The sequence below is a fragment of the Nicotiana tomentosiformis genome, chromosome 8, assembly GCF_000390325.3.
Source record: "Nicotiana tomentosiformis chromosome 8, ASM39032v3, whole genome shotgun sequence".
NCBI classification, from domain to species: domain Eukaryota; kingdom Viridiplantae; phylum Streptophyta; class Magnoliopsida; order Solanales; family Solanaceae; genus Nicotiana; species Nicotiana tomentosiformis.
This window is the reverse complement of record NC_090819.1, coordinates 7,529,605-7,601,693: the sequence shown is the minus strand read 5'-3', so window position 1 is coordinate 7,601,693 and position 72,089 is coordinate 7,529,605. Positions and strand designations below refer to the sequence as shown.

At 37.7% G+C, this 72,089-nt stretch overlaps 3 protein-coding genes and 2 long non-coding RNA genes across 11 annotated transcripts; all 5 read left to right on the top strand.

Moving 5' to 3' along the window:
• Positions 1 to 8,907: 8,907 nt before the first annotated feature.
• LOC138896617 (uncharacterized) lies at positions 8,908 to 11,227 on the top strand. The gene is made up of 2 exons (XR_011409983.1): positions 8,908 to 9,129; positions 10,381 to 11,227. It is a non-coding gene; the product is annotated as an uncharacterized lncRNA (long non-coding RNA).
• Positions 11,228 to 13,499: 2,272 nt separating this feature from the next.
• LOC104098475 (uncharacterized) lies at positions 13,500 to 19,390 on the top strand. 2 transcript variants are annotated; one of them, XM_033656719.2, is made up of 4 exons: positions 13,500 to 14,146; positions 15,183 to 15,632; positions 16,602 to 16,908; positions 18,239 to 18,583. In XM_033656719.2, the coding sequence occupies exons 1-4, from the start codon at positions 13,697 to 13,699 to the stop codon at positions 18,274 to 18,276; spliced, it is 1,245 nt and encodes a 414-aa protein (XP_033512610.1). In that variant the 5' UTR covers positions 13,500 to 13,696; the 3' UTR covers positions 18,277 to 18,583. The 2 variants fall into 2 exon arrangements, with proteins under 2 accessions (XP_033512610.1, XP_009603512.1); XM_009605217.4 differs by lacking the exon at positions 18,239 to 18,583 and adding an exon at positions 18,853 to 19,390 and having other exon boundaries at positions 13,503 to 14,146.
• Positions 19,391 to 21,023: 1,633 nt separating this feature from the next.
• Positions 21,024 to 28,546, top strand: LOC104098473 (EH domain-containing protein 1-like). 6 transcript variants are annotated; one of them, XM_070182017.1, is made up of 18 exons: positions 21,033 to 21,164; positions 21,265 to 21,344; positions 22,425 to 22,570; positions 22,676 to 22,755; positions 23,722 to 23,790; positions 23,885 to 23,942; positions 24,333 to 24,388; positions 24,467 to 24,506; positions 24,636 to 24,694; positions 25,594 to 25,707; positions 25,846 to 25,948; positions 26,042 to 26,091; positions 26,624 to 26,752; positions 26,839 to 27,090; positions 27,188 to 27,267; positions 27,755 to 27,881; positions 27,987 to 28,130; positions 28,219 to 28,546. In XM_070182017.1, the coding sequence occupies exons 3-18, from the start codon at positions 22,486 to 22,488 to the stop codon at positions 28,402 to 28,404; spliced, it is 1,632 nt and encodes a 543-aa protein (XP_070038118.1). In that variant the 5' UTR covers positions 21,033 to 21,164; positions 21,265 to 21,344; positions 22,425 to 22,485; the 3' UTR covers positions 28,405 to 28,546. The 6 variants fall into 6 exon arrangements, with proteins under 6 accessions (XP_009603508.1, XP_009603507.1, XP_070038118.1 ...); XM_009605214.4 differs by having other exon boundaries at positions 22,416 to 22,570; XM_009605213.4 differs by having other exon boundaries at positions 21,024 to 21,344.
• Positions 28,547 to 37,968: 9,422 nt separating this feature from the next.
• LOC104098471 (protein HOMOLOG OF MAMMALIAN LYST-INTERACTING PROTEIN 5-like) lies at positions 37,969 to 42,906 on the top strand. Its single transcript, XM_009605211.3, has 6 exons — positions 37,969 to 38,189; positions 39,506 to 39,606; positions 40,292 to 40,401; positions 40,858 to 40,933; positions 41,100 to 41,240; positions 41,976 to 42,906. The coding sequence occupies exons 1-6, from the start codon at positions 38,096 to 38,098 to the stop codon at positions 42,687 to 42,689; spliced, it is 1,236 nt and encodes a 411-aa protein (XP_009603506.1). The 5' UTR covers positions 37,969 to 38,095; the 3' UTR covers positions 42,690 to 42,906.
• Positions 42,907 to 43,908: 1,002 nt separating this feature from the next.
• Positions 43,909 to 45,177, top strand: LOC138896616 (uncharacterized). The gene is made up of 2 exons (XR_011409982.1): positions 43,909 to 44,164; positions 44,911 to 45,177. It is a non-coding gene; the product is annotated as an uncharacterized lncRNA (long non-coding RNA).
• Positions 45,178 to 72,089: the final 26,912 nt, after the last annotated feature.

Below are 72,089 nucleotides of genomic sequence, written 5' to 3'. Positions count from 1 at the left end.
AAGGCTCCCACGGTGATATAAGAAAATGAGATATTGTGAATTTATTTATGATTAGGGACTACGAGGCGGTACCTCGTGAGTGCCCTTGTTGATATTGATTTATGGCCATAGTTGCTTTCGATTAATTGTTGTGATTTTCATAAAGTTGAAGGAAATTCTGTTTTGATTCCACGAGATATTATTTGTAATTATTTGATATCATTAAATGTGACATACTATTTGATTCATTTCCAATGTCATTTTATTTTACTACATTGATAGATATTTTACTATGCCATTATTATATTCCAGTAGGGCCTCACCTGACCTCGTCACTACTCTACCGAGGTTAGGCTTGGCACTTACTGGGTACCGCTGTGGTGTACTCATACTATGCTTTTGCACATCTTTTTGTGCAGATCCAGGTACATTTTTACCAGCCTAGACGTCAGTGAGTTACTTGCGCACGGAGACTTCGAGGTATATCTGCCAGCGTCTGCAAACTCCGGAGTCCCCTTCTATCATTTTATGTTGCTTCCTTATATTTTATTTAGACCTTGACATATAGAGACATTGAGAATAAATTCTTAGAAGCTTGTGACTTATTTCTACCGGGTTTTGGGAGTTGAAATTGTTTGAATTGTAGTTTATTTATTTCAGATATTTATTATTATTCTACATTGATAGGCTTACCTAGTCTTAGAGACTAGGTGTCATCACGACATCCTACGGAGGGAATTTGGGGTCGTGACAAGTTGGTATCAGAGCACTAGGTTCATAGGTGTTATGAGTGACAAGCAAGTTTAGTAGAGTCTTGCGGATCGGTACGGAGACGTCTGTACTTATCTTCGAGAGGCTATGGAACTGTTAGGAAATATTCATTTCTTTGATTCCTTATCGTGCGGCATTGATTTAGCATGAAACATATATCTTATATTCCTTTGTATCCACTCGTGTATGACATTGCGCACTCAATATCAGTTGTGTGTCGACGGTTCGTGATGTCGCAGATGGACTACGAGGGAGCTAGAGATGCTCAAATATTGCCTTAACGTGTGGTTGCGACTGAAGATGTGGGCGTATTGAGAGATCACCTAGTGAATCATGTGCGGGGTGCAACGGACATTGGCGTCTGGTTGATTTATACGAGCTGTGAAGGTTATTATTGTGGATCATCGGACGTTGTGACCTATGACTTCACGCCGTCCACTATCAATAGGTGGATTGCGGGGTCATGTATTATATTGGTTTTGGGCCTGAAATATATATATATGTGGTACTGAAAGGTTCCCTAAAATTTACACATGTTTAAGGCCTGAGATTTGTAGAGGATAAGGTTGGGACTTGCGGTATGTCCGCCTCCTTAATAATCCTATACTTCAATACCAAAGGAGTTATAGAAACAACTCTAAATTTGTAGAAGGTCTTCTCAGCGTGGACGTCACTGTTGCGGATTTTGGGGTGCTTTGTAGGAAGTACAGTTGTTGACGAGATTCTGGACTATGTGGTTCGTGCCAAGATTTGTTTATATGGAGCTCTACTTTTGTGATCGTTGTGATCAAAGAGTATGTTAAGAAATGGGTCAGCTCAACAGTGTTGAGTCAGCATAACAAAAGAAGAAATTTTCCTTGGGAGAGATAATTCTCCACCGGTATTCGTGGCAAGCCTATGAAGAGGGCAGACCAGCCAATGCAACACCGCCCACTTGGCTCAGTTCTCAGAAATGCTTTTGAAAGAGTTTGTTTCCCAGACTCTCCGTAATGCATGGCGTATAGGGTTTGAACGGTTGCGCCAGGTCGCCATTGACGGTGTCAATAAATGCCATCAAGTTCAATAAGTTAGCCCGTCATACTCCTACTTTGCTTCCTACAGCTAGAGGGCGAGTTTACAGACTCATTAAAGGACTCAATTATGATTGTAAAATTTTGTATGACTTGGGAGCTACAAGATGATACTTCATTGCTGCTAGTTGTACAAATTACCAAGATATTAGAATGTGTTCGGGGTGAAAAAGAAAAAAGAAACTAAGGAGACCAAGCCGTCTCGAGGTTCTGGGGGATTAAGTGGATTCTACTCTGCAAGTATAAATCATTATGGAGGGGGCTCAGGTAGTCGGCCAGCCCAGTCCGCACATCAGATTACTCGGGGTGCTCCAGTAAGTTCTTTTAATGCACCACCGACATGAGTTCCTACAATGGTTATTCCAGTTATCTTGCACAGACTCAATATGAGCATCCAAACCCGCAAAGGGGTTGTTATGAATACGGTGATACTAGGCACATCATGAGAAAAATTGTCAAAAACTTGGGAGAGACTTATTTCATCAAAGCACTCAGGCTACGTGCCCCATTGCAGTTACTACACCACCCACACGACCAGTTAGGGGTGGAGGACAGACGGGTAGAAGGTGTCCTGGAGGTGGAGACCCAACCGTTGATATATTTGTTTTATGGTATAGTGGAGGTCGCTAAATCATTTGGTGTCGTTACATGTACGACCTTGATACAATATAAAGGAATAAATTCCTTAACTTGATTCGGTTTTGAGTATCGAGACGAGTCCTCCTATTGTGCTCCACTTATGAGTGAGTTTCATAATTCTACAATCTACTTATGTGTTTACTCTTGTTGGGAGATTCCATGGAGATAACTACGCCTATCATTCCATGTTGGTCACTAATAAGACCTGTGAGGCTAAATGTGGTTTTCTGTTACTCATTTCGGTAAGTTTTTATGTAATTTACGGATAATTAATTACAAATTGTGAATTATATGCCTTACCGATATGAGGTTCATTATGTGTTGTGATTTGGTGTAACCGAAATTATTTAAACGGAGAAAATGGAAATTTTCAATTGGCACAATGTGCATATTACTTGTGATTCAGAACCGAGGACGAGATCCTCGCATTTTAATATAAACTGATATGTTTAAACTGGGCTACGAGTTGCGGTGGAAGTTATATAAGGACGAGATCCTTGTGAGGAAAATTCTTGTGTTTAAGTTCTCCCTTGTGAATTTTAACTTGTACTATAGTACTAATAGGGAGTCATGCCTGTTAGGCTTATTTGAAAATTCTATATGAAATTCTCTGTGCATACTTGCCAATTTTGTGTTGTAATTATTGAGTTTTAACCTATGAGGTAGGTTCCCTCCTAGGTGACGTTAAAGGTGACTCGTTAATTCGGGTAAATAATTATGAGGTCTTCATGTCTCGTATCTTGTTATCAGTATTGTGAAGGTTTAAAACGAGATTTTTGTTAACATGAAGTTAATTGACGTTTTTGTAATTGATTATGAACAACTATTAAGACCAGATTGACCCAAAAGGGTGATCTATTCATATGGGCCGAGGAATGTAAGGAGAGGTTCCAAAAGTTCAAGACAACTTTGACTACAACCCCAATGTTGGTATTACCTACAGGTTCAGGATCTTATATTGTGTATTGTGATGCGTCGCTTATTGACCTCAGCGCAGTGTTGATGCAAGACGGTAGGGTGATTGCCTACGCATCCAGACAGTTAAAGGTTCATGAGAAGAATTATCTGGTCCATTACCTTGAGTTAGCAGCTATTGTTCATGCCTTGAAGATTTGGCGGCATTATTAGTACGGTGGCCATTGTGAGGTCTACACCGATCACCGAAGTTTACAAAATTTGTTTAAACAGAAAGATCTTAATTTGCGGCAGCGGAGGTGGTTGGAGTTGCTTAAGGATTATGCTATAACCATTCTCTATCATCTTGGGAAGGCCAATGTAGTGGCCAATGCCTTGAGTCGTAAGGCGGAGAGTTTGGGCAGCATAGCATATTTACCGGAAGTAGAGAGGCCTTTGGCCTTGGATGTTCAGGCCTTGGCCAACCAGTTTGTCAGATTGGATGTTTCCGAGCCGAGTCGAGTTTTGGCTTAAGTGGTTTCTCAGTCTTCTCTTATGATCGTATCAGGGAATATCAGTATGATGACCCACATCTGCTTGTCCTTAAGGACACAGTTCAGCACGGCGATGCCAAAGAAGTCACTATTGGAGATGAAGATGTATTACGGATGTAGGACATGCTATGTGTGCCAAATGTAGATGGTTTGCACGACTTGATTTTCCAGGAGGCTCATAGTTCGCGGTACTCCATTCATTCGGGTGCTGCAAAGATGTATCAAGACTTGAGACAACACTATTGGTGGAGACGGATGAAGAAAGACATAGTGGAATATGTAGCTCGGTGCCTAAATTGTCAGCAGGTGAAATATGAGCATCAACGACCGGGGGGATTGCTTCAGAAGTTGGAAATTCCAGAATGGAAATGGGGGCGAATCACTATGGATTTCATTGTTGGGCTCCCACGGACTCGGAGGAAGTTCGATGCAATTTGGGTGATTGTGGATAGATTGACCAAGTCAGCTCATTTTATTCCTCTGATTACTACATACTCTTCAGAGCAGCTGGCTCCGGTATATATTCGCGAGATTGTCAGACATCACAGTGTACCGGTATCTATCATCTCTGACCGGGGTACACAGTTTACCTTACGGTTTTGGAGGGTTGTACATCGAGAGTTGGGTACTCGTGTGGAGTTGAGTACAAAATTTCACCCTCAGACGGACAGTCAGTCCGAACGTACTATTCAGATACTGGAGGATATGCTTCGTGCGTGTGTAATAGATTTTGGGGGTGCTTGGGATCAATTCTTACCACTTGCGGAGTTTGCTTACAACAACAATTACTAGTCAAAAATTCAGATGGCTCTGTATAAGGCCTTGCATGGCAGGCGGTGCCGGTCCCTAGTGGGTTGGTTCGAACTAGGCGAGGCTAGACTTTTGGGTACAGACTTGGTTCAGGATGCCCTGGAAAAGGTTAAGTTGATTCAGGATTGACTTCGTACAGTCCAATCTTGACAGAAGAGTTATGCGGATCGGAAGGTTTGTGATGTTGCATTCATGGTTGGTGAGCGAGTATTGCTCCGGGTTTCGCCTTTGAATGGTGTGATGAGGTTCGGGAATAAGGGCAAGTTGAGCCCTAGGTATATTGGGCCATTTGAGATTCTTGAGAGAGTTGGAGAGGTGGATTACAATTTTGTACTACCACCTAGTCTCTCTGGGTTTCATCGGGTATTCCATGTTTCCATGTTTCGAAAATATCACGGCGATCCGTCTCATGTGTTGGACTTCAGTTCGGTTCAGTTGGACAAGGATCTATCTAATGTTGAGGAACCAGTGACTATTTTGGATAGGCAGGATCAAAAGCCGAGGTCAAAGAACATTGCTTCCGTGAAGGTTTAGTGGACGAGTCATCCGGTCAAAGAGGCGACTTGGGAGACCGAGCCTGATATGCGCAACAGTTATCCACATTTATTCACCAGCTTAGTTACTTTTTCTAACTTCGTTCGAGGACGAACGTTTGTTTTAGAGGTAGAGAATGTGATGACCCAAAATGTCATCTTTAAATTTAATAATTAATTTTGTGTTCTAAGACCTCGAAAAGCACTATTTATCCTTCCTCGACTTGCGTGCGCAGTCAATAAAATTTTCCGAAAAGTTTTCAGGTGAAAAATAGATTAAAATGTGAATTAGAGCTTTAAAACTCAACTAAATTGACTTTGGTCAATATTTTGAGCAAACGGAAAAGTATTTTGACAGTTCCGGTAGGTCCGTATCGTTATTTGGGACTTAGGCGTATGCCCGGAATCAAATTCCGAGGTCCCTAGCCCGAGATAAGGAATTTTGATGAAAAATTTAAAGTTTAAGTTTAAATAGTGAACGGATATCGAATTATGTGCAAATGACCCCGGAATAGAATTTTGATGATTCAACAGCTCCGTATGGTGATTTTGGACTTAGGAGCGTGATCGGAATTTTATTTGGAAGTCCGTAGTAAAATTAGGTTTGAAGTGGCTAAAATAGGAATTTAAAGTTTGGAAGTTTAACCAGGGAGTTGACTTTTTTATATCGGGCTCGGAATTCAGTTCTGAAAATTTTCACAGCTCCGTTATGTCATTTATGACTTGTGTGCAAAATTTGAAGTCATTCAGACTTGATTTGATAACTTTCGACATCGAATGTAGAAGTTAGAAATTCTAAGTTTCATTAAGATTGAATTGGAGCATGATTCGTGATTTTAGCGTTGTTTGATATGATTTGAGGTTTCAAATAAGTTCGTATGATGTTTTAGGATTTGTTGGTGTTTTGGGTTGAGGTCCCGAGGGCCTCGAGTGAGTTTCGGATGGTTAACGAATCAAAAGTGGGACTTAGCTGCTGCAATTTTTCTGCTGGAAATGCTGTCAAAAATCGGGCTGCTGTCAAAATCGAGGTCCCTGACAAAATCGAGGTCCCTAACAAATCGAGGTACATGACAAATCGAGGTCCATAACAAATCGAGGTCTCTTACAAATCGAGGTCCATAACAAATCGAGGTCCATGACAAATCGAGGTCCCTTACAAATCGAGGTCCCTAAGAAATCGAGGTCCCTTACAAATCGAGGTCCCTTACAAATCGAGGTCCATGACAAATCGAGGTCCCTTACAAATCGAGGTCCCTGACAAAATCGAGGTCCCTGACAAAATCGAGGTCCCTTACAAATCGAGGTCCCTTACAAATCGAGGTCCATAACAATCGAGGTCCCTTACAAAATTGAGGTCCCTAACAAATCGAGGCAGCCCATGATCGAGGCAGCCCATGATCGGACTCCATGATCGGACTCCCCATGATCGGACTCCATGATCGGACCCCATGATCGAGGTTACCCTGGACAGATCTGTAAGTTATAAAAACAGGGAGGCTTCGTCCATTTCGCCATTTTTAACAACTTGGAGCTTGAGCAGAAGCGATATTTGATATATTTTCAAGGGAAAACATTGGGATAAGTGATTCTAACTCGAATTTGGTCAATATACATGGATATATCATTGTTTTCACCATTTAATTAGTGTTTTGAGATTGAAATTTGGAAAATTTTAGAAAATCTCATAGAAACGAAAATTTAAGATTTGGAGATCGAGTTGTTATCGGATTTTGGTAAAATTGGTATGGGTGGACTCGTAATTGAATGGGTTATCGGATTTTATAAGTTTCGCCGGATTCCGAGATGTGGGCCCCACGGGCAAATTTTGAGCTAATTTCGGATTTTAATGAAAACGTAATATTTTCTTATGAAATTGATTACTATAATTTTTGTTGACTGTATCGAATTAATTATGACTAGATACAAGTCGATCGGAGTCAGAAATTCGAGGAAAAAGCATAATACTTAGTTAAATTGGAGCAAGTCGAGGTAAGTGACTTGTCTAACTTTGTATGGGGGAAATTTCCCCTAGAATTAATATGAATGTGATTATTAAAATGTGTTTAAAGTCGTGTACACGAGGTGACGAGTGTGTACACGGGCTAAATGTGAAAGATTATATTTTTAAATTGTGTAGATCGCTATTGAGCATTTATTAAATTATTTTATCTTGTTATATTCTTCATCAATGATATGAGATATATACTTCAAATTTGTTTGACCTTTTTCTACTAATTGTTTGACCTGTTTAGTTGAAACTTGGTTTCTTTAATTCTGTGCATTATTTGAAGGTTGATTTTCTTTAGATTAAATATTATTAATATGAAGTATTTGACATTTTTAAACTTGATATTGAAGCAACGTATTAAAGATTTTGAAATATTATTTTCCTGAATTATTTACTCCTGAATATTTTTGTACTCATTGTGATGGAGCAGTGAGCTCTTTATTGTGGAAAAATATTATTGTTGGATTATTTTGGCATGAGCCATGAGCTCTTTATTATTGAAAAATATTATTGTCGATTTATTTTTGAAAAAATTAAAATATTGGACACTTGAGGTGCAAATTGTGATATATTGTGATATTGATACGCATGCGGTGGTATAAGGTCTGGGTGTTGAAACGCATGCGGTGAGATAAGAGTGGCTTGATACGCGTGGCTAGTAGGGAAACTACTAGAAGTCATGCGGTGTGATAAGGGTGGCTAAAACGCGGGATGCTATTTCGGAAAAAATATTTTTTAAAAATAAATTGTGAAGGCTCCCGCGGTGATATAAGAAAATGAGATATTGTGAATTTATTTATGATTTGGGACTACGAGGCGGTACCTCGTGAATGCCCTTGTTGATATTGATTTATGGCCATAGTTGCTTTCGATTAATTGTTGTGATTTTCATAAAGTTGAAGGAAATTCTGTTTTGATTCCACGAGATATTATTTGTAATTATTTGATATCATTAAATGTGACATACTATTTGATTCATTTTCAATGTCATTTTATTTTACTACATTGATAGATATTTTACCATGCCATTATTATATTCCAGTAGGGCCTCACCTGACCTCGTCACTACTCTACCGAGGTTAGGCTTGGCACTATCTGGGTACCGCTGTGGTGTACTCATACTACGCTTCTATACATCTTTTTGTGCAGATCCAGGTACATTTTACCAGCCTAGACGTCAGTGAGTTACTTGCGCACGGAGACTTCGAGGTATATCTGCCAGCGTGTCCGCAGACTCCGGAGTCCCCTTCTATCATTTTATGTTGCTTCCTTATATTTTATTTAGACCTTGACATATAGAGACATTGAGAATAAATTCTTAGAAGCTTGTAACTTATTTCTACTGGGTTTTGGGAGTTGAAATTGTTTGAATTGTAGTTTATTTATTTCAGATATTTATTATTATTCCGCATTGATAGGCTTACCTAGTCTTAGAGACTAGGTGCCATCACGACATCCTACGGAGAGAATTTGGTGTCGTGACAGAAAGTATTTTCAAATTCATAAATTTACTGGTGCATGTAAAACATCTATTCAGCACGAATTTAGATTTAGTCAATAAAAAATCATAAATTAACCGGTGCATATAAATCACCTAGTCGGTGCGAATTTAGATTTAATCCACATCTAAGAAGAAAGGAAATGAAATTTAATTGACCGCTATCCCTTTTTTATTTTCCTTTTACGGAAAAGCAAAACAAAACTATTAAGGTCGAATCCCGCTAGCTATAAACTAGCAAGCATTTCAAGTATTTCAGAGCTCTAGATTAGATTCTACTGCCAACTTTACTTCGAATTAGGGTTTCGTCATTGCGCGCCACCGCACTTCTCCGGTGACTTCGCCGCTTGCTTCTCTTTCGTTCTTTCCACAGGTACGGTAATTATACGTAACACTCTATAGTTTTTTCGAATTTATACCCAGCCCTAAGTTCTTAATTCTTAGAACGAGAATCGGTTTATGAATGCCTTGTGTTTTTCTCGTTTTCTCGTTTCTTCTTTGGTTGTCTAATTAGAAATTGAATGTTTTGGGTGAATAGCGTCGTTTCACAACTTTTTTTGGTGGTATGAATTACTCCCCCCGTCCCAATTTATATGGCACTGTTTGATTGGACACGGAGTTTAAAAAATAAATGAAGATTTGTGATACTTGTGGTCTAATTTGTGTGAAGACTAGGCACCTTTCTATATGTGTGTGATTGTAATTCATCTCATTTAGTATAAAAGGGAAAATTTAAAGTTAAATTATCTCTAAATATATAAAAGCGACTTTCTTTTTGGGACATGCCAAAAAGGAAAGTGCCACCAAGTGTTTATTTTCCTTGTTTTTGTCTTTATTCAGAAGTGTAGGGAAGGAGTTGGGATCATGATCATATGTCTAAACAAAACTCTATCAAACTACCCGATACAAAGAGGGAAGAACTCTCGACTACCCCTAGCCTACCACCCTAATGCTCGACCTCCACATGTTCCTATCAAGAGCCATATTCTCGAAAATTTGAAGTCGCGCCATGTCCTGCCTGATTATCTCGCCCCAATACTTCTTAGGCCGCCCTCTGCTTCTTCTCGTACCTACCAAAGACAACCGCTCACACCTGCTAATCGGGGCATCTATGGTTCTTTTCCGCACGTGCCCGGACCACCTAAGCCTCGCTTCCCGCATTTTATCATTTACGGGGGCAACGCCCACCCTCTATCGAATATTTCATTCCTTATCTTATCCAGTTTAGTATGCCCACACATCCATCTCAATATCCTCATTTAGGCTACTTTCATCTTTTGGATATGTGAATTCTTCACTGGCCAACACTCAACCCCATACAACATAGCCGGTCTAATCACCGCTCTGTAAAACTTACCTTTGAGTTTCGGTGACACCTTCTTGTCACACAAGACTCTAAACGCTAACCGCCATTTCATCCACCCACCCCAATACGATGTGTGACATCCTCGTCGATCCCCTCATCTCCCTGGATGATTGACCCTAGGTACTTGAAACTTTCTCTCTTAGGGATGACTTATGAGTCGAGCTTCACTACCATGTCCGCTTCCCCCGTCACGCTGCTGAACTTACACTCCTGATATTTCGTCTTTGTCCTACTCAACATGAAACCTTTGGACTCCAGGGTCTGCCTCCAAACCTCCAGTCGCTCATTAATGCCTCCCCGCATCTCATCAATCAGAACTATATCATCAGCGAACAACATATACCATGGCACCTCCCCTTGAATATGGTGTATCAGGGCGTTCATCGCCAGGGCAAATAAGAACGGGCTAAGAGCGGATCCTTGGTGTAACCCCATAACCACCGGAAACATCTCTGAGTCACCTCCCGCGGTCCTGACCCGTGTCCTAGCTCCATCATACATATCTTTTATCGATCTAATGTACGCTACCAACACCCCTTTCACCTCCAGGGATCTCCAAAGCATGTATCGAGGGACCTTGTCATACGCATTCTCTAGGTCAATAAACACCATGTGCAAATCCCTCTTCCTATCCCTGTACTGTTCCACCAACCTCCTGATAAGGTGGATAGCTTTCGTAGTAGAACGCCCCGGCATGAACCCGAACTGGTTTTTAGAATTAGACACCACCTTCCTTACCCTCCCTTTCACCACCCTCTCCCAAACTTTCATGGTATGGCTTAATAACTTGATGCTCCTATAGTTGTTACAATTCTGGATATCACCTTTGTTCTTGCACAGCGGAATCATCATACTACATCTTCACTCATCTGGCATTCGGCTTTGGGGATAAAAAAGAACTAAAACCTCTAAATTTGACTAGTTTGGATGGTTGTTACCTATTGTATTGTATCATATTGTTACTTTAAATACGATGTTTGTTTTGATTGCTACTTAAATTTTATTGTATTGTATCGTATCGTTAAATCTGTCGTTACATAACGACGAAATGTGCCACTTTATGTAACGACCGATTTGGTGTGGTCGCGTCGTTACCTTATCTTTTTCACTCATCTCACCTTTTATTATTATTAAATAATTTTATTTTATCATTTACTCTACCTTTTTGTATAACAATTTTACCCGTGTCATAATTTTTCTTTATAATATTGCAAGTTTATTCTTCATATTGCTAGTGCATGATATCATGAAACAACGGCAAACGATACAATCTATCCAAATATTGTATTCATCAAATGATACGGTACAGTACAGTATAATACAATACGATACTTTATGAAACGATATGTAACAACCATCCAAACAAGCTATAAGGATGAATATAAATTAATTTTAAATACGGACACTTTAAACAAATACTGAGGACCAATAGTAAGAAGACAAATGGGTACTTGGAATAGAATTTGGAATTCAAGAGCAAGCACGCACATTTTTAGAGTCAAATGTGAGAAAGAAAAAAGTATTTTATTTTATTTATAATATACTTTAAAAAGAAAAAAACATGAATTCAAAATTTCATCATGTAATTACCATCAATGTTTTGCTCCCTTGAGAATCGGGGCTTGTAATCACCTCATTTTAATAAAGCTCAATTTCATATTGACTAAGAAATTATATACAAAGATAAATATACCAAATTGCTAATTTACTCAAACTTAATACAATAAATATTTTCAAACAAACATTAAAGGTACGTATTGGAGCGTTTAATTGGTTGTGCCCGTGCTAGCACGGGCCGACGCCTAATCTAGTGCATTTTATAAAGAGAAGAAAGTTGGATTTCACATGTTGTGATAATGGGGTGGGAAATGGGCAGGTTGGCCATTTGCATAATCGCATGTTTTGGCCTATAAACTTAATACACCTGTAGCTTGTAGCTGCTCTGCATATGATCTCATTTTGTCTTGTAATTAAATTTTGCGAGTCTCTTTCATTGTTTCATATATGTACAGACAAAACTAACAAACAAATCAAGTTTGGTGCTATATATATATATATATATATATATATATATATATATTTACAGCTTTGGTTAGCTTACTAGCTAGTATGTTGACACGAGACTTGCCTAAGATTCCTAGGCAAGCAAAATCATATAAAGAATTTGAAAAACTTACTTATGTTTGATGTTTAGATCTTAAGTAATTCAATGTAAGAATTAATTTAGGAGATTTACATGAGTTTTCTTTGCGAGAGCGAATCTCTTTTGATCGCGACTTGAATTACTAGTCGGACTTAAATTACTGATCGATAAGAATTTTTACAAAGCAGATCGATCCTGGATCTCTTATTTCTACAGCCTAAATACTCTCCCGGAAGATATAGAGAATTTCAAATCCTACCACTCTCTTCGAAAGCTTATTTTTCCAACACCCGTAATAGTATATTTATAGGCATTTAATTAGGATTTGAAGGATTAACTAATAACGAGTTAATTAACATCCCTTATGGAAGAGCCCGACCTAATGGCAATATACCGAACAAGATTAAATCACATTAGTTTATTTATGATTATGTATAAATTTCCCATGATTATTGGTAAAAATGCATATGAATAATTACAGACGTCATGCATGTGTTTATTGATTTGATATAAATAAGTGTGTGAATAATTTTAAGAAAATTCTCTCTTTGACTCTAATCACTCCAATCAAATGTATACATCAGTTTTTCTGCTGAAGTAATATTGAGAACACTTCACATGTCCCAGAAAAGTAGGTTTATTCGCTATTAATCATCGTTAAATTAAATACTTGCCAACACTTGATGTTTATATCAAACTTTAAATCTTGGAAGTTAAACACATATTTTGTACGATGCATCATATATCTCTTCTTTAATAGTTCAATGAACCAAGCAAAATATTAGTACTCAATAATTAAGGAATTAGTTTTTCAATATTACAATTTCTTCATTATAATTTCAATATAATTTTGTCCTTGAACAAAACTACTCTAAGAGTATTTATTCTTTACTTTTAACAAAGTAAATAAATTAATATATATGCTACTACTAAATACAAATTGTTATCTTTAATCACCCTATAAATTGCGTTACTAGATTGTTAACACGTAAAATTTAGAAAATTTAAAAGAGCAAAATAAATCCCAGATAACGAATATCAAATGCCGGATGAGAAATAAAAAAAAGTGAACTACTACTAAATATACTACATAGCAATAATTTAAAAAAAAAATATAATACAACTAATCTAGTTAATATTATATAGACACCAAATCAATATGCCAAGTTTGGTCATTGATTGGAAGAATCTTGAACCATAATGCATTACTATTAACTTTCCATTATAAAAGTATACTTCTCAGTCCTCACTGTCCTCTGCATTGCTCCTTTTGGCTTAAAAAGAAACTTATAGAATCATCTCTTTCTTCCTCCGCACTTCATTCTCTCTTGGACCTCCATTTTAGACACCATTAACAAAGTATAATTCTGCTTAGTGATTCGACAGAATTCAGTAACTTTGGTTCAGACGCCGTATTTTCTAGAATCCAGAATGCATAAACTCAAAATCCTAGCTCCACCTCGGTCAGAAACAACAATGTGTGACAAAAGCGAAGCTTTACTGATCAACAAGAACAAGGAGTTAGGGAGAAGTGTATCGAATGAGTACGACGAATTGAGGAGTTTTCGGACATGGCTAAAATGGATGTGTGTAGATCAATCCGATCCATTTTCAGCTTGTCTTTCTTGGTTTGTTTTTGCTCTGTTGGCTATAGTTGTGCCTTGTCTTTCTCATTTCTCTCTAGCTTGTAGCGATTGTGATGCTGCGCACAGTAGACCTTATGACAATGTTGTTCAGTTGTCGCTAAGCAGTGTTGCTGCTCTCTCTTTTATCTGTCTTTCTCGGTTTGTTAAGAAATATGGACTGAGGAGGTTCTTGTTTCTTGACAAGCTTTGTGATGAGAGTGAAACCGTCAGAAAATGCTACACACAACAGCTCAATGTACGTCTTCTCCTCTTCTTATTCATTCTTTTTTATTTTAAGTTCTTATTCAATTTCGGTTAGTAATATTCTTGTATTTTCTTATTCATATTAGTTGTTGTGTCGTTCGCTTTCGCTTCCGTTATCTTATTACCTTATTGTTGCTATGGTTTGTTGCTTCCTTTTTACTGTTCCTTGAGCCGAGAGCCTATCAGAAACAACCTCTATACCTTAACAAGGTGGAGATAAGGTCTACGTATACATTATTCCCCCAGACCCCACTTATGGGATTACCAGTGGCAGGGGCGAAGCTAGAGTACGACCTACGGGTTTGGCCGAACCTAGTAAATTTTGTCCAAACTATATATTTGTCTTAAAAAATTTATCGAATATATATAATTTATTAATTTAGAACCCAATAACTTATTAGATTCCGAACCCATAACTTCAAATCCTGACTCCGCCTCTGACCAGTGGCGAAGCCAAAAATTTTACAAAGGGTGTTCAAAAAATAATTTTTGACCAGAACGCATAAACTCATAGTATTATTTTTTTTATATACTTAGTGTAATTTTCCGATAAAGAATGTTCAGTTGAACACCCTTCACTCTATGTGGCTACGCTACCGGGGATTACACTGAATTTGTTGTTGTTCTTGGTCGAAGAAAATAGCCAAATCAAAGATTAAAATTTGAATGGTTAAATGCATTCTTGAAAGTTTTGGCACTCACATTTATTAACATTATTATTGGAATTGTGTCAATTTATTAGAAATTTCAGAATAGAAAATATTGTTGATTTACTCCTATATAAGTTGAAAGGATGGAGAATTGATCAACTTTGATGTCAAAGGTTTCTTCCTTTTATGATTTGGACAGTCGAGATCCAGAGGACTCTTCTTCTCCAGATGTTATCAAAATGACCTTAGCCATCTGTTAGGGAAACAGAAGTAATTAAGTTGCATTTCATATTTGTCAGATCAGTTAATAGGAAGCAATTTGTATGCCTTGATTCAACAAAATTTAACAATAATGTAACTGTTTTTCTCAATATGCAGAGTTCACTAAAGATCCTATTCATATTTGTCCTACCATGTTTTGCTGCTGAATGCGCGTATAAGATTTGGTGGTACAGTTCAGGTGGCACACAAATCCCCTTCTTAGGCAATGTCATCGCGAGTGACATTGTCGCGTGCATTCTAGAGCTGAGTTCTTGGCTTTATAGGACGGTCGTGTTCTTTCTAGTTTGTGTCCTATTCCGGTTGATATGTTACCTTCAAGTTCTCCGACTACAAGATTTTGCTCAGGTTTTTCATGTAGATTCGGACGTTGAATCAGTGTTGAGAGAGCATCTCAGAATCAGGAGGCATTTGAGGATCATTAGCCATAGGTATCGTGCATTCATTTTGTGGGCGTTGATGTTCATTACAGCAAGCCAATTCGCGTCCCTTCTCATGACTACGCGCTCAACTGCAGATCTTCATATCTATAAAAGTGGTGAACTTGCGGTATGCCTTATACAAATTCTTATTTTTCATTGCTTCCTATATTTAACAGAAATAGTTAGAACTAGATCATTGATCACAATTGATATAAATGTGACACTCAACTAATGAGAATGTAGCACAAGCACATGTATTTCACTGTCCAAGTATTTCTAGCAACAGAACAGATTTGCCAAATCAATCACTCCTTCTGTTCCATTTTATATGACATTTTCCTTTTATATCTATTCTAAAAAGAATGACACTATTCTATATTTGATAGATCTTTAATTTTAAAGGGATCTTTATACAAATAGCCGGTCGGATTATATATGGTTATACACATATTATATATGGATTATACATATATACAACTGCCGACTAATTTTAGTTTAAGCAGTTAGGTGAACGGCTATTTAGATTAATTCTTCGATTTTTTTAAACTTCATGTTTACCCTAATGACATGCTCTTTTAGCGGTCTAATGGTACTTCTGGTATGTGGATAAAACCTTTTTTTTATTCTTCAAAATTCATGCTCAGTCAAATACTGTCGTACGAAACAAAGCAAGGGTGGATCTATTATAAATTTTATCCTAGATGACCGAGGAACTACCATCTAGTTTAGGAGTTTAACTCCTTTTCATTAGCTCTTCCAGCAAGTTAGGTGGATGGCTATTTAGGTTAATTCTTCGTTTTTATTTCACTTCACGTCTACCCCTGATGACATGCTCTTTTAGCGGTCTAATGGTACTTCTACTATGTGGCTAAAGCCTTTTTTTTTCTTTTCTTAAAATCTGTACTCAGTCAAATACTGTCATATGAAACGAAATCAAGGGCTGATATATTATGAATTTTATCTTAGATGACCGAGACACTGCCCCTAGTTAGCACTTTAACTCATTTCCCCTAGCTCTTCCATCAGATCTTCATCTTTAATCATCTGTTAGTTGCTGTTACTTGTAACTAAATGTCGTCGTCGTCTTAATATGCAGCTTTGCTCTGTCAGTCTTCTTGCTGGTCTCATGATACTGTTGCGAAGTGCGACCAAAATCACTCACAAGGCTCAATCTGTAACATGCCTTGCAGCCAAGTGGCATGTATGTGCAACAATAGACTCATTCGATTCGATTGAAGGTGAGACTCCAATTACTCGGGCAACCTGTGGCCAAGGTTTTCCTGAATGTTCCAAAGGATCTGATTCTGATGATGTTGGAGATGAAGAAGATGAGTTGGACAATACGATATTTGTCCCTGCTTATGCCTATAGCACAATTTCATTCCAGAAAAGACAGGCACTAGGTATGCTGGTTAATATCATTATCCGTTTAACTTTTGTGCACTGACAATGTATAATATAGTAACTTGGGAAATATAATAAATACCTACTGTCAGATCGAACCTATGTTTGGAGTGACCCCGTTTATTATGGATTTTAGAAAAAAAATATGCAAGCAGCAAGAAAGTTGAAAATAGAATTGAAAAAATGTCTCTAAAATTTTACTAATCATAGGGCTTTAAATAGCCAAATAAATAAAGTAGTAAACTCCTCCTACAACTAAATTAGTAAACTCTTACTATAATTAAAATTCTGAATCTTCTAGCAGACTCTTCCTAAAACTAAACAACTAATTATTCTAGAAAACAGTAGCAGTAACAGATGCAAAATCCAACACTCCTCCTTGCTTCTGTTGCTGTAGTCTAAAGAAGGTCATCCTCAATTCCTTCGTCTGCTATTAGTGCTTGTACATTAGCATCTTTGAACTTGTATACTTTTGTAACATGACCTTTTTTGTTTGCAATTTCCACATAATGCATCAGGTCTCCACCAACAAAACTTTTCTAAGTGTGTTTTCTTTTTGCAATATTTGCAATAATGATAATCGACTTTTTCTTTTTGGTGTTTCGCATAAAAAATACCCTCAGTAACTTTGTCTTGTCTGAAGGCCCTTCTTTGCTCTTGTGCTTGAAGAGCACTTATTAATTCTGCAACAGAGATGGTAGAAAGATCTTTAGACTCTTCTAGAGAGGAAATTTTGGATTCAAATCTCTCGGGAATTGTCACAATAATTTTTTCAACTATCCTGTCATCTTTGAAATCCTCGCCAAGTAACCTGATTTTATTGACAATTAAAGAAATTCGGTCAGAATACTTAGCGATGGTCTCGTTATCTTACATTCTAATAGATTTAAAATCTCTTTTCAAATTTAAAATCTGATTGTGTCTGCCTCGTTCACTTCCTTGATACTCTTGTTTGAGTGTTTCCCAAGCTTCTTTTGCTGTCTCACATGCAATGATTTTAGAAAAGATTGAATCTGCAACTGAATTTTGAATTATAGTTTTGGCTTTGTATTGTTTGGTTTTCTCATCTGAATGAGCTTTGATTTGGGCAAGGGTAGGATTTGCAGGAAGTGGTTGTATAAGTTTGTCTTCCATTACAACTTCCCATAGATCATAAACTTTAAGATAAGATTTCATCTTCACTGATCAAATCTGATAGTTTTCACCAGTGAAAGTTTGTGGGGTATTCAAAGAGAGACCGCTGCTTGCCATTGTTAAAAATTTGATTAAAAATCGGTATGGATAAAAACGTGTATGGTTTAAAAGTGGTTGAAATTAGTTATTTTTCAGCGAAATCAGATATCCGTCAAGATCAATGGAGGCTCTGATACCACTGTTATGGATTTTAGAAAAAATATGCAAGCAGCAAGAAGGTTGAACAGTAGCAGTAACAGATGCAAAATCCAACACCGTTAACTTCGGCAAAAACTCTGAATATATATGTATATGTTGAAAATGATCATATATTTTACTTGGAACTCTTAAGATAAAAAGTTAGACAAGGGCACTGATTGAGCAGTCCGCTCATGTGCCCCCACCACCTTCAAATTTTGGGTCCGCCTATGCCTACTGTAACAGATAATGTAAATAAATTTACAATTATATATGTTTAATCGTACTCCAGCTTACCAAGAACATGACTCTCGATAGCGTCTCTTAGTCTTACCAGTAGTACTAGTACTATTTTTGTATTTTCTTATTCCTGGTTCTTTATTATTACATGTTGTGGCATTTGCTCCTATATATTACATTGATATTGTCAAGGTAGGGTAAGATTTGGATACATATTACCCTCCCAAACCCACCCGTGGGATTAGGTTTATTGTTGTTGTTGTATACGTTTAATCCTACACTGCTTGGCTAGTATTATCTAATTGTAGTTCATTTTGTCACACTTATTGCAGTGAAATATTTTGAGAACAACAGAGCAGGGGTAACAATTTATGGATTCATGTTGGATAGAAGTTCTATTCACACCATATTTGGATTAGAACTATCACTGGTTCTTTGGTTGCTTGGCAAAACTATTGGCATTTCTTGAATCATCGGCTATCAGAAACGGACTTTTTGACTCGAGCAATGATTAGACTGCAAAAATATCAAACGATGCGGATATATATGAGATCAATCTTTTTCCTCCGGTGCCTCCTGTTCATTCTTCTTCATTTCATCATTTCGTTGTGTTGTTGTGTTCATAAGTCCTTGCCCTTCTTAGAAGGCGAGCGAGTGTGCATAGAGCTATTTGTTGATTCAACTTTTGTATTATTTCTGATATCATATTCTTTCTTTTCGCGTAGCGGGAGTTTAGTGCACCAGACTGTTTTTTTTTTTTTCCTTATTGTTTTTTTGCTTGCTAAATAACTTATCAGGATGGATTGTAGTTCTGATGCCACCTTCACTGCAGCTATTTGAGTAAATATGTTATATATGTCATGTTACTTCTGGCTTTTGTGTGAATTAACATGATTTAAAATTACTTCTAGCCCATGACTGATTTCATTAGGATAAATAATGACAACACAAAAAAGAATCCTTTTGGTAACCATATCCGTAAGGGATACAAAAGAAATTAGGGGTATTATCACTTTTAGCCCGCGCCAGAAACTATTTATATTTGGTAGCCATAAAAGTTTATAAAATTTGTATAATTTTTGTATATAACATATATAATGTATATATATACAAAAAAAAAATATTTTTTCAGTTATTATTTTGAAAACGGCTATATAACGTCATTTTCCGACGAGATAAATTAAACCAGTACAAAAGAATTGTGACAATAGACGGACACTGCTTGCATAAAATCTTTCCTACGTCATTGGTTGCAAGTTGTGACGAACTGTTGCAGCTACCCTTTAGCTGCGACAAATTTGAGCAAAGCTCTAAGATCCGAATTGGTTTATATTCTTTAGAAAGTATTTTCTCCTAACTAATTACTCAGATACATATTCCTCCCAAAGATTTATTAAGGAAAATGTAGATTTCCCAAAGTAAACCAATACTAAATTTAGTCTATATACCCTGCTTATATGTAGGTTTCTTCTGAATATTCAACAATAAAACTTGCCTGCTGATGCTAGATGGTTAAAATAAATGATTCAACCACCACATTTTGGTAGCACTTACATATTAAAAGCGATTTAACTTTTTTACACTATTAGAGTAATTTAAGCTTTTGTAACATATTATATTGTCAAAAATACCATTTATTATGAGTAATTACCTTTAACTACTTTTTAAGTGACTTGGTAGCGTAATAATTAATTTCTATATACGGCATAAAAGTTGAACTCTTCAAGAATTTTTAAAATGGTCTAATGGACATATATAAAGCAAACTGCAACATAAATATTACTAGCGTACGAGAATTACAGATTTTTTCCTTAGCGGGAGCTGATCTACAACAACCACAAATTGAATCATTGATCATCAAGAATCGCAATAAATACGTACGACTTAAGTCACCGGTCCTCAAATGCATAGATAGATCTTCTTTAAAAGCTTATTTTTTAACACCCATAATGATATAATTTATATAGGCTAACGTTATGATTTTATGTGAAGTACTCCCTCCGTTTCAATTTATGTGAACCCATTTGACTGGGCACGGAATTTAAGAAAAGAGAGAAGACTTTTGAACTTGTGGTGTAGAATGAAGCACATATATTTTGTGTGGCTATAAATCATTGCATAAAGGTAAATTATTTCCAAATAAGGAAATAAGTCATTCTTTTTGGCACGGACTAAAAAGGAAATATGTTCAAATAAATTGAAACATAGGGAGTAATAATTAATGAGCTAATGAGTTATCTAGCATACTTTATGAGTGGACCGACCGAATAATATTTTTCAACACAAATATTATTCATTTCCTGTTTTATCAAATACATCCCAAAGTTTTATCACATTTTATCTTATTTCATTTCCTGTTTTATTTTTTTTTCTATTCTTTTCCTTATTTTTGTTTTATAGGGTCAGCCTCAATTTATCTCATTTGTCCTCCTTTCTTTTCGCCTTCTGCCTTCTTCTATTCCAGTAAGTTCAACCATGCAGATTTCTCTTCTTTTCTAAAAGACAAAAAGTTCGATCAAAGGCTTCGTCTCTTCTATAAACTGTGTCTTTTTCCTCTCCTTATTATACAACGGGGGAGGAGAAAGCACAAAGAAAATATATAGAGAGCACGAACATATATATATATATAGCAACGCTTTGAATGGTATATCCGACTAATTCAAATTTATGTTGCTTAATACTCGACTAATTCAGATTTGCGTTGCATATGATATGACCCTACTAATTCAGATTACGCTACGTAGGATCACGTTGCGAGATAAGAGACCTCTGATTAAAAGTTGAGAGATAGCTTATTCGTCTCATTAGATAACTTGGTGTGGTGGTGCGTGCATGATTTCATCTCGCCCTATATGCTGCTTTGTTCTGTACTTTTCCTGTTTTGTGATCATCAGCCATGTTTTCTTTTAAAAACAGAAAGTATTTTTGTTGGTTTACCAAAGAAAATTTTGTTAACATTTTGAAATGCCAAATGCATTGTTGTTTAGAAAATTTTCTTTATGAAATAGTAAGGGTATTATCACTTATAGCCCGCGCCATAAATTATTTACATGTGATAGCCGAAAAAGTGTATAAACTTTGTATATAACATATATATGTGTATATATACAAAAATATATAAATTTTATATATTTTTTTGGTTATTATTTTTACAGCGGCTATACAGTGTAATTTTTCCAAATAGTTTGTAATTCATTCAAATGCAAATTGTTAAAAATAGTTCGAAAAACTCTTCCAAAAAGCTTGTCCAAAAGCTATCAAACCCCAACCTTCTATTGATCTTATTTTATTGTTTATTTAAGTTGTATATATATGGTTATCTTATCTAAAAGTTTAAAATTTTAGCAAAATATTTTTATGTACTTTCCTAGCCTGATTTTTTCATGAGCCAAATATACGGAAACTTGAATATAAGACTTTTATCTACTGTAATACCATATTAATTATGTACCAATTATACTTAATTTATTTGGTTATGAATTAATACTCATCAAGAGATTTACATGTAGATTATTATAGCTATCTGCTTATTAATTAATTTTTATCAATAAATTTATTCTATTAAGTATCTTATATGTAACTTGATATTATAAATCTTTTTTTAGTGCAAAAAATTTAAACCTCTTCAACAAATATTGGATATCAAACCCGTTTGGCCATGAAAATTCTTTCACTTTTTTTCAAAATCAGCGTTTGGGCATAAAATTTTCAATTTTTACTTGAAAATAAATTTTAGAATTTTTCGAAAATTTAAAAAACTCCAAAAAACTATTTTTAAAATTTCACTCATATCACACACAAAATTCAAAAATAAATACAACTTTAATTTTCAAATATCATTTTTGGTTCTTGCGTCCAAACGCCCACTAAATAGATCTTCCCCTTTAACATAAAGGAAAAATAGAGCGGGGGTGTCTAAGGAAGAAGGCGCTAGTTTCTTCAAAACTTTGGCTTCTTTGAAGAAAATGGAGTTTGATACTTGTCCCATTAATCGCTGCTCCAAAAAGCACGAGAAGATATATCAAGAATGGTTTTGTTTTGCTGATTCGGGTCTGTTCTCTCTCTCTCTCTCTCTCTCACACACACACACATATCGTTTGTATTTAAAGATGTGCATGCAATTTGGTTATTGACAAAAAATTGGGTTAATTACAGATGGAGATGGACGTCTCACTGGAAAGGATGCCACCAACTTCCTTGCAATGTCAAACTTGCCTCGTGATCATCTCAAGCAGGTTTTTTTCTTTTCGGGCTTAATTCTTTCAAAAACAACTCATAGTAATCGTTGGCGGAGTAAAGATTTCAACTTTATGGGTTTTGAATTTTAGATCAATAACTTCATGTGCTAATAACTGATACATATTTAATGATTTCTTAACGCAAAAATACTGTTTGAGCAAAAGTTACTAGGTTCGGCTTAACTCATTTTTGAGCTTCTGCCTCCGCCCTCGTGTGAGTAAAGTATAACCAAGTTATTGGGTAAATTCACTGTCAGCTTCAACATAATCTAATATTGTACTAAAGAATCAAATGAAACTTAATAGAATGGACAAACTAATTTAAGTGGACGGAAGGGGTTCAATGGAATCGTCTTCATTGGAAAATTATACTGCAAAAGGACTTTTTTGTTTTTGTATATAAATTGTTGATTCCCTTTCATGTAAAGGAAGATTTTATTCTAGTGGCAAAGAGGGTTCAAAATTTGCTTTAGGTCACAAGTTGACGAGCGCAAAATAGAAAAGCAAAAGCGTACGCCGTTAAAGATACTATAGTTTAAGATATCGTCCTCAGACTGGTACAACTAATGTTCAATTGAGTTCTATTATGCACTATTTAAGAAAACGATCCTTTGAGTTGCGATGTGATTATGAACCACGATTGAATGATTATAAAATTGAATGGTTAGAGAAAACGAGCAATGGTTAATAAAGAGCTATGTAACTATTCAAAATTATCAAGATGAAAGACATCTGAATAAGCTGTCCCAACCCAATAGGCTTTTGTCCTCCTCTTAACAGAGTTTTTTAATACTGTACCTTTTATGCATTTAGTAGCTATGTTTTTTTATAAGGCATTTAGTAGCTATGTTTAATCAATTAATCGCAATATTTTATGTGTTCCTACGATTCTTTGCAGTTCTCATGAATTGCTTTTACTGTTTAAACATCAACAGATTGTTTTACTTCTCTGTTTTTCCTAAGGTATGGGCAATTGCAGATTCCAAACGGCAAGGATTTCTCGGTTTTAAAGAGTTTATTACTGCAATGCAGGTACATAACTCTTTGTGTGGCCTCTCATTTCACCTTTTATAGTTAATTTTCTTCCCTCTAAAATGCAGATCATTCTTTGCATTTCACTATGTAGTTGGTCTCTTTGGCTCAAGCTGGCCATGCAGTGACAAGTGATTTCTTAAATGCCGAAGGTAAGTAGGATAACTTCAGCTATATCAAAACAGTATGCTAGTAATTTCAGTTGTCACCAACAAGGGTTGTGATGGGTTGTAAGTACTCCTTCGTCCTTAACCACAGGTCTCAGGTTCGAGTCTTGAGTATGGGTTAGCCTTTGTTAGGGGAGTGCTTTACCCCCAATATAGGACTTCCCAACACGAATCCGGATTTAGTCGGGCTCTAATGTTGGTACCGTATTTCTAGCAGGAAACCAAAAAAAAGAAAGAGAGAATTTAGTATTCACTTGACTGCTATTCTAGAAACTTAGTTGATTCTTTGTCATGCCTTGTATTGATTTTCTTTAGCATGCAGAATTCGTTCTCTTATAAAGATCTTATAATTAGAACAATTTCAATCCTATGCAGTTGATTTTGAAAATTTGCAGCTACCTTCACTGGAAGGTCTGGATAGACTTCTTGCTGTAAGTACGCTAGATTCACGTATTTATTTTTTTTTAATTTCATTCATAGATCAACTGTTAACTTAAAATGTTTTACAGAAGAAGAAGCGTGTGGCTAAATGGGTACCTGACCAGAATGGTAATGTTACTTCAGTACATACTACATACAAGAAGATCGTTCTTTTATTTTGTTTGTTTACGTTCTTGGGAAATTGGGAAGGGGAAGTGGATAGAGCCTCTGCGTCTAACTAATTGGATTGTAAAGCAGGCAGTCTTGTGCTACCTTCACGAGCTAATTGGTTTTCATCATCAAAATCTTCAAAGAAGGTGAGTGTGGTTATTGTCTTTATTCTTTTATATATAACAAACTACTACTACGCCTCAATACCAAGGTAGTGGAGTCGGCGATTTGAATCATCACTAAACATCTTGCTCTATTTAGACCCAATATCAGTTCTATAGATTCTCTAACACTAGAAGTGCGGGTGAAATTAAGTCGGCGATTAGAACACTCACAGAATTTGTTCTCTAACACTAGAATTTGTTCTCTTGTCATGCCTTCTTGGGCTTAGTCAGTGTACTGTACCAACATGACTAAACCTTCATACTTATTGGTATCGCCAATATGAATACTTGTGTTGAATTTGCACCAAGTCTGCATAAATTCCAAGAGATCTCTAAGTCTTTTTAGACAACTTCCTTCGACGTGATCTTGGGTTTATTCGTCCTGTTTTAACACCTTCAATCACCATGGTTTCACACCTATGGACGAGAACATTTAGAGGTTGACATAGGATGTGACCAAAACCATCTCAAACACCTTCTCTCATTTATCCTCTATGTGTATAGACTCTCATATCTTGTGCTTTCTCTTGCTTAACAAATGCACTTCTCAGAGGCTTGCCTGTTGTAAACTCTGAATATTAACTTTATTTGAATGACTCCGTCTGTTTTGCATCAAATGCTAGGCTTTCATATTATAGTTGTCTATTTGATATCCTTTCCTAGAAGGTGTACCTTTCCACACTATCTTCACTCCAAATTACGTGACAGACTTCTGTTATGCAATGTCTTAAAATGATTGACAAACTTCTAAATTATTGTATTCTGTATAGGTTTCACAGTTTACAAGTAGACTTCTGTTATAGCTTTCCATTGGTATGTTCAATGCTAATTCCTGTTTTTGCTCCTGAGATGATGCTCGATCATTTTCATTTGCCCTTTAGGTTTCTTCAAACTATGTCACATCAATAATTGATGGACTGAAGAAGTTGTACGTCAAGAAACTAAAGCCATTGGAAGTTACATATCACTTCAGTGATTTTGTCTCTCCTCTATTGGTAGGTTTAGTTAGCATTTCAGTTTAGCTATGCTTATTTGAAACAAATGAGAAAAAAACTTAATTTCATTTCTTTGTTATCTGTATCATGATGACGGCAATACACATTGTTAACTTGTTTATTACGCTATTTTGGTAGGCAAATAGTGATTTTGATGCCAAACCAATGGTGATGCTTTTGGGTCAATACTCCACTGGAAAAACAACCTTCATTAAGCATTTACTCAGAACCAGTTATCCAGGTTAGCAAATAAGAATTTTTTTCCGCTTTTATGTGCTTTTGTCTGTGCATTGACGGGTCTTCATTTACATGTATGATTCTTTTATGTTTGTAGGTGCTCATATTGGACCAGAGCCTACAACAGATAGATTTGTCGTCGTCATGGTACTTTCACATATCTGATTTTTACTGATATACTGTGTTCACTCACTTATTATCCTTCTTGGTATGGCGCTGAGTAGAAGAAAAATTATACTCTACCGGAGTAGAATCTTTTTTGTTAAAAGCTGTCCCAGAAATAGTGTCTCCTTACTTTAGACGACTTTTTATGATTCCGACGTTTTTTTGATTCTATAACAGTTTACTTTTCATCAATATATATAAACTACTATATTTAACTATTTGAGCTACCTATGGATTCACGTGAATCCAGTAGCTTCTACCCAAACCCTGTATATGCATTAAGAAATTCATTAAATAGCTAAAAATATTGGACTGCGAACATAGTTATTAATATTATTGCATATTAACTTAGTCGTTGTGAGAACCATAAACTTAAAACCCTGGATCCGCCTCTGGTTAATGGAGACGTTCAGTAGGAGAAGAGAATTTATTCTTGAAAGTAGATTTGTTTAATGGTGTTGGTATGCCAAATCATTTGTTAGACATTCATTCACTTTAATTGTGTATTACACAGAACGGACCTGACGAAAGAAGTGTCCCGGGGAATACAATTGCTGTTCAAGCAGATATGCCATTTAGCGGTTTGACAACTTTTGGAACGGCATTTTTGTCAAAGTTTGAGTGTTCTCAAATGCCGCATCCTGTGAGTTAATGGACTCTTTGTTACTCATACCACATAATGAAAACAAATTTTATAGAAACTAATGATATCATTTTTCCCTTAAAAAGCTGTTAGAGAATATCACTATTGTGGATACTCCGGGAGTTTTATCAGGGGAAAAGCAGCGAACACAAAGGAGCTATGATTTTACGGGGGTGACGTCTTGGTTTGCTGCCAAATGTGATCTCATTCTGCTATTGTTTGATCCCCACAAACTTGATATTAGCGATGAATTCAAACGTGTGATTGCATCTCTTCAAGGTCATGATGATAAGATACGAGTTGTTTTGAACAAGGCTGACCAAGTTGATACTCAACAAGTAAGGCATATTACATTTTCTCTCGTTCATGTCCACGACCTCTTTCTTGACTATGCTAAAATTTATTTTATTAACTGTTCCCTATTATATATTGCAGCTAATGAGGGTTTATGGAGCATTAATGTGGTCTTTAGGGAAAGTTCTGAATACCCCTGAAGTTACGCGTGTCTACATAGGGTATGATCTCGCTATTTTCAATTAGTTCATAATCAATTTAGAAGGGATTATTTTAGCAAAATAAATGTAATTAAGCTGCAGAACATTATCATATTGTGAGAATAGAAATTCACTAAATACATTATCTCTTGCTTTAGTGCAGAGATAATGTTCTTAAATATCTAAATATACATGTTCATTTCATAGTTCTGTCTATTTGAAAGCATTATTTTAAAGTCATACAAAATATTGTGCACGAAGCATCCCGCTTTCACGCAGGGTCCGGAGAAGGGCCTCACCCCAAGGGGGTGTTATGTAGGCAGCCTACCCTGATGCAAGCATCAATGGATGATTCTACGGCTCGAACCCGTGACCTATAGGTCACATGGAGACAACTTAACCGTTGCTCCAAGGCTCTCCCCTTCTTATTTTTAGACGGCAAACAAAATTCTTTTGTTTTGGAGTTGTGCAATTTGCATAAATTCTTTGGATGTTTTGGCTTTTACAGATCATTTAATGACAGACCTATAAATGAGGCTCCGACCGGGCCTGTGGGGAAAGAACTTTTTGAAAAGGAACAAGATGATCTCCTTTCGGACCTGAAAAACATACCAAAGAAGGCTTGTGATCGTCGTGTAAGTTAACATTCTCTGAGTGTGATCCTAAAAAATTTTTTGGTCATAAAGTCTGCTTCTGATTTACTTTAAACAAGGATGAAGAGCAAGTTTTGTTGCGTACAGATAAATGAATTCGTAAAACGTGCTAGAGCTGCCAAGATACATGCTTATATAATAAGTCACCTGAAAAAGGAAATGCCTGCTATGATGGGCAAAGCGAAGACACAGAAAAGACTTATCGATAACTTGGAAGATGAATTCGTAAAGGTTTGTCTCTCGTACCCCTTTGCTAACGCTCCTGACACGAACTTTATATCGAGTATTATGTCTTAATGTTTTCATTTTTTCCAAACAGATTCAGAAAGAACATCATCTACCAGCCGGGGATTTTCCAAATGTTGAACATTTTAGAGAAGTTTTGAGTGGTTATAGCATTGACAAGTTTGAGAAGTTGAAACCTAAGTTAATACAAGCTGTTGATGACATGCTTGGTTATGACATCCCTGAACTTCTCAAAAATTTCAGGAATCCTTACGACTAACTAGGTAAAAAAGTTGGTATAATATGGACAGAAGTGGAGCCAGGATTTGAAGCTATGGGTTTGGGATTCTTGTACCTTTATGTTACTCGATCTAAATTAATAATTTATATATATTTAATGAATTTTCAAAGATAAATACAAAGTTTGGACCAAAGTTACTAGGCTCGGGCGAACGCGTAAACTGAATACTAGCTCTGCCCCCTCAGTATGGAAAAGGTCTATAATATGGAATGTGGTTGTATTCTTGTTCCTATTTTTTAGTTTCACATTTAGACTTTCCTTGAGCATGTGTACATTTCACAAATGGTCATATAACTATGACTTTTTTTTCATCGAAGTCATATAATTTTATTTTCTTACACAAAAATCATATTAATATAATTTTTTTCAACAAAGTCATAACTATGTTTTCTCACACAAAAATTATAAAACTTTTACTAACTCACACAAAAATCATAGTCGGAAAATATAATTTTTCAGTAGTATTTTCTTATTCTGTGGTTTTTATTTTTTATTTTCAGTCTAATAAATAATAATCCAATTAAAATAGGGATGACCCAACCCGACTTGTCCTACTGACCCAATACTCATATATATATATAAATTAAAATAATACTAAAAATAAATAGTAAATCCTTCAAAACATAATATTTAATATTATCTTTTTTTTTTCAAGATTTTTATTCAAATTGGTAGAAATTTTTATTTCAAGTGCTCTCTAATTATACCTTTTATTTCTTTATTTATTTTGGTCATAATCTCATGCATTCCGAGCTATATTTTTTATGGGGAAGAATTCACTTTTCGTATTATTTTAACTTGCGTATATGGTTATTGGATCAGGCTGGGTTGGGTCATTCCTATTTTAAGGAAAAAATATAAAATTAACCCTCCGACCTACTCATTGCATATATATATATATATATATATATATATATATATATATATATATATATATATATATATATATATATGTATATAATACACACATACATAAAAAAATATTTTGTCGGCTATTATCTTTGGGAGGACGAAAAATATACTTATATTTTTGGGTAATTATTAATTAGACTGAAAATAAAAAATAGATGACAACAATAACAACAACCCAGTATAATCCCATCAGTGGAGTCTAGGGAGGGTAGTGTGTACGCAGACCTTACCCCTCCCTCCCTCCAAGAACTCCTCACCTTGCTCTTGGGGTGACTCGAACTCACTCGAACTCACAACCTTTTGGTTGGAAGTGTATGGTGCTTACCACTAGAGCAACCCACTCTTGTTCGAAAATAAAAAATAGAAAAAACGTAAAATAAGAAAATAGTATCGGAAAATTTGTTTTCCGACCACTACGATTTTTATGTGAGTTAGTGAAAGTTTTATGATTTTTGTGCGAGAGAAAACAAAGTTATATGATTTTTGTGTTAGAAAACAAAGTTATATGACTTTGATGAAAAAAAGTATATGACAATTTGTGAAATTTACCATGAGCATATTGGTTGATACTGATTATTAAATTGACAATATTAATTGGCAATCAAGGTGTAGAGATACTTTAATTTCTTTTTACTAGCATATGTGCTTGGGTTTTCTTGTTCCTAGTGTAGCGACAATCCCAAACAATAATTTGGAAAAACAAAAGAAAAATGGGAAAGCTCAGAGCGCAGGTTGTCGTCGATAGGACAAGGGCGGAGACCCAAATCACCGCACTGAGCGCAGATAAATCATCATAGCAAACCCATTGGAATGCACCAGCCGGGAATCAAACCCAGGTCTGTACCGTGGCAGAGTACTATTCTACCACTAGATCACTTGTGCTTGTTGCTTTTATTCTAGATTTATTTTTATTTATTTTGTTGGAACTTTAAGCAGCTCAATTCCAAGACGACCCTCTCCCAAGTATCTCTCTTCTACTAAGAAATTCTAAAGGATTCTTTCATATTGTGTTGGTACTAGAAAAGATTGGATGATTTTCACACGATCGCGATGCACAACTTCACAGACCTACGCGATCGCGAACTCGTCCACGCGATCGCAAATCAGAAACGCGTGACCTCCACTTCTGCTCCATTTCCTCTACGCGAACGCGGCCTTAGCCACGCATTCGCGAATAACAAAATCCCAGAGCTACGCGATTGCATCCCTCTTCACGCGATCACATAGAACAAAACTCAGCAACCCTCAATTAACTCTACGCAATCGCATAGAACAAAACCTCCACTGTCCAGCTAAGCCTACGCAATCGCGGAGAAGTTCATGCGATCGCGTATAAGGAAATCAGATACATACGTTAGAAAATCCAACAAAATTCCAAGTCGAGGAATTGATCCGTTAACCCTCCGAAACACACCCGAGGCCCCCGGGACCTTAACCAAATATACCAACAAGTCCTAAAATATTATACGAACTTAATCGAAAGCTTAAATCACATCAAACAACACTAAAAACATGAATCATACCCCAATTCAAGCCTAATGAAACTAAGAATTTTTAACTTCTACATTCGATGCCGAAACCTATCAAATCAAGTCCGATTGACCTCAAATTTTGCACACAAGTCATAAATGACATATCAGAACTATTCCAATTTTCAGAATTGGATTCCGACCCCGATATCAAAAAGTCAACTCCCCGGTCAAACTTCCAAACTTAAATTTCTATTTTAGCCATTTTAAGTCTAATTTAACTACGAACTTTCAAATAATTTTTCGGACACGCTCCTAAGTTCAAAATTACCATACAGAGCTATTAGAAGCATCAAAACTCTATTCCGGGGTCGTTTACACATAATCAACATTCGGTCAGCTATTTCAACTTAAACTTTAAACCTTGGAACTAAGTGTTTCAATTCATTCCAAAACCTCATCGGACCCGAACCAATCACCCCGGCGAGTCACATAACAACTGTAAAGCATAAATTGAGTAGTAAATGGGGGAACGGGGTTGTAATACTCAAAACGACCAGTCGGGTTGTTACATTCTCCTTCCTTAAACAAACGTTCATCCTCGAACGAGTTTAGAATTATATCTGGTGTATCAAATAAGTGTGGGTAAATGCTCCACATCTCCAGCTCAGTCTCCCAAGTAGCTTCTCTGACTGGCTGGCCTCTCCACTGCACTTTCACTGAAGTTATGTTCTTTGATCTCAACTTTCGAACTTGATGGTCTAAAATGGCCACCGGCTCCACATCATAAGTCAAATTGCCATCCAACTGCACTGTACTAAAATCCAGAACATGGCACGGATCTCTGACATACTTCTGGAGCATAGATATATGAAATACTGGATGAACACCCGATATACTAGGCGGCAATGCCAGTTCATAAGCCACTTCTTCAATCTTCTTAAGTACTTCAAAAGGCCCAATATACCGAGGGCTCAACTTGCCCTTCTTCTGGAACCTCAACACACCCTTCGTGGGTGAAACCTTGAGCAGAACCTTCTCCCCAACCATGTAAGCGACATCACGAACCTTCATGTCGGCATAACTCTTCTGTCTAGACTACGCCGTGCGAAGCCACTCCTGAATCAATTTAACCTTCTCCAAAGCATCCTGAACCAAATCAGTATCCAATAGCCTAGCCTCACCCAGCTCAAACTAGCCCACCGGAGACCGACATCGTCTCCCATATAAAGCCTCATACAGAGCTATCTGAATGCTCGATTGGTAGCTATTATTGTAAGAAAACTCCGCGAGTGGAAGAAATTGATCCCAAGAACCTGCAAAATCAATTACACAGGCGCGTAACATATCCTCCAATATCTGAATAGTGTGCTCGGATTGTCCGTCCGTCTGAGGGTGAAATGTTGTACTCAACTGAACCTGTGTACCAAATTCTTGCTGCACTACTCTCCAAAACTGTGATGTAAACTGCGTGCCCCAATCTGAAATTATGGACACTGGAACCCTGTGTAGGCGAACAATCTCGCGGATATAGATCTCAGCCAACCGCTCCGAAGAATAAGTAGTACCAACTAGAATGAAATGCGTTGACTTGGTCAACCGATCTATAATCACCCAAACAACATCAAACTTCGTCAAAGTCCGTGGGAGTCCTACTAAGAAGTCCATGGTGATACGTTCCCACTTACACTCCGGAATTTCAAGTCTCTGAAGCAATCCGTCCGGTCTCTGATGCTCATACTTCACCTGTTTGACAATTTAAATACCGAGCTACAAACCTAACTATATCTTTCTTCATTCGCCTCCACCAATAGTGTTGCCTCAAATCCTGATACATCTTCGCGGCACCTGGATGAATGGAGTACCGCAAACTATGAGCCTCCTGGAGAATCAACTCATGCAAACATCTACATTAGGCACACACAGCCTGCCCTGCATCCGTAATAGACCGTCATCCCCAATAGTGACTTCCTTGGCATCACCGTGCTGAACCATGTCCTTAAGGACAAGCAGATGGGGGTCATCATACTGACGTTCTCTGATACAATCATAAAGAGAAGACTGAGAAACCACGCAAGCCAAAATATGGCTCGGCTCGAAAATATCCAATCTGACAAACTGGTTGGCCAAGGCCTGAACATCCAAGGCTAAAGGCCTCTCTGCTACTGGTAAGTATGCTAAGCTGCCCAAACTCTCCGCCTTACGACTCAAGGCATCGGCCACCACATTGGCCTTTCCGAGATGATAGAGAATTGTGATATCATAATCCTTAAGCAACTCCAACCACCTCCGCTGCTGCAAATTAAGATTCTTCTGTTTAAACAGATGCTGTAGACTTCGATGATCGGTATAAACCTCACAATGGACACCGTACAAATAATGTCACCAAATCTTCAAGGCATGAACAATAGTTGCTAACTCAAGGTCATGGGCCGGATAATTCTTCTCATGTACCTTTAACTGTTTAGACGCATAGGCAATCACCCTACCGTCTTGCATCAGCACTGCGCCGAGACCAATACGCGATGCATCACAATACACAATATAAGACTGTGAACTTATAGGCAATACCAATACTGGGGCTGTAGTCAAAGTTGTCTTAAGCTTCTGAAAGCTCTCTTCACACTCATCCGGCCACCTGAACGGAGCACATTTCTGGGTCAATTTAGTCAAAGGCGATGCAATAGACGAGAAAACCTCCACAAAGCGATAATAATAATCGGCCAAGCCGAGAAAACTTCGAATCTCAGTAGCTGAAGATGGCCTGGGCCAACTCTAAACTACCTCTATCTTCTTCGGATCTACCTTAGTTCTTTCACTGGACACTATGTGTCCCAAGAATGCCACTGAACTAAGCGAGAACTCATACTTAGAGAATTTGGCTTAAAGTCTCTCCTTTCTCAGCATCTATAATACAATACCCAAGTGCTGTGCATGCTCCTTATGGCTATGTGATTACACCAGGATATCATCAATAAATACTATGACAAATGAATCAAGATATGGCTGGAATACACTATTCATCAAGTGCATAAATGTTGCTGGGGCGTTGGTCAGCCCAAAAGACATCACGAGAAATTCATAGTGACCATAATGGGTCCCAAATATCATATTTAGAATATCCGAATCCAGAATTTTTAAATGGTGATACCCATATCTCAAATCAATTTTGGAGAATACCCTCGCTCCCTGAAGCTGGTCAAATAAATCATCAATACGCGGCAAAGGATATTTGTTCTTGATTGTAACTTTGCTTAACTGCCTATAGTCGATGCACATCCACACAATACCATCTTTCTTTTTCACAAACAGAACCGGTGCACCCCAAGGTGACACACTAGGCCTAATAAACCCCTTATCGCGAAGTTCCTAAAGTTGCTCTTTCAATTCTTTCAACTCAACTAGTGCCATACGATATGGAGGAATAGAAATGGGCTGAGTGCCCAACACCAAGTCAATACCGAAATCAATATCCTTGTCGGGTGGCATACCCGGCAGGTCTGCAAGAAATACATCTGGAAAGTCTCTCACTACCAGTACATAATCAATAGTAGGAGTGTCTGCATCAACATCTCTCACCAAGGCCAAATAGGATAAACACCACTTCCCAACCATATGTTGGGCCTTCAAATAAGAGATTACCCTGCTGGGAACATAATCTAGAGAACCTCTCCATTCGACCTTCGGGAAACCCGGCATCGCAATGTCATGATTTTTGCGTGACAGTCTAGAATAGCATGACATGGAGACAACCAATCCATACCCAAGATTACATCGAAATTAACTATACTAAGCAATAAGAGATCAACTCTAGTCTCCGGTCCCCCAATAGTTACCACACATGACCGATACACACAGTCCACAATAATAGTATCGCCCACCAGCGTAGACACACGGACATGTGAAACTAAGGACTCACGGGGCATATCTAGATAATGAGTAAAGTATGATGATACATATGAATAAGTAGAACCAGAGTCAAATAATATAGAAGCTTCCCTGTGGCATACTGAGACAATACGTGTGATCACTGCATCTGAAGTAACGACATCTGGCCTGGCAGAAAAAGCATAGAATAGGGCCTGACCGCCACCTGATCGACCTCCCCCTCTTAGGCGACCCCTAACTGGCTGATCCCCACACCGAGCTAGCAGGGCGGGCGGTGTAACTGCTGGTGTTGGTGCCGTCAGCCGAGAACTTTGTTGTGGAGCCCAACCCAACAACCTAGTACAATCTCTCTTGAAATGACCAAATTCTCCGCACTTGAAACAACCCCTCCTCTGACGGAACTGCTGCTCCTGATAATCCGAGGAATTACCTGTAGAAGCTTGAGCGGACAAGGCATGATGAGAACTCTGCGCTGGTAGTGCACTGAATGAAGACTAGCCTGAGTGAGCACTGTAAGAACAATGGCTAGCTGATGCACCACGATGAGATGGACTAGTCGTCTCAGCGGGCCTATAAGGACGACCCCTACTGTGGTAGGACTGCCCCCAGAAGGTACCCCACCAAAAGTGCCCGAACCTCGAGGCCTCCTTCTCACCATGCTCCTGGCTACGGACCACCTCTATCTGCCGAGCAATGTCAACCACCTCGTCAAAAGTGGCACCAGATACCCTCTCCCTAGTCATAAGCAACCGCAGCTGATACGTGAGACCATCAATGAACCTCTTAATCCTCTCCCTATCAGTGGGAACCAACCAAACTGCGTGACGAGCCAATTCAGAAAACCTCATCTCGTACTGGGTCACAGACATGCCATCCTGCCGAAGCTGCTCAAACTGTCTACGCAGCTCCTCCCTACGAGACTGCGGGACGAACTTCTCCAAAAAGAGAATAGAGAACTCCTGCCATGTAAGTGGCACTGCACCGACTGGCTTGCGCCTCTCATAAGCCTCCCACTATCTGAAAGCATCCCCAGAAAACTGAAAAGTAGTGAACGAAACCACACTGATCTCCGGAATACCCGCTGTCTGAAGCATTCACTGGTACTTATCCAGAAAACCCTAAGCATCCTCTAATTCAGCACCGCAAAATGATGGAGGTCGAAGCCTCCCAAATCTCTCAAGTCTCCTCTGCTCATCATCAGCCATAACGGGTACTACCGGGGTCTGAGCAGCTGCAGCCGGCTGGGCTGGCAGTGCCCCCGGTATCTGAAGTCCCTGCACTACCTACTGTGGAGTACGGGAAACAGGGGTATGAGTACCTCCCCTGGCCTGAGAAGTGGTTGGTACGGCATGAGCCGAAACCACCCGAGCAAGGCCAGTGCAAACTATCAATATCTTGGACAAAGCCTCATGAAGTCCTGGAATCACAACAGGCACAGCTAGTGCCTGAGCTAGTCCTGCCGGCTCAACTATATCTGGAATCTGCTCCTGAGCTAGTGCAACTAGTGGTGCTACAACTGCTGCTCCAACTGTTGTACGAGCTACACCTCGACCTCTACCTCAGCCTCTACCATGACCCCAACCTCTCGCGACCTTAATCAGTGGCACTAGTGGATGACCGTCCGATCTGGTAGTACGTGTCCTTAGGTCTCAAGACGGTACTTTATTACGTGTCCTTACAAGAAAGTTTATTACGGTACTTTATTACGTGTCTTTAGAAAAATACGGTCTATAATAGTTTGAGACCAAATACAGTAATAAAGAAGATAAGGAAGGAGAGATAAGGTTTGCAAAATACCAGCAGCTACCTCGAAATCTTTGGATAATCAACTGTGCGAAGAAATCAACACCTACTGTGTCCGGAAATACCTGGATCTGCACACGAAGTGCATGGTGTAGTATGAGTACAACCAACTCAGCAAGTAACAATACTAAATAAAGAACTGAAAGTATTGACGAGCTTCACAACTGAGTCCAATTACAGTAATTTCCAACATAATAAGGTAGGCATGCTTTCAAGTTTAACATTTAAGGCCAAAATAGTAATTTCATGTCAAGTTCAACTGAAACATAAGATAATATCTCTCAGAAATTTTCAAAACAGTGATATATAATAGCTGAAGTGTAACAATAATGAAATCAAATGCATCCTCTCAGGACCACAGTCACTCATCCATTCCATTCACTCAGCACTGAGCACTCGCACTCAGTAGGTACCTGCGCTCACTAGGGGTGCGTACAGACTCCGGAGGGGCTCCTTCAGCCCAAGCGCTATAATCCGCACTGACGACTCACGTGCTATAGTATAATATCTGGATCCGCACGGACAACTCACATGCTGCACGGACTACTCACGTGCTATAATATAATATCTGGATCCGCACAGATAACTCACGTGCTGCACGGACAACTCTTGTGCTATAATATAATATATCAAATCACATCAAACAATGCTAAAAACACGAATCATACCCCAATTCAAGCCTAATGAAACTAAGAATTTTCAACTTCTACATTCGATGCCGAAACCTATCAAATCAAATCCGATTGACCTCAAATTTTTGCACACAAGTCATAAATGACATAACAGACCTATTCCAATTTTCAGAATCGGATTCCGACCCCGATATCAAAAAGTCAACTCCCCGGTCAAACTTCTAAACTTAAATTTCTATTTTAGCCATTTCAAGCCTAATTTAACTACGGACTTTCAAATAATTTTTCGGACATGCTCCTAATTCCAAAATTACCATACAGAGCTACTGGAATCATCAAAACTCTATTCCGGGGTCGTTTACATACAATTAACATCCGGTCAACTATTTCAACTTAAACTTTAAACCTTGGAACTAAGTGTTCCAATTCATTCCAAAACCTCACCGGACCCGAACCAATCACCCCGACGAGTCACATAACAACTGTAAAGCATAAATTGAGCAGTAAATGGGGAAACGAGATTGTAATACTCAAAACGACCGGCCGAGTCATTACAATATAACATTTTTTGGTTCTTGAGATTCAAACTATGTGAACTTTAATCAATATTTTAAAATATAATTTGTCATCGTATTGACGTAAAAAGATTTACAACTTAGTAATCAGTATAGTTTTTAAATATTTGAAGTTTATCTAATTTAAAATAGCTTTAAAATTAGTCAAATTAATTCTCAAAAACAGAATTGTAAATTGGGACAAAGAGAATACTTTCATGATAATTTAAAATTGATTCAGAAAATTCTACGACCGGTATAAAAAAGCACAAAAACACAAACCGGCGCCGTTTAATGAGAGAGCATCGTTAACTTGACGGAGAAGTCAAATTGGGTGCTTCTTTTTTTCAGCAAAACTCCGATCTTCACCAAATATCGATAATTCTCTGGTGTTGGAATTGAATTTGTGACGATGTCTAAGGAGAACGAACCAGCAAAGCTCTTATTGCCTTACCTTCAACGTGCTGATGAGTTGCAGAAGCACGAACCCCTTGTTGCCTATTACTGTACGTCTTTTTGGCATTTTAAAACCCTAATTTCGTTAAAATCGTATCAAAGTTGGAATTTTATGCGTTCTCTCTTATTTAATATGTATGTTATCTGAGTGTTCTCGCCTAGAGTTGAGCAGAATGATTATAGATAATTTATAACAGGTACAAGGTGAAATAATTGAAGGGCGAGCAAGCTGGCCGAGACAGTATGATTATAAAAGAAAATGATTTTAAAGAAAATTTATATAGTTGATCTGACTACTTTGTGATTGATTGATTGGTTTATAGAATAAAATTGGTTATAGAGAATCCATAGCATGTACTACGTGGAATAATTGAGGTGCGAGCAAACTGGCCCAAATAGAGAATGATTATAGAGAATTTATATAGTTGATCCAACTAGTTTATGATTGATTGATAGGTTCAAATTGCCCATCATCAAGCAGAATGATTATAGAGAATCCATAGCATGTACTACGTGGAATAATTGAGGTGCGAGCAAACTGGCCCAAATAGAGAAGGATTATAGAGAATTTATATAGTTGATCCTACTAGTTTATGATTGATTGATAGGTTCAAATTGTCCATCATCAAGCAGAATGATTATAGAGAATTTATAGCATGTACTACGTGGAATAATTGAGGTGCGGGCAAACTGGCTCAGATAGCACTCATTATACAAAAGAATGATTATAGAGAATTTATATAGTTGAGCCAACCATATGTGATTGATTGATTGGTTCAAAGTTCAAATTGCCCAGGATCAGGCAGAATGGTTATAGAGAATTTAAAGAAGACACTCGGTGGAATAGTTGAGGTATGGACAAATTGTGCCAGACAACACAATTATAATAAATAATAATAATAGAGAATTTTATATAGTTGACCCAATTTGATTGATTGATTGGTTCAAATTGCCCAGATCAAGTAGAATGATTATAGAGAATTTAAAGCAGGTAATAGGTGTAATAGTTGAGGGGCGGGCAAACTGGGCAGGGACAACTTATAAAAAGAATGATTATAGAGAGAATTTATATAATTGAGCCAACTAGTTTGTGATTGATTGATTGGTTGGAAATTGTATGTTAAGAATGCAAAGTTTTTTCAAATAGCAGGTACTATTTAAAAATAAGAAGAAAACTATAGCAAGTATTAGGTGAAATAGTTGAGGTGATAACATGGTTATGTGAAAATGATTACAGAGAATTTATATAGCTGAGCCGACTAGTTCGTGATCGAAACGTAGTTGATTGGTTGATTGATTGAATATATTAGTGTGTTTGTTGGTTCAAAGTTATATGCTAAGGACTATCTATGCAAATATTATGCAGGTCGATTGTACGCGATGGAACGAGGATTGAAGATTCCTCAAAGTGATCGTACTAAGACCACCGGTGCCCTCCTTGTGTCCCTTATGAAACAGCTTGAAAAGGTTCCTTTTTTTTAAAATTTAAATTTTCTCTTTGCATTTTATTTTGGGCCATAGAACAAACTATTTACCAATATTGGAATGAAATAGGTTCAAATAAAGCAGGACGGACATAGAGAATTCACGTATCTGATCCCAACTAGTTTGGGATTGAGGTGTAGTTGATTGATTGATTGATTGTTTCTCTTTTTTCTGGGGGGGTGGGAGGGGGGTGGGGAGGGGGAAATCACTTGGGTGTAAGATTAAATGGTTAGAAACTTTTGGCGCATGAGCTGTAAAAGGATCATCAAGAAAGAACACTATCATAGTTTGGAGAATATCTAGCCATATTGGCAAGGAATAAAATTTGAGGAATATTGACATGGACAGCCATTTGCATTTCTTCTTTTAACTTGAACATGGAGATATTATCCTTGATTGCTATATGATAAACAATTTATTTCTCAGGGAGTAGACACCAGAAAACGTTTAGGTAATTCTGATATTGTTTTACTTTAACATGTTTTCACTCAAGGTTTAGGTTGGCGAAATCTTCCGTTTTTTAGAGTGACCAATCTATTGATCAGGCTAAAGTAAAGTAGATCTTTTGTAATGGTTAACATTCTACGAACTCGTAGCTAGGGAGTTACCCAAGTGTTAATGTTATACTTCTTTCTATTCTCGTGAATCATTTTTCTGTATTCTACAGGATAAGATGTCGTTGAAATTGGGGCCTGATGATCATTTGCATTTGGAGGGATTTGCCTTGAATGTTTTTGCAAAGGCAGACAAACAAGATCGAGCTGGTCGAGCAGACTTGTAAGAGTCACTTGAGCTACACCAAGTGAATTCTGTTTATAATTGCACCATTCTTAATCAAAATCGATGGTCATAGGTTTGTCCTTTGTAACGGTAGCACTTCGTCCATTGTATCTGGTTTAGGTGTGCTATCCTCATGCCGCATAAGATATATAATGAAATGCTTAGTGCTAACTCTTTTTTGGCCTCTATATTAACACGTTAGCATTTTTACTCTTAGATTAACCTCAAATTTATTTGCTGGAATTTTGGGACTTCTCCACCCTCCCTCTTTATTTGTTGAAATAATTTGTGGCGACCTTCCGACTTTAGTTATGTTTTGTAGATTTTTCTGTGTAACATATTGAATATGTCATACTAATTGAAAAAACATTTATTCAACACTTGCATGCTGTGAATGTTGATTGTTATCTGATGATTAGGAAGTTGTTCACATAAATTATCTGGGTTTTACAGGAATACAGCAAAGACGTTTTATGCAGCAAGTATCTTTTTCGAGATCCTTAATCAGTTTGGTGAACTCCAGCCTGATGTGAGTTTCCATCATACCATGGCAATATTGAGTATTCATCCTTTTGCATTACAATCACCGTTCTACCAGCATTCTTCCATTTTGTAAATTTGAGAAAAAAACATGTTTTCCTGTGTCCATATAGCCTCTGTTTTCCCTGTTTGTTGACTTGTTCATTCGTCACCAGCTTGAGCAGAAACAGAAGTATGCAGTTTGGAAGGCAGCAGATATAAGGAAAGCTATAAAAGAAGGACGGAAGCCTGTTCCAGGCCCTCCTGGTGGTGAAAGTGATGTTTCGGAGCTGTCCAGTGCAACAAGTGGCGAATACGTATGATTCATGCTCCACAAATTTGCACTATTGCCTGAAACCCTAAAAGGATTTCCATATAAGTTTAACCCAACATTTCTTGTGTTCATGCCACTAACTTAAAGAATTCTGGTTAATTGCTGTGGTATCTCTACTACCCCACTTTTTAGTAAATTGTCACGTTTTCATCTAATTGTTTATATTTTTGAAAAAAATATTTAGAAGTATGATTCCACTTTCAGTTTTTTGGCAACTTGTATTTAAAATAAAATGAAAACTTCTATTTAAATTTGTAGACCAACGAGTGTGCTACAATTTATAATTTGTTGATTAAGAATAGTCCTATTACTTAAAGTTGTGGGAGGTAATCAGCGTACCTTATAAGAAAAAGGTATATCAGCATGGTGATCCAGTGGCTTTGAGTAACTTTTCCATTTATGAAAGGCCATGTTTTTTTATTTGGGATCAAGTATGAGGAAAAGGCCATGCTTTTAGATAAATCTTAAAAAAGATTACTCTTTAGTTTGTATCTGTTAAGAATTGTTTTTGTTTGTATTTGTTCCCTCTGTTGAATCGAAGTTTGAGTTCTTATTTGTAAAATAATTGAGCATAAAAGGATCTTTGACTGTGTTTCAGTAGGTTAGGAGCTGAACTTTTACATGCAGGCTAGATGCCAACAATTAGTTCCTTTTACAGCATTAGTGAATTTAATAGTTCTGGGTATCATGGACAAATCTGACTATAGCATTTATGCAGGATGTTGAACCTAGTGGAGCTAATTCAGCCATCAAACCTGCTCCAGAATCAGATTCTTCCCCTCGATTATATGACAATGTACAGTATACTGCAAATAGTCAGTCACCTCCGCCATCCATCCCACCACCACCTCCTTCACATGCTCCTCCGTCTCATCCTTCATATTCTAGTGGTGATTATCCTTCTAATGAAGATCTTTCTTCTCATAATTTCCCGCAACCTCCATCGGCTAGCAGACACGAAAATTCTTCTTACTCTCAGTTGTATCAGCATCAACCTTACTTGCAACAACCCCAATCGCACTTGCCACAACACTACCCTTCTCAAGACATTCCATCTTCGTATCCCAATTTCCAGTCGTATCCTAGCTTTACAGAGAGCAGCCTACCTGCTGCACCATCACATCAGCCTTCTTACTATCAAGGGTCTGATACTTCCTATTCCACTATGCCACCATCTAGCGTGGCTAATTATCCATCAAACAGCCAATACAACTCAAGTGATAGAAATGGGAGTGCAGTGGAGCCTTCAGCTATTCCTACTAAAACATATCAATACGACAGCAATTACCAACCTCCACCAGATAAGATTGCTGAAGCACACAAGGCTGCAAGGTTTGCTGTCGGGGCTTTGGCATTTGATGACGTTTCTATTGCTGTAGACTACCTCAAAAAATCACTTGAATTGTTGACAAACCCATCAGCTGGTCAATGAAGTGCATCCTGTCAAAGCTGGATTGTTGAGCTATGTGCTTCTCTTTTGGGTTTGTTCGCTCTTATTATTTTGTTTGTGGAGATGATTTGATTGACTGTTGTACCATTCTTATTCATACTGAACTACAACGATCTTCATAGATGCGTCCTCCGAGTCTATCATCTTGTAAGTGCTCAAACTTTTTGGTGGAGATTGTACAGAAGCTGTTTTTATTTTAGTTTATGTGCAGAGATAAAATTTTCTTCCCCTTTATATCTAGTTGCTAATACAGGAGCCTGAATCATAAGGAACTTTGAAATTGAGGATGTTGGCCCTTCACCTATTGTAAAGATGCAGCCCTTTTCCTATTTGAGAGTGTTGAAAATGGATCTTAACTTCTGAAACAAACTTTAAGCCTATAGTTTTCCTCTGACTTATGCTATGACATGACCCTAAAATCTCCCTCTACACCTCCCCTTTTCGTACATTGCTTGTTCAAAAGTCTTAGTCACAAATATTATAGCATGTTTAAACCTATAAATTTCAAAACTTTTCATCATGTCTTTCTTAAACTTGTTTAATCAAACTTTGTCACATAAATTGAAATGATATAAGTATAAAAAATATCTATCTTTATAATCATTTCATGCATATAAATAGATTTCTTGGTTTACCAATGCAGGGAGACATGTCAACTCAGAGCATAAGCTTATTTCAACAGAAAATTAGTCTATGAAACGTCATAAGATGAACTCTAAAGTCATGGCAAAGCAACGTATACCGATCATTAGACCATTTCCTATGGACTAATATTTTAAAAGGCGTTTTTGGGGCGAGCCCTGTGGCGAGGCGCACCAAAAACGCCCCTAGGCGATGGTGTGGGACGAAAATATGGACCGAGCTAAAATACCCGGTATTTATGGGTTAGTACCATACAAGGTACCACATGGCCACAATAGTAAGATATATAAAATGTTATAAAGTGAGTAGTATTTTAAAGTAATTTGAGATAATTTTTAATTATACGGATAATTGGTTAATTATCGGGTAACGGGACATTACCTAATTAACTAATAAGTTGAAAAAAGATTAAAAATTTCCCCCAAACCTCCACGTGGCAGCAAAGCACCTAAACAAACAAATGACTCTTGGTCATTAGTGGTTAGCTGGCAACGTACCACAATAATTTCAAGACACCTCATTTTTTTATGCTTCGTATACAATCACTACAATCAAAACATTAGATATTCTTACAATCAAAAATGTTAGCACTTCCTACAATTCAAGTTCCTACGTGAAACCAAACAATTCCAGTTACGATTCAAGACACTAACAGACGCTAAACTCCATCCAAAACAAAGCTTTCAACGAAATTTTTGAAACCAAACAATTCCAACGAGAATTGTTAGAACCGTAACAACATAAAATTTTGCGGTTCTAAAGGAGTGCGGTGCAATCTTTTCCAAGAATATTATACGAATTTTTTCCTACTTCAGGTATGTTAAGGCTATCCCTTCTTTCTTTTGGCATGATCAATACGATACAAACGAAACGAGCAAATGCACAATTTTCATAAATGACTCTATTCATAGAAATATTAGGGGTGTCTATATTCTTGATTCCCCATGTGAATTATTATTATATCTTCTGTTATGGTTCTCAGAAAAATACGTATTTGATAAAATTTATCCGACGGGCATATTATTTTTATGACATTCCGAGAAAATCATATTAATATTATTTTTATGATATTCCGAGAAAATATTTTAACGTATTTCTTATGCATTTCATGCATTTATATATATACATTGACCCATGACCAGATGGTGTCATATACGCGCATATATATATATATATATATATATATATATATATATATATATATATATATATATATGGGATATGGAAAAAGGTTACGGCGTTATATACGCACCACCACCTGATCAGCTGGTATACGTTGATGGTTTGCCCACAGTGGCTGAAATGATATGATGGCATACCCTTAGAGGCTTGATGATTCTATGAACGCATATACCTATGCATGGTATGATATTTATACGCATATGCATGACATTATAAAAAAAATAAAATGACTCACAGAGCTATGCACACGTACATATCGAGTCTTTTACTCCATGTTTTTCTTATGTCTATTATTTACTGATTTTCATTCCTTACATACTCGGTACATTATTTGTACTGACGTCCCTTTGCCTGGGGACGCTGCGTTTCATGCCCGCAGGTCTCGATAGACAGGTCGAGAGTCCTCCAAGTAGGCGATCAGCTCAGCAGAAGATATTGGTGCACCCCATTTGCTCCGGAGTTGCTTGTTTGGTCAGTATGATTTAGATGTGTGGGGTTTGGTATGGTGGGGCTCTGTCCCGACCTTTATGACAATTATATACTCTTAGAGGCTTGTAGACATATGTCGTGTACGTGAAAGATTGTACGGCCTTGTCAGCCTATGTTTTGAGTTTATAAATGATCATGTTGGCCTATTAGGCCCGTATGTCTCGTATATATAATGAAGTAATAAGAAAGATACGTTACGTTGGTACTCGGTTGAGTAAGGTACCGGGTGCCCGTCGCGGCTCATCGGTTTGGGTCGTGACATAAGTGGTATCAGAGCAGTTCTGTCCTAGGGAGTGTACAAGCCGTGTCTAGTAGAGTCTTGTTTATGGGCGTGTCGTGCACCACACTTATAAGCAGGAGGCTACAGGGCATTTAGGCCTGTCAAACTTTCTTCTTGCTCTAGATCGTGTGGTAGAGCTCAGTTGTAAGAACTCAATTTCCTAAACTCTATCCTAGTCATAATACAACGATGCCTACATTCAGAAAGACGGCTGGTAAGAGATATAGCTGTGGAAGAGTTGAGTCAGAGAGACTCGATTTTTGCATCATGCTTATGATGGATAAACATGAGGTATTCAGCAGATCATGTCTGTACTAAGACGTGTAAGCCTCTTGATAAGGAGCCTTAAGGCAAGAATATTTATCCACCTTTATGGTGAAAGACAATGAGAGATTCAGAAGATAAATACAAGTTTCAAGGAGTAAAAGAAGCAAGATGAAGAAGGGTACGAGGTACCCAGTTAATAAAGATTATCATTATTCAGGAAGGGAGATATAAGCATTTTGAGTTACCTTCAACGGTGACAGATGTATGTACTAATCGGAGCTAACATACATAGTTTAAGAGAAGGATGGGTTATCAGGATCCGGTTGGGGATAGAGTAACCCAAAATAGTGGATAGATTAGTAGAGTTAGTTGACAATTTCTGAAGGATGGTGCAGACGTGGTAATGGATCTCCTTGTGAGACACCTCGATGGTGCACCCTAAAATAGTACAGCTAGATATGAGTCCTACGAAGATAAGCACTGGAAGCCTAGAAGGGATAAATATTATCTTAGTATGGCTCCCGTCCTTAGTAGAGAGAGAATGTTAGGCAATCCGAAAAGCCAGTAGATGGAGCAAGGGTCTCTAAAAGCAAGAGAATGTCTTGTTGAAGTTTTCAGAATAAGGTGATAGATAGAGATGTTAGCAAGGAAATAAGAAGAGAGTTAATGAAGCATTATGAGTAAGATGTCAACATGGATGACAACGGTAGATCAAAACAAAAATAGCAGTATTATAGAGTCAATAGTAAGGGGAGGGAAAATACAAGAGGTGACAGGCCTTGATGCAACAAAAGAGTATAGGCCATAAAGTCATATCCTCACTTCGAAAAATAAGTTCGTGACTCCAACATAACTACCGGAAGGAAAAGTTAGACCCCAGAATAATAGAAACCAGTATGGGCTGGTGAACAAGATAAATTAAACATGAATTAGGGACTGAGTGACTTGATAATAGTCAGCATCATGAGAATTTCAGATTTGCGTTCCGGCGATAATAGAATGGACAACAGAAGACGATTCATGAGAAATTTAGAAAATGGTCATTCAGGAAGACGCTTCCCTAAAGCAAGCAATATGAGCAAAGTTAAGGTTAAGGGATTGTATGTGTCAGTTGCACTAAGTGTCGCCATTGCCAGTAAGGGAATTTGTTATCCTGGGTACAAAAGGATTGCCGCAAGGCAAGTAAGGGTCATTGATGTTGTGAAACGACGCCAAAGATGAAGAGGTAAAACATCTATAGGTAGATCCTCGTGGTTTCAACTCTTAGTATTCCCATAAAAGGGGGAATATGGAGTTACGTGGCATTAAGTCAGAATTAAGTAATTCTAGTAACTATGGAATGGTAAAGGAAGAGTGCGACAAAAATGAAAAGGGGATGATATTGCACGTATTCAAATCCTACAGATGTGATACGATTCCAGAATATTATGCAAGCACGATGTCAAGGAGAGGAAGTAAGGGTTCCTGCATGAGATGTTATTGATAAATAAGGAGCACGTGCGAGACGTGGGTTAAGATAAAGGAAATGACCCAAGAAAGATTACGCGGAATATTGATATGAGAAGGGGCCAACGAGTAGTTAGTAACTGATTCAGGAAGAGCCTAGTTATGGCTAAACAGGGGGTTACATACGAGGTAGTAGATCGTGCAAAATAAACATAGTAAAACCCAATATGGTGAATCCAAACTCGCATATATGACATTGTGATCCTTGAGAAATATTCAGATAGGAGTTGGGATAGTTAAAGGTACCATATGAGTGTTACGGAGATAAAAGAGAGTGCCACTGGGAAGTCAGTCAAAACTTCAGTTCGGGAGCAACCGTACAAGCATATAAGTATGGAGGTAAGTAACTAAGGAATTTTATATGTGAGTACGAACATCAAAAATTCTGTCGAGTATACGATGTAATAAGCTCGCAGCCTTGCAAGAATCAGAGAGTCCTCCCTAAGTACTACAATAAAAGACTAGTAGAGGAAATGGTCGTGTAACAACAGTCTCACAATAACATTGTATGCACTCCATCAGCAGGTGGCACCTATCGTGGCTAATGAACGGGAAGAAGAATATATATATATATATATATCAAAATCAAAAGGTGATATTCGAGATCATATGGGTTGTATAGAATTTCAATATGCATGGGCACGAAGATAAGATAAGTATGCACGCAAAAGGGTGCAGAAAGACGAGGAAAAGTAATTGCTTACGTTTGAAGAAAGCTGAGATGGAACAAAAAGAATTATTAGATTCATGATCCAGAGTTAGTTACGTTATGAACGCACTTAAGAGTTTGAAAGTTTTATACATGCATCATATACAGCTGTAGAAGATTCCGGTATAAGTTAAAAGAAAGAATTGAGCCCAGGTCATAGATGAAGGATTGTATTATTAAAGGATTGTATCATGGACATTCCTCAACGCCCATGAAAGGCTAAACGTAATAACTAATACCATGAGCCACAAATCAAGAGATATCTTAAGCCTTCATAAAGACTGATCAGAAGAAGGAGGAAACTAAAGAGTTATATGAACGAAGTAAATCAAGAATTTGATTATTGGACCCAAAAAATTATAGAAATCGTGATTGAGAACATTACAGGATCACTCTTAATATCAGAGGTACCGGAGGGATAGTACAACGACCATATTCTATAAAGACCCTACGATAAAGCCGGTTAGAAAAGTACCAGCCTCATAAGAAGTCAGTACAAAACTCCCACCGGATTTCGTATGCACCATAGGTGCAAGTAGTATAATATAGCTTCAAGTTATGGACGTGAATTATACCTATGTGGAAGGGAGGTCATGAAAAAGATAGAAGATACGATGCGAGATTTTAAGGTAAATAAGGTAAAGGTAAACAACGTACAAGATACTCAAAGGCAGAAGGTCGTGAATAGTCCATGCTTCAGATAGAAGGCTAGAAGCTCTGGGATTCAATATCCAAGAATGATAGCAGCGTCGTTAGTGGCGTGCCTTCCAGCCTATGGTTTCTAAGTACTGATAGATCTAGTCAAGAGAGTAAAGAAGAGTATGAGACAATGCTATGTCTGGCTCGATATTCCAGAAATAACGTAAGGAAATCTATGGTACAAGCAAGTTGAAAAGAGGTTGTGAGTAGTATAAATGGATATGTGTAAGTGGCAAACTAAAGTATGGTAAAGCGACAAGGTTTTAGGAAGTCAGGAATAAGGATAAGTGAGAAGGTGACGAGAATGGATAGGTCCTCACGATTAAGCCCATAAAAACAAGAAGAGCTGATGATTTCTCTAAGTTATACAAAGCTCAGTATAGCCTGAATGAACTCAAAGGAGTCTAAGACTAATGACTTTTAGAAGAAATGAAATGCTGCCCTGGTAATAGAATGAGGATGTAATTGTGATGGATAAAGAATAACGTTTGGGCCTTCGATTGAGTAATGACTTGAAGAGGACTTCACGAATTGTACGGGATTAAAATACCTACGTAAGGTGAATCACATTGGGATACTATGAAATACGGTTATGGAAGTATAGTATCGCCCCTAGGTGGATCAATCTAATTACTCCAGATGTCCCCAATGAGACGTGAGCCCTAGCGGTAGTGTTACATAAGAGGCCAAGTTGTCGGTATTAAGATGAATCAACAATGGATGGATAAAGGTCACAAAGTATAGGCTGAGATTAGGTCGTCATTCTTAAGATGAACAGTAATGAGGAAGCATTAAAGGACTTAGATTTATAAATATGGGATAAGCAATAAGAGTAAGCTGGAATTTGGTAGCAGACCTCCGCAACGATAAATCGAAGTAAGAATTATGGTATAGTATGGCTTAAAGCTAATGACGCCCAGAGGGACAACTTGACATAATTTTGTATATGTTCACAAAGTGAAGCCTAGAGATTGGCTAAAAGCTGGAGGAAAGAGAAGAGAAGAGTCGCATAGGCGCACATACAAAGTTAGAATCGTAATGGTTGCATGATAGAAGGTAGCAACAGTTACGAGATTAGAAGGATTTCGACTACAAGTCGTGGTGTGAGAAAGAAGCTTAAAGGGGGAATGCCCTGGCCCTTAAAATTATTCACAGAACAGTTTCTTAGATGGCAAGGAAAGTACTAAAGTATTCAGAGGACATAAGTTATGAAAATGATAAGTATATCAGTCAACATTCGAGGACGAATGTTTCAAAGGGGGGAATGATGTTACATCCCGCATTTTCGTACGATAAAGTTTCTTCGTAAGATAATCGACGCAAGTTCGGGAATAAAATTTTTTCGTGATTATAAGCATTATGCTATTTTAAACAAGTGATGAGTAAATTGGTGAAGGTGAGAGGGTGAGCAAACCGAAGAAAATAAATTTCGTCAAAGTTTGACATTTTGGGATAAAATATGGCCCGAGCTAAAATACCCGATATTTACGGGCTAGTACCATACAAGGTACCACATGGCCACGATAGTAAGGTGTATAAAGTATGTTAAAAAGTGAGTAGTATTTTAAAGTAATTTGAGATAATTCTTAATTATGCGGGTAATTAATTAATTATCGGGTAACCGGACATTACCTAATTAACTAATAAGTTGGATAAAGATTAAAAATTTCCCCCCAACCCCCAAGTGGCAGCAAAGCACCTAAATAAACAAATGACTCTTGGTCATTTGTGGTTAGGTGGCAACATACCACAATAATTTCAATACACCTCATTTTTTTATGCTTTGTATACAATCACTACAATCAAAACATTAGACATTCTTACAATAAAAAATGTTAGCACTTCCTACAATTCAAGTTCCTACATGAAACCAAACAATTGCAGTTACAATTCAAGACACTAACAGACGCTAAACTCCATCCAAAACAAAGCTTTCAACGAAATTCTTGAAACCAAACAATTCCAACGAGAATTGATAGAACCATAACAACGTAAAATTTTATGGTTCTAAAGGAGTACGGTGCAATCTTTTTCAAGAATATTATACGGATTTTCCCTACTCCAAGTATGTTAAGGCTATCCCTTCTTTCTTTTGGCATGATTAATACGATACAAACGAAACGAGCAAATGCACAATTTCCATAAATGACTCTATTCATAGAAATATTAGGAGTGTCTATATTCTTGATTCCCCATGTGAATTATTATTATATCTTCTATTCATGATTCTCAGAAAAATACGTATTTGATAAAATTTATCCGACAAGCATATTATTTTTATGACATTCCGAGAAAATCTTATTAACGTATTTCTTAAGGCATATTATTTTTATGACATTCCGAGAAAATATTATTAACGTATTTCTTATGCATTTCATGCATTTATACATATACATTGACCCATGACCAGATGGCGTTATATATGCGTATATATGTATATATATATGTATATGGGATATGGAAAAAAGTTACGTCGTTATATACGTACCACAACCTGGTCAGCTAGTATACGTGGATGATTTGCCCACAGTGGCTAAAATGATATGATGGGATGCCCTCAGAGGCTTGATGATGCTATGAACGCATATACCTATGCATGGTATGATATTTATACGCATATGCATGGCATTATAAAAAAAAATAAAATGACTCACAGAGCTATGCACACGTACATGTCGAGTCTTTTACTCCATGTTTCTCGCATGTCTATTATTTACTAATTTTCATTCCTTACATACTTGTTACAATATTTGTACTGACGTCCCTTTTGCTTGGGGTCACTGCGTTTCATGCCCGCAGGTCTCGATAGACAGGTTGAGAGTCCTCCAAGTAGGCGATCAGCTCAGCAGAAGATATTGGTGCACTCCATTTGCTCCAGAGTTGCTTGTTTGGTCAGTATGATTTAGATGTATATGGTTTGGTATGGCGGGGCTCTGTCCCGACCTTTATGATAATTATATACTCTTAGAGGCTTGTATACATATGTCGTGTACGTGAAAGATTGTACGGCCTTGTCGGCCTATGTTTTGAGTTTATAAATGATCACGTTGGCCTATTAGGCCCGTATGTCACGTGTATATGATGAAGTAATAAGAAAGATACATTACGTTGATACACGGTTGAGTAAGGTACCAGGTGCCCATCGCGGCTCATCGGTTTGGGTCGTGACACTCGCCTTACGCCCATACCTTTTAAAACACTGCTATGGACCTATGAAATTGTAGGTCAATTGGAGTTTGTTAAGAAAATTATACGGAATCAACATGTACTAATACACACGAAAAATTAATATATTCACAAATTCGCATTGCATAAACCCTAAACACAAAAAATTAAACCCGAAAGTCATGGTGAAGCAATTAGTATTGGTCACTAGGTCATTTCCTATGGACATACAAAATTTTAGGCCAATCGGAGTTCGTAAAAAAACTTCTACAAAATTAGCATGTACTAATATGCACAAAAAGTGAATATAATCATAAATTCGTCTTTTATGACCCTGAAATACCATAAAATGAATTCAAAAGTCATGGTGACGCTATGAGTACTAGTCATTAGACCGTTTCCTGTGGACCTAAGAAAATTCAGGCCAATCAAAATCCGTCAAATTTTTTTACAAAATTAGCATGTAATACACTTCATGTTTCATGACCCTAAAATGCCATAATATGAACTCGAAAGTCAGGGAGAAGCAATGACTGTTGGTCACTAAGCCGTTTCCTATGAACCTATGAAATTTTAGGTCAATCAGAGTCCATCAAAATATTTTTACAAAATCAGCACGTACTATTATACACAAAAAGTGGATATGATCATAAATTCATGTTGCAAGACCTCGAAATGCCATAAAATGAACAGTATTAGTCATAGCAAAGCAATAAGTATTCGTCACTAGGTCGTTTCCTATGGATCTACAAAAAATCAGGCCAATCAAAGTCCGTCAAAGAAATTCTACAAAATTAGCATTTACTAATACACACGAAAAAATTGATAGAATCAAAAAGTCATATTGAATGACCTGAAAACACAAAAAATGAACCCGAAAGTCATAGAGAAATGATGAATATTGGTCATTAGGTCGTTTCCTATAGACCTACGAAATTTCAGGCATATCAGGATCCGTCAAAAACTTATACAAAATCAGCATGTACTAATACACATAAAAAAGTGGATATAATCACAAATTCGTCTTTTATGACAAAAAAATACCATAAGATAAACCCGAAAGTCATGAAGAAGCAATGAACTGGTCACTATGCTGTTTCCTATAGATCTACAAAACTTTAGGCCAATCAGAGTTCGTCAAAATTCTTTTACAGAATCAACATATACTAATGTATATGAAAAAGTGGATATAACCACAAATTCATGTTGCATATCATAGAACACCATCAAATGAATTCGAAACTCATGGCGAAGCAACGAATACTGGTTACTAGATCGTTTCCTATGGACCTATGAAATTAAGGCCAATCGAAGGCCCGTCAAAACAATTCTACAAATCAGCATGTATTAATGCAATCAAAAAATTGGATATAATCAAATAGTTATCTTTTATGACGATAAAAAGTCATAAGATAAACTCGAAATTCATGGCGCAGAAATGATTATTAATCACTAGGCCGTTTTCTATGGACCTACGAAATTTCAGGCCAATCGGAGTCCGTAAAATAACTTCGACATATTCAACATGTATTAGTGCACAAAAAACGTGGATATAATCACAAATTCATTTTTCATGACCATGAATAGCCAGAAAATAAACTCGAAAGTTGGCAAAACAATAAGTACTAGTCACTAGACTGTTTTTTATGGAATTACAAAAATTCAGGCCAATTGAAGTCCGTAAAAAAACTACTATAAAATTAGTATGTACTAATACACACGAAAAATAGATATAATCACAAATTTGTGTTGTGTGGCCTCGAAACGCTATAAAATCAACTAAAAGTCATGGCGAAGTGATCAATATTGATCAATAGGCCGTTTCCTACGACCTACAAAAATTCAGGCCATTCGGAGGCCGTCAACAAAATTCTACAAAATCAACATGTAATAATACACTCGACAAAGTGGATATATTCATAAATTTGTATTGCATGACCCTGAAACGCCATAAAATGAAGCCGAAAGTCATGGTGAATCAATGAGTATTGGTCACTAAAATATTTCCCATAGACCTAAATTGTTTTAGGCTAATTGGAGTCCCTAAAATAAATTGTACAAAATCAGCACGTAGTACTACACACGAAAAATAGATATAATCACAAACTCATCGTTTATGACTTTGAAACGCCATAAAATATACCCAAAACTTATAGGGAAGCAATGAGTACTGGTCATTAAACCGTTTCCTATGGACCTACGAAATTTCAAGCCAATTGAAGTTCGTCAAAAAAGTTCTATAAAATTAGCTTGTATTAATACACATGAAAAAGTGAGTAATCAGAAATTCGTGTTGCATGATCCTAAAATACAAAAAACTGAACTCGAAAGTCGAGCCGAAGTAATGAGTATTAGTCATCAGCCCGTTTCCTATGGATGTCACAACCCAAAATCTAACCATGGTCGTGATGGCGCCTATCGTGTTACAAGGCAAGCCTATTTCCCAAAATATTGCTACTAAATCGATTATAAGAATTTAATAAAATATTTGAATTTTTCATAAACTAAATCAACTCTAAATATAATTATAGAAAATACGGAAACGAGCCCCAAACATCGGGGTGTCACTAAGTCATGAGCGTCTAAATCTATGAACTAAGGAATAAAACTGTCTAACTGTCAATACAGTCCAAAAGAAGAAATGATAAAAGGAGTAACAACGTCCTGCGGACGCTAGCAGCTACCTTGCAGTCTCCAACGATAGCCGGCCTGAACTCAACGATCGCCGCGCTCTAACTCACCTGGATCTGCACATAAAGTGCAGGGTGTAGCATGAGTACAACCACCTCAGCAAGTAACAGAAATAACTAAGGAACTGAGTAGTAGTGACGAGCTAAGTAGAACAATTCAATTATTTCTTTATCACAATTTTAAATAAACAGAAATAAACAGGTAAATTCCATCAACTCAATAAATGCTACAAAGAAATTAACGGGTAAAATGCAGCAACAACAAACGCAATCAATCCTCACAGCAATGTCACTCCATCACTCAACACTCGGCTCTCGGTACTCGCACTCAGCACTCAACACTCAATAGGTACCTGCGCTCACTGGGTGTGTGTACAGACTCCGGAGGGACTCCCAAAGCCTAAACGCTAAGCACGGACAACTCACGTGCTGCACGGACAACTCACGTGCCATAATATAAATCCCTTGATCCGCACGGTCAACTCACGTGCTACGCGGATAACTCACGCGCTATGGTATCAATACCTGGATCCGCACGGACAACTCACGTGCACGGACAACTCACGTGCCATAATATAAATCCCTGGATCGGCATAGTCAACTCATGTGCTACGCGGACAACTCACGCGCTATGGTATCAATACCTGGATCCGCACGGATAACTCACGTGCTGCACGAACAACTCACGTGGCTCAATTAAATACCTCACAACAGGCCCTCGGCCTCACTCAGTCATGCACCTCTCTAGCCTCACCATCATCAAAAAATAAGGAAAACACAACCCACGTCAAGTATCACAGCATATCAGCAAAATAGTAGGGACTTAGGTAAACATGTACAATAATATCAATGACTGAGTGCAAATACTGTGAGCATGAATAAAGCCTAAGTATGATCTCTAACATGAAGGCAAACAAGTTCAACAACAAATAAACACATAATCATAGATAATAGCCATTAGACCTCACAGCCTTACGGGACGGACCAAGTCTCAATCCCTCGCGGTGCACACCCACACGCCCGTCACCTAGCGTGGGTATCACTTCCAAACAATCATGTGAAGTCAAATCTCCGGGTTTATACCCTCAAAGCCAGAGTTAAAACTGTTACTTACCTTAACAACGTAAAAATCCTACTCCGGGATGCCCTCGTCTCTGGACTCAATCTCCAAAAGCTCCGAATCTAACCAAAATCAGCATATTATCATCAATATTTGCTAAAGGGATGAAGCCCACATGAAAATTATCAAATCAGACTAAAAATCCCTAATTCAGTCAAACCCGGCCCCCGGGCCCACGTCTCGAAATTCGATAAAATTTACAAAACTAGGAAACCCATTCACTCACGAGTCCAACCATACCAAATTTGTCAAAATCCAACTCCGAATCGACATTCAACTCTCAAAACTCATTTTATGAAGTTTCTACTATTTTCCCCAATTTTTCACCCCAAAGTACTAATCAAATGATGAAATAAGTGATATATTCATGTACATTAACCAAATCCAAGTTAGAATCACTTACCTCGATGAATTTCTTGAAAAACCCTCGAACAATCGCCACAAACCGAGCTCCCTAGGTCCAACATGAGAAATAATGCCCTAAACCCCATTTATATAGTGCACTCTCTGATCTCCACTACTCTGACTGCGAAAATCCAGGCGCGGCCGTGAAAATCCAACCCCTGCAGTCGTGAAAAAGTAGCGCTGTCCGCGCTTCTGGTGGCTGTAGTGACAGGCTTTGGTATTTTAGTCATAACTTTCTCTATAGATGTCCAAACGATTATTTCTTTAGCTTTCTGGAAACTAGACACAAAGGGCTACAACCTTTGTTTTTGAATCATCTCAAAATTCCTTGTAAATCAAAAGATATAGGCTTATGAAGTTGGACCAGCGAATCTGCAGATCTGCCCTGGAGCGCCTCCGCGACCAAATTTACACGGTCCGCACCCCCTTCTCAGCCCTCAGCGAAATTTCGCCGCCCTCAGCGAAATTTTGCCTCCCTCAGCGAAATTGTGCCGCCGTCCGCGAAATATTAAGCACTAGAACCATGCCTCAGTTTCGGTAATGCCCGGACTCGCTCAAAACTCACCCGAAACACACCCGAGGCCTCCGGAACCTCAACCAAATGTGCCATCAAGTCCTAAAATACCATACCAACTCAATCGAGCTCTCGAATCACCTCAAACAATAACAAAAACATGAATCGCACACCAATTCAAGCTTAATGTACTTGAAACCTCAAACTTTCACAACCAATGCTGAAACCTATTAAACCTCGTCCGAATGACCTCAAATTTCGCACACACGTCACAAATGACACTACGAACCTACTCCAACTCTCGGAATTCCATTCCGACTCCGATATCAAATTTTCCACTGCCGACCAAAATTGCCAAATTTTTAACTTTCGCCAATTCAAGCCTAATTCTACCACGGACCTCCAAATTACATTCCGGATACACTCCTAAGTCTAAAATCACTCAACGAAGCTAACCAAATCATAAAAATCCAAGTCCGAACTCGTTTACTCATAAGTCAACTTCCGGTTGACTTTTCTAACTTGGCTTTCTAACTAAGAGACTAAGTATCTCATTTCACTCCAAAACTACTCCAAACCCAAACCTATCAACTCGATACAACTCAACACAGCTGAACAACCCATAAATAAGCAGAAATGGGGAAAATGGGGCTACAACTATCGGAACGACCGACCGGGTCGTTACTAGAGATCGGCCTAGTGACCAATACTTATTACTTCGCCATGACTTTCAGGTTAATTTTATGGCATTTTGGGGTCATGGAACACGGATTTGTGATTATATCCACTTTTTCGTATGTATTAGTACATGTTGATTTTGTAAAAAATATTTGGCAGACTCAGATTGGCTTGAAATTTTGTAGGTCCATTGGAAACGACCTAGTGACTAATACTTATTGCTTCACAATGACTTTGGGGTTCATATTATGGTGTTTCGGGGTCATGCAATACGAATTTGTAATCATATCTATATTTTGTAGAATTTTTTTGACAGACTCCAAGTGGCCTGAAATTTTCTAAATTCATGGAAAATGACCTAATGACCAATACTTATTGCTTCGCCATGACTTTCAGGTTCATTTTATAATATTTTTCGATTTTCCTGAACTTTTGTAGGTCCACATAGGAAATAGCCTAGTGATCAATACTTATTTGCTTCGCCATAACTTTCGAGTTCATTTTATGGCATGTCGGGGTTATGCTACATGAATTTGTGATTATATCATATTTTTCGTGTGTATTAGTACATGCTGGTTTTGTAATTATTTTTTAACGGACTCTGATTGGCCTAATATTTTGTAGGTCCATAGGCAACGACCTAGTGATCAATACTTAATATTTATACATGACGTTCGAGTTTATTTTATGGTGTTTTGGGATCATACAACATGAAGTTTTGATTATATCTACTTTTTTGTGCGTATTAGTACATGCTAATTTTGTAATTGTTTTTACAGATTCTGATTGTCCTGAAACTTTTTTAGGTCCATAGAAAAGGGCCCAGTGATCAATATTTATTACTTTTTCATGATTCGGGTTCATTTTATGGCGTTTCGGGATCATGCAATATGAAATATGTGATTATATCTATTGTTTCGTGTATATTATTACATTGATTCTATAGAATTTTTTTGCGGACTTCAATTGGCTTGGAATTTTGTAGATCCATTAGAAATAACCTAGTGATCAATACTTATTGCTTTGTTATGACTTTCAAATTTATTTTATGACGTTTCGGGGTTATGCAATACGAATTTGTAATTATATCCACCTTTTCTTGTGTATGTACATACTGGTTCTGTAGAATTTTTTTGAATGACTCTGATTGATCTGCAATTTTGTAGGTCTATAGGAAACGACTTAGTGACCAATACTTATAGCTTTGTCATGACTTTTGGGTTAATTTTTTGGCGTTTTGGGGCCATGCCATACGAATTTGTGATTGTATCTACTTTTTCGTATGCATTAGTATATGCTGATTCTTTAAAAATTTCTTGACGGACTCCGATTGGCTTGAAATTTTATAAATCCATAGGAAACAACCTAGTGACTAAAGCCTATTGCTTCGCCATGACTTTCAGGTTTATTTTATGGCTTTTCGGGGTCATGCAATATGAATTTGTAATTATATCCACTTTTTCGTGTGTATGTACATGGTGATTTCAGTAGAATATTTTTTGACAGACTTCAATTAATCTATAATTTTATAGGTCTAAAGGAAACAACCTAGTGACCAATGCTTATAGCTTTGCCATTCATTTTGGGTTCATTTTATGGCGTTCCAAGGCCATGCAACACAATTTTGTAATTATATTCACTTTTTTCGTGTGTATGTACATGTTGATTCTGTAGAATTTTTTTTGATGGACTCTGATTGACCTATAATTTTGTAGTCCAAAGAAAACGACCTAGTGACCAATACTTATAGCTTTGCCATGACTTTAGGGTTAATTTTATGGCGTTTCAAGGTAATGCAACACGAATTTGTGATTGTATTTACTTTTTCGTGTGTATTAGTACATGCTGATTCTATAAAATAATTTGACAAAATCTGACTGACATGAAATTTTGTAAGACCATAAAAACGTCATAGTGACTAATACTTATTGATTCACCATAAATTTTGGGTTTATTTTACGACGTATCACAATCATGCAATACGAATTTGTGATTATATCCACTTTTTCGTGTGTATTAGTACATGCTGATTCTGTAGAAGCTTTACTTCGATCGACCTAAAATTTTGTAAGTCCATAGAAAAGGCCCTAAAACCAATACTTATTGTATCGCTATGACTTTCGAGTTCATTTTATAAATTTTTGAGATCATGCAACACAAATTTGTGATTATATCTACTTTTTTTGTGTATTAGTACATGCTAATTCTGTAGAATTTTTTTGATGGACTTAGATTGGCTTCAAATTTAGTAGGTACATAGGAAACGACCTAGTGACCAATATTTATTGCTTCTGAATGACTTTCGGGTTCTTTTTGCAACGTTTTGGGGTCATGCAACACGAATTTCTGATTATAATAACTTTTTTGTGGGTATTACTTCGCCATGATCGTTCCTCGTTTTTTGGCATTTTAGGGCCATAGAACAAAAATTTAGGACGTTTTTTATTTATTTTTTGTGCGCTAATGTCCATGCCATCTTTATGAATTCGGGCGATGAGCTCCAAATCGCCTAAAATTTTATGGGCCCTTATAATGAGCAATAGTCATTGTTTTGCCTTGCCCGTTCCTCATTTTTGGCATTTTAGGGCCATAAAACAGGAATTCATGATATTTTTTAATTTTTCGTGTGCTAATGTCCACGCCATCTTCATGAATTCGGGCAACAACCTCTAAATTGCCTAAAAGTTTTTGGGCCCTTCAGAAATAACATAATTAGCAATAGTCATTAATTCACCATGTATGTTCCTTATTTTTTAGTATTTTAGGGCCATAAAATAGGAATTCAGAATGTTTTTCGATTTTTCGTGCGCTAATGTCTACGCCATCTTGATGAGTTCCAAATCGACTAAAATTTTTTGGGCCCTTCAGAAGTGACATAATGAGCAATATTCATTGCTTTGTGATGCCCATTCCTCACTTTTTGGCGTTTTAGGGCTATAAAATAGGAATTCAGGACGTTTTCGATTTTTCGTGTAATATCCAAGCCATCTTCATAAATTCGGACAACAGGCTCCGAATCACTTAAAATTTCGTGGGATCTTCAAATATGACATAATGAGCAATAATCATTGCTTCATCACATCCGTTCCATGTTATTTTGCATTTTAGGGCCATAAAACAGGAATTAATGACGTTTTTCAATTTTTCAATTTTTCGTGTGCTTATGTCCATGCCATTTTCATGAATTCGGGCAACGGGCTCCGAATCGCCTAACCACAAAACAAGAATTCAGAATGTTTTCAGATTTTTCGTGTGCTAATTTCCACGACATCTTCATGAATTCGGACGACGGGCTCCGAATCATCTAAATTTTGTGGGCCCTTCAGAAACAACATAATGAGCAATATTCAATGCTTCGCCATGAGTGTTCCACATTTCTTGGCATTTTAGGACCATAAAATAGGAATTCAGGACGTTTGCTGATTTTTCGTGTGCGACTGGATCTGAATCGCCTAAAATTTTGTGGGCCCTTCAGACTACATAATGAGCAATAGTCATTTCTTCACCATGCCCCTTTCTCATTTTTGGCATTTTAGGACGTTAAAACAGGAATTCAAGATGATTTTTGATTTTTTGTCTGCTAATGTCCACGTCATCTTCATGAATTCGGGTGAGGGCTCTGAATCGCTTACAATTTTGGGGGATCTTTAGAAATGATATAATTAGCAATAGTCATTGATTTTCCTTGCCATTCCTTGTTTTTTTGGCATTGTAGGGCCTTAAAACTGGAATTCAGGATGTTTTCTGATTTTTCGTGTGCTAATGTCCACGCCATCTTCATGAATTCGAGCGACGTGATCCGAATCACCTAAAATTTTGTGGGCCCTTCAAAAACAACATAATGAGCAATAGTCAATACTTCTCCATGATCATTCCTTATGTTTTGGCATTTTAGTGCGATAAAATAGTAATTCAGACATTTTTCTGATTTTACGTGTGCTAATGTCCACGCCATATTCATTAATTCGGGTGACGGGCTTCGAATCCCCTAAATTTTTTGGGCCCTTTAGAAACGACATAATGACCGATAGTCATAGCTTCGCCATGATTGTTCCTCGTATTTTGGCATTTTAGGGGCATAAAACAAGAATTCTTGACATTTTTTGATTTTTCGTATGATAATGTCCATGCAATCTTCATGAATTCAGGTGAAGGGCTCCAAATCGCCTAAAATTTTCTAGGCTCTTCATAAATGACATAATGAGCAATTCATCATTTATTGGCATTTTTGGGCACTAAAAGGGAATTCATGACATTTTTTAATTTTTCGTATGCTAAATGTCCATGCCATCTTCATGATTTTGGGCGACGGGCTCCGAATGGCTTAAAATTTTGTGGACCCTTCAGAAACGACATAATTAGCAATAATCATTGCTTCGCTATGCCTATTCCTCATTTTTTCCATTTTAGAGCGACACAATAGGAATTCAGAACGTTTTTTCGATTTTTCATGCGCTAATGTGACGAGCGCAAAACACAACACGAAATTGATGCTCGCTAGCCAAAGATAGTATAGTTCAATTATCGTCTCCACAAGGATTGAATTTAAACAATGCTCTAGTAATTTCTGGTTTAACTGCTATTCACGATGATCAAAACTTGATTTGGATTGATTAAGAACTACGATTAACTACAAAAGTTAAGCAATTGACAATTGGCTACAAGGAACTAGATATTAGCAGAGTTGGTTTCTTATCAATGTGAGAAATAAGGGTCGTGACAGGATAGGTGCAAGACAACTATTTGGGATTTAACTCTAGTTCAATGCACTCTAATGTTCTAATGATTCTCACAAATTCACTCGATGATTAGTTCAAACGTTAGTCAAGAATCCTTTCTCGATTAAATCTTAACTCTACGAGGTGAACTAATATAAGCACTGTGAAAGTATGCAAGCATGTGTTAATGGATTAGTCTTTAGGAAAACGTCTCTTGAATATTCTCCTAACTTGATTTAATAAAAAATTCAACGAGATCTTTCAATTACTTAAGAGAATCAATGTATTAAACAAAATAAAATAATGCAAAGATAATCATCAAAATATTCCTCTTTCGATTAAATAAACCGGTGAATAAAGTTGCAACAATTCAAAACTCCATAAACGAATTCAAGTAAGAACTAGAGTGAAAATCCGCAAATATTTATTAAAATACCATATTCGTCAAACCCTAAAGCAAACTACTCTATAATCTTGGAGGAAGTCATCACAAACTGCAGTATTGAATTGATGGAAAGATGATGTAATCCTGATTCTTGTAGCCTCTAATGCTCTCCCAAAGCTTCCAAAGTCAAAAGTCCCTTCAAAAATGCGTTTCCAGTGTATTTATACCAAGTAGGAACGAACACAGACAAAACTATCCTCTTTGAGCCAAAGTGGAAAAACCTACAAATATTTTACACTTCATGCATTGCACAGTGCTATGCAGGGTACGTCACATTAGTGAAATTTGCTCGGTTGTAAACTCTTTGAACTTAGCTTGTCTAACAAAAATTTTGTACTAATGCCTCGCACTATGCCACGCGCTATGCGTAGCATTAGTGTATTTTTTTGTCAAACCCAAAAACTCCAAATCTCTGAACTTCTCAAACTTTTGACGAAATTCTATACTAATGCGACGCTTAATGCCACACCTAATGCGACACACGAGTAGATTTTTCTCTAGCACTTGCTCTTTCTTCGAACTTTCGTATGCAACGACGGTCCACGATCCCCGGACGCGATCCCGATTTAATTTTTTGGGCTTTTACTCAGACTTCAAATCTCCAAATTATTCGATTTAGCTCCATAACATCTTCTTAACTCAGAATCATCTCCTAGAAAGCATACACCACGTAATAAGTGCAAATCACCATCATATAAGCTCAAACACGCTCAAAGTGTAGTAGTTAGAGTGCAAAATGCGGCTAAAATACGTGATTCTAGCCTACCATCAACACCCCACACTTAACCAGTGCTCGTCCTCGAGCAATCAAACTACACTTCGCATAGAAACGACCTTCTCATAAAACAACTTCCCTAATGCATCATGCCAAGAATATTTAAAACAAACTAAGTACCATATCATAACACCCTAGCCTCAACACTCGACTCAAAGCACCACACATTTTTCACAACCTGCTCACTTAATCTAACACAGAGGTCAAAGACTTTACCTTACATTCACAAATCATGTGCCTTCACACAAACAATAGAGAGTAGTTCTACACAATAAAATTTATGAACAAATAGTAACTCTGGATAGACAGAATTAACTCACTCTCAGAAATAAAATTTATGCGCCACAGAGAATGTACCAAATACTTTACCGTAGTGTAATACTCTACTAATTGAGCTAATTCAGTCAAAGATCAAGTATGACTTTATTTTGGTTGTAATGTAGACTGCGGGACGGGTAGGATACATTTGGATATAATGACTATACCTCCCTAAGCACTTTAATACTTATAATTTCACAATTTAAAACCACACTTGTGTTGAACCACATCCTAACCTTCACATCATATTAATACCAAGATCTTAATTTCTTTAAGCACAGACAAAGCAAGATTTACCACTAGCAAGGAATAATTTTCTTTATAACATATACAGACACAATTTTTTTTTCTTTTTCTAGATTCTGATTTTCTCTTCTTCTTTTTTCAATTCCCTACAAGTGGCACAATTTTTTCACACAGTGCACCTTTCTCCTTTTTAATAGTTCCACTCAAAAACCTGATCATACCTCTACTTAGCTTTTACAAGCTTATAACAAATTCAAGTGCTCAAGAGAGGTAAAAGGTTCAAATAGATAGTCAATTCAAATAATAAGGGCCAGACTTGTAGTGTGGTTGCCAAAGGAATAGGATTACAGGCTCAAAGGGGCTAACTACGATACACATTAGTTAGGTGGGTAAAATCATATATCTGGCTCACAAAGAAACGCCTCTATCACTTCCTAGAAAGAACAAAACTATTATTTTACTTTGCAAACACACGGAGCAAGTTCGAGACATCAACTGACATGCACATGCACACAACTCACTTAGGACCAGATTTATCCCGACTCTTTAGTCAAAGAAATTAAGCTGAGTCACAATCAAACAATTTAAGATGCCTATCCGTGAGTCAAGAACTGATCCTAGGTGTCACAACTAAAGCACTCGCTACTCTCAAGGCATAACAAAGTCAAGAAAAGTCATCTCCAATTAATACCATATCACATGACTTCACTATTCCTAATAAAAGAAAAATTAACTACACCCGGTTCAAGCAAAACCCTTGAAAAAGAACCGAGACACAAAGAAAAACCAAGGGAGAATTGTTACACTACCTAAGAAAAACAAAATATTTTTTTCTTCTTCGACTTTTATCCCTCAAGAAGAAAGTCGAGGAACTCCATCGTCGGGAAAAGTCAAACTTTGTTTTTCAAAAGAAACAAAAACAAACACAAATGTACATATTTACATCACCCACCCTACACTTTAAATTGTGGAATGTCCCTATGACACACAAATAACAAGCAAGGGGTAAAAGAAACTTCCCTGATTCATCTAGTTGGGGTCTGAATCTAAGTCAGGATCTCATTTGCATGCCCGACCCAATGCACACATCCATGTTGAGAGCTTCTTTTCGGCCTTTTCTAGGTACACTCTACACTTATTTATTTTACTCTCTCCAAGTTGCTCCTTTTGGGACCCCCTTTCTCCTTCCATCTTGAAGATCGGCCTTTCCTCTCCCACTCTAAGCATGAGCTGCCTTTCCTGAATATCCAGAATTGCTGTACCCGTAACCAAGAAGGGTCTTCCTAAAATCAGAGGGATCTCCCAGTTCTCCTCTATGTTCACCACAATGAAGTCCATAGGGAACACCAATTTATCCACCCCAACTAGCACATCTTCCACTGTTCCTTCAGGTATGATTGTGGTATGATCCGCTAGCTGCAAGGACACAAGTATCGACCTGATTTCTCTAATATCTCCCTCTAATTTCCTGAAAATAGACAAAGGCATAAGAATAATAGAAGCAATTGAATCACACAAAGAATTTTTAAATTTAGTGCTTCCTAACGAGCAAGGTATAGTAAAATTCCTTGGATTTCTACATTTTTGAGGGAGCTTATTTTGCAGAATGGCACTACAATGCTCTGTGAGCTTGACAATCGATGTCTCTTCCACTTTTCACTTTTTGGACAATATCTCCTTCAAGAATTTAGCATAAGCTGGCATCTGTGAAAGCACCTCCATGAAAGGTATATTCACATTTACCTGCTTGAGCACTAATAGAAAGCGCCCGAATTGTTTGTCCAACTCCTATCTTCTATGTTTATGCGGGAAAGGTAGATCAGACATATATACCCTCATTCATTCTTAAATTAATTTCCTGTAAACTCACTCTTCTCTGCTACCAATGGATTTTGCAATACTTTGTCATTCCTCAACAACACTGCATTTATTATTTCCTTTGGATTCCTTTCGGTATCCGTAGGGAGGGTTCCTGGAGACCTCTCAGATGACAGACTAGCAATCTGCCCCACTTGCCTCTCTAAGTTTCGAATAGATGCACCGTGAGTTTCCAATCTCTCATCCGTTTTAATAATGAAATCTTTCATTAGATATTCCATGCTAGACTGATTAGACTGTAGAGGATGGTATTGCTGCCTCTGCTGATTCTGAAATCCTGGAGCTCCTTGTCCCTGGGGTCTCATATTATTCCGCTGGCATGAGTTCAGGCTACCACTTGGTAAACTCCAAGAAAAGCCTGGGTGCCTCTGTCCCATAGAGTTAAAATTATTACCACTATGGTAGTTGCCTCTGTCAAAGCTTCCCAAAACATTTACCACTTAATCTGCAGTGGAGGCCTGACACTCAAGCGTTGGATGACCCATTCCATAGAAATCACAAATTGATGATGGTTGGCTCTGGACCTTGGCTAAGGTCAACTTTCTTATCTCTTTGGCCATGACGTCTAGCTGGGCTTGTACTGATATGTTAGAATCTTCTATCATTATTCACAGCAGGCCACTAGTTAGCATCTTCAGAGAGCTCATCAAGAATTGCCACAATCTCCCCAAGAGTCTTCTTCATTAAAGGACCTCAAACTGCAGTGTTCAGAGTCCGCCGTGAGGGAGGTGTCAGTCCATCTCAAAAGTCACGGAGTTGCATCCACAATTCAATCCCATTATGTTGACATTTCCTCACTATCTCCGTGAATCTTTACCAAGCTTCGAAAACTGTTTCAGTGTCCGTCTAGCAGAAGTTGTGAATTTCTCTTCTGAATTTCACTGTTTTTGCAGCTGAGAAGTATTTGTCAAGAAACGTTTTTGTCATATATTCCCATGTCCTGATCGACCCTGTTGGTAAGCTATGAAGCCATTGCTTTGCATCATCCTTCAGTGAAAAGGGGAATGCCCTTAAGTATACTGCATCTTTTGACACTCCGTTGTACTGGAAGGTGTTCATAATTTCCTCAAAATCCATCAAGTGAGTGTAAGGATCTTCATTCACCTTCCCTCTAAAGACACATTTGTTCTGGATAGTTTGAAGCAAGCCATGCTTCAACTCAAAATTATTTGCTGCTACTGGTGGAGGTCTGACACTGGACTGTCCTTGATTGTAGACTGGTCTAGCATAATCACCCAATGCTCTGTTAGGCCTGGGTATCGCTTTCTCGAACTAGTGTTCAACCAAGGGTCGATTTAGATTGAATATTTGACCCCCATAATCTTTGACGGTCTTATCAGCAGTACTACGGGCTGCCTCAGCTGCTCTTCATGCAACTTCTTCTCTATGTTTTGCTGCCTATCTTGCAGCTAAATCTACCCCATCGTTATCGTTATTAGCCATGTGTTCTTGGTTTGAAGGTTGCCCCAAGAACTTTCTGATGAGATCTTTCTCTTTCCTCAGTTGTCGCAGGTGTTTTTCCAACTCCGGTTTGTAGGGTAGTACTTCCTTTGAAGAAGATTGAGTCATACACTAGATAAGTCAACCTGTTGCCTACACACGGAAGAGAAACCCGTGAAGAATAAAATAAAATAAATTCCTTAATTAGCACCAAAAACTATTTTGAACACTATTGATTGCCAATCCTTAGCAATAACGCCAAAATTTAGCGATCGCAAAACATAACATGAAATTGATGCTCGCTAGCCAAAGATAGTATAATTTAATTTTCGTCTCCATATGGATTAGATTTAAACAATGCTCTAGTAATTTCTGGTTTAACGGATATTCAGGATGATCAAAACTTGATTTGGATTGATTACGAACTACGATTAACTACTAAAGTTAAGCAATTGATAATTGACTGCACGGAACTAGAGATTAGCAGAGTTGGTTTCTTATCAATGTGAGGAATAAGGGTTGTGATAAGATAGGTGCAAGATAGCTATTTGGGATTTAACTCTAGTTTAATTCACTCTATTGTTCTAAAGATTCTCATGAATTCACTCGATGATTAGTTCAAACGTGTAGTCAAGACTCCTCTCTCGATTAAATCTTAACTCTACTAGGTGAACTAATATACGCACTGTGAAAGTATGCAAGCATGCATTAATGGATTAGTCTTTAGGAAAATGTCTCTCAAATATTCTCCTAACTTGATTTAATCAACAATTCAACAAGCTCTTTCGATTACTTAGGAGAATCACTGTGTTAAACCAAATAAAATAATGCAAAGATAATCATCAGAATATTCCTCTTTCGATTAAATAAATTGGTGAATAAAGTTGCAATAATTCAAAATTCTATAAACGAATTCAAGTAAGAACTAGAGTTAAAATCCGCAAATATTTATCAAAACACCATATCCGTCAAACCCTAAGGCAAACTACTCCATAATTGTCACGACCCAATTTCCTATAGGTTGTGATGGCGCCCAACGTCACCGTTAGGCAAGCCAACAATGAACTAACCATGTATCTACTCTCTTAACATTTTTGAAATAGTTGATTTTTAATTATTACATAAGTAATAGATGAGGAAATTTAATAAAATAAAACGTAACAAATTGTAAGATCAAGTGTAGTGAAATATGTACTAAAAAAACATTAAGTACTAGCAAAATTCAAGGACCTGGTATCACAAGTGTATGAGCTACTAGTAGAATACACAAATCACTAAACTACTGTATGAAATAAAGTAGACAGAAAGTAAATACAATAGAAAGACTTCAGGTGCTGCAGAACGGCTCGGAAAGAAGCTCACCGCTAAGTCTCGATGTATCAAGAGTGCACGCTGGGATGATGTCTAGATGCACCTGCCTCAGATCGTGCACGGTTAGTGCAGAAGTGTAGCGTGAGTACATAAACAACATGTACCTAGTAACCTCGAAGAAGTGGTGGCGAGGGGTCGACTTCAACACTTACTATGGGCTAACAATAAATACCGAAATTCAAAATAAGCATGAGTTATGTAAACAACCATAAATCTCCATAACAAGTGATAAATAAATATTTCTTTCACTAATAATAAATCCCAAGTCAATTTTCGTCATTTAAATAATTTTAACCTCTCAAGCCAATAAAATCATATCAAGAAGATTGGGCTCCAAGTATTATTATGCACGATTTATGCCGAGGTCGTATGACCCGATCCAAAATATATGTATATACTGTGTGCACTACCGAGGGTCGAGCAGAACGAACTATAGATGCATCTATTAACCTGCCGAGGCGAATGACCCGCTCCAAAGAGAGTGGAGGACATTTACCTCACTCGCAGAAATACTTGCGACGCGAGTGGACATAGATTTCTCAAAGTTATTATAAAATTCTTTCATTCTTCCCCACACATAAGAAATTTAAACGGGACACTTTAAATCTTGAAATCCTTAAATCTCAGCTCTAGTTAAGACAATTAATATGTATGACCAACATAATAGAGCAAACAAAGCATGGTGAGTACGTAGTGCGTACGTAGCTCCCCACCCATATAATTCACAACAAAATACGCCTAAGGGGATGGGTTCCCTCTTACAAGGTTAGGCAAGAGACTTACCTCGTTCTCAAGCTCACTCCCGATCCACAAAAATGCTTTAAATCTTCAACAAGTTGCCAAACGACCCGAAACTAGTCAAATGTTATATAAATTAATCAATACATGTTCAAAAGTTCATAATTTAACTATTAGAGCAATTACCCAACCCAAATTGGAAGATTCCTAAAATTCACCCCCGACGAGTCCGGATTCCAGAAATTTTCAAAGAAAGTTATTACCTATAACCTCACGAACTCAAATATATAGTTTTCACGCAATTACATAACCAATTTCGTGGTTAAATCCCATTTTTATCAAAACCTAGATTTTTCACCTAAACCCATGATTTTCACAATTTTTACATGATAAAACCTACCCATAATCTATGTATTTAACTCATATTGTATAGAAATTACTTACCTCAAAGTGCTAGGTGAAAACCCCTCTCAAGAGCTCCAAAATCGCCCAAGAGATGAAAGAAAGTGAGCCAAAATAGCTTAAGTCCGCATTAAATGGACCATTCTGCCTCCAGCGATTTTGCACCTGCGATTACTGGGACACATCTGCGGTCTCGCTTCTGCGAAACTAGGTCTGCTTCTACAGAATTCCCCAGGCCCAGCGCTGGTCGCTTCTGCGGACGTGACCCTGCTTCTGCGATCAGGGAAGCGCACCTGCGGCCTTCTCGCACCTACAGCTCCTCAAAGCAAAAGCGAGTTCGCTTCTGCGCACTCCCTTTCACTTATGCGGACCACTGGCCAACTGCTCCCAGGTCTCTTCTGCGGCCAAAAGCTCGCAGGTGCGGGCACACCAGAACTGGTGCACCAGCAGCCCTTTTTGAGTCCCAGTTCAATCCGTGCATCTCTCGGATTGCATTCGAGGCCTTCGAGGCCTCGCCCAAACATAACAACAAGTCCGTAAATTAAGAATCACAACCCAAACCAAATTAAATCAACTTATGAAATGCAAGTTCTTCCAACTTACTCCGAACGCGCCGAAACATACTTAAAGCAATGGAAACTGACTCCTCCTCATAACCCAGGCTATCATCTAACTGAATCGTGCTGTAGTCCAACACATGCGACCTGTCATCATGACACCTCCGGAGCATAGACACGTGAAAAACTGGATGAACTCCTGATAGACTGGGAGGCAAATCAAGCTCATAAGAAACCTCCCAACTTGTCTTAACACCTCGAACGGACCTATAAACCTTGGGCTTAACTTGCCCTTCTTTCCGAACCTCATGATCTCCTTCATCAGCGAGACCTTCAAGGAAACCTTCTCGCCCACCAAAAGAGATAAATCACGCGCCTTATGATCCGCGTAACTCTTCTGTATGGACTGTGCTGTGCGAAGTCGCTCCTGGATCAACTTCTTTTTCCAAGGCATCCTTTACCAAATTAGTACCATATAATGTATCCTCGTCGGGATCAAACCATCCGATGGGTGAACAACATCGCCGACCATATAAAACGTCAAATGGAGCCATCTCGATGTTGAACTGATAACTGTTGTTGAGAGAGAACTTGGCCAAAGGCAAGAATCGGTCCCACTTCCCTCCGAAGTCAATCACATATGCTCTGAGCATATCCTCCAAAATTTGAACTGTCTGCTCCGACTGCCTGTCGGTCTGCGGATGAAAGGCTGTGCTGAGCTCTACACGGGTCCCCAACTCACTTTGTACTGCTCTCTAAAACTGCGAAGTAAACGGAGGGCCTCTATCTGATATAATAGAGACAGGCACGCCATGCAACCGAACAATCTCCTGAATATATGTGGTCACAACCGAAATGAAGTATGCTGACTTTGTCTCGACAATGACCCAGACTGCATCGAACTTCCGCAAGGTTTACGGCAACCCAACTACGAAGTCTATAGTAATGCACTCCTATTTGCACTCAGGTATAGTCATCTACTGAAGTAGGCCACCTGGACTCTGATGCTCATACTTGACCTGCTGGCAATTTAGGAACCTCGCCACATACTCAACTATGTCCTTCTTCATTTGCCGCCACCAATAGTGCTGCCTCAGGTCGTGATATATTTTTGTAGCACCTGGATGAATAGAATACCGAGAACTGTGTGACTTCTCTAGGATCTTCTCCCTCAAGCCATCATAATTAGGAACACATAGGCGACTCTGGAGTCGCAAAACACCATCCTCGCCGATATAAACTTCCTTGGCACCACCCTATAGTACCGTCTCTCTGAGAACCAACAAGTGCGGATCGTCAAACTGGCGAGCCTTAATCTGCTTGAATAGTGAAGACTGAGCGACGACGCATGCGAGAACTCGACTGGGATCTGAAATATCTAACCTCATAAGTCTGTTAGCCAATGACTGAATGTCCAAAGCTAGTGGCCTCTCCTCTGCTGAAATGGAGGCCAAACTACCCATACTCTCTGCCTTTCTGCTTAAGGCATCCACAACTACATTCGCCTTGCCCGGATGATAAAGGATGGTAATGTCATAATCTTTTAGTAACTCGAGCCACATGCGCTGCCTTAGATTTAAATCCCTCTGCTTGAACAGATACTACAAGCTGCGATGATCAGTGTAAACCTCACAGGACACCCCATAAAGATAATGCTTCTAGATCTTACGAGCATGAAAAATCGCGGCCAACTCCAATTCGTGCACAGAGTAATTCTTCTCGTGGGGCTTCAGTTGATGCGAAGCATATGCAATAGCTCGCCCCTACTGCTTCAATACACAACCTAAACCAATGCGTGAAGCGTCGCAATACACGGTATACATCCCCGAACTAGAAGGCAACACTAACACTGGTGCTGAAGTCAATGCGGTCTTGAGTTTCCGAAAGTTCACCTCGCAATCGTTGGACCATCGGAACAGAGTACCCTTCTGGGTCAATCTAGTCAAAGGTGCTGCAATGGATGAGAAACCCTCCACAAACCGACGATAATAACCTGTTAACCCTAGGAAGCTCCTGATCTCAGTCAATGTAGTAGGACGAGGCCAACTCTGAACTGCCTCGATCTTCTTAGGATCTACCTTAATACCCTCGCCTGATACAACATGTCCCAAGAATGCCACAGAATCTAACTGAAACTACTTGGAGAAC

What these genes read in the sequence shown, in the direction of transcription:
- LOC104098475 (XM_009605217.4), top strand. Translation starts at nt 13,697, where the DNA reads ATGCATAAACTCAAAATCCTAGCTCCACCTCGGTCAGAAACAACAATG. An exon ending in GCTACACACAACAGCTCAAT is followed by an intron (nt 14,147 to 15,182) that starts GTACGTCTTCTC and finishes CTCAATATGCAG; the next exon opens with AGTTCACTAAAGATCCTATT. An exon ending in ATAAAAGTGGTGAACTTGCG is followed by an intron (nt 15,633 to 16,601) that starts GTATGCCTTATA and finishes CTTAATATGCAG; the next exon opens with CTTTGCTCTGTCAGTCTTCT.
- LOC104098473 (XM_009605213.4), top strand. Translation starts at nt 22,486, where the DNA reads ATGGAGTTTGATACTTGTCCCATTAATCGCTGCTCCAAAAAGCACGAG. An exon ending in TGATTTCTTAAATGCCGAAG is followed by an intron (nt 23,943 to 24,332) that starts GTAAGTAGGATA and finishes AATCCTATGCAG; the next exon opens with TTGATTTTGAAAATTTGCAG. An exon ending in ACTCAGAACCAGTTATCCAG is followed by an intron (nt 25,949 to 26,041) that starts GTTAGCAAATAA and finishes TTATGTTTGTAG; the next exon opens with GTGCTCATATTGGACCAGAG.
- LOC104098471 (XM_009605211.3), top strand. Translation starts at nt 38,096, where the DNA reads ATGTCTAAGGAGAACGAACCAGCAAAGCTCTTATTGCCTTACCTTCAA. An exon ending in TTATGAAACAGCTTGAAAAG is followed by an intron (nt 39,607 to 40,291) that starts GTTCCTTTTTTT and finishes TGTATTCTACAG; the next exon opens with GATAAGATGTCGTTGAAATT. An exon ending in TTGGTGAACTCCAGCCTGAT is followed by an intron (nt 40,934 to 41,099) that starts GTGAGTTTCCAT and finishes ATTCGTCACCAG; the next exon opens with CTTGAGCAGAAACAGAAGTA.